At 47.4% G+C, this 66,433-nt stretch overlaps 1 protein-coding gene and 2 long non-coding RNA genes across 3 annotated transcripts; 2 read left to right on the forward strand and 1 right to left on the reverse strand.

Moving 5' to 3' along the window:
- Window positions 1-11,588: 11,588 nt before the first annotated feature.
- Window positions 11,589-15,859, reverse strand: LOC144326984 (uncharacterized). Its single transcript, XR_013391937.1, has 2 exons — window positions 14,993-15,859; window positions 11,589-13,405 (listed from the first exon to the last, which is right to left on the reverse strand). It is a non-coding gene; the product is annotated as an uncharacterized LOC144326984 (long non-coding RNA).
- A 1,956-nt stretch (window positions 15,860-17,815) lies between these two features.
- EGR1 (early growth response 1) lies at window positions 17,816-21,320 on the forward strand. Its single transcript, XM_028718567.2, has 2 exons — window positions 17,816-18,275; window positions 18,674-21,320. The coding sequence occupies exons 1-2, from the start codon at window positions 18,011-18,013 to the stop codon at window positions 20,068-20,070; spliced, it is 1,662 nt and encodes a 553-aa protein (XP_028574400.2). The 5' UTR covers window positions 17,816-18,010; the 3' UTR covers window positions 20,071-21,320.
- A 5,809-nt stretch (window positions 21,321-27,129) lies between these two features.
- Window positions 27,130-55,044, forward strand: LOC144326985 (uncharacterized). The gene is made up of 4 exons (XR_013391938.1): window positions 27,130-27,597; window positions 43,450-43,542; window positions 48,087-49,452; window positions 54,607-55,044. It is a non-coding gene; the product is annotated as an uncharacterized LOC144326985 (long non-coding RNA).
- Window positions 55,045-66,433: the final 11,389 nt, after the last annotated feature.

Raw genomic sequence — 66,433 nt, forward strand, 5'->3', positions numbered from 1 at the left:
ATTGTGCGCGAGGTGATCACACATGTAATTGTCATAAAAGTGTCTTGATTTTTCTATTCGGGGTCCCATCTTTTCGGAGATAACCACTAGAGCCTCTAGATTAATGCTTCAGCAATAAAGATAAACACTGAGTTTATCTTCTTTTGGCTGAAGGGTCAGCATATTTATTCCACCCTCCCTTGTAGGGTAACATGTGTAGGCTGAATCTATAAGGTGGTGGAGAAGTTGATTAATTTCCTCTGCAGTTAGAGACAGATCTTGCCTTTAGCACTGTTCACTCAGTGAATTCATCAGACAATATTGTTCATGCAGAAGTTCCCAACATCTCAAGACTAAGGGAGCAGTGAAAGCTTGAACCACTGTCGTGGTATAAGAAAAAAACTGCTCTTTTTCCCTTATGGGGTACCAAAGAGCCCATATAGAGTCCTTTTGTAGGTTCTCTATTGGTAGGAGAAAATAACAGAGACCAACCGGAGAATATTGAGAAGCAAAGCAGCTAGTAAGCCTGATCTTTATTAACTGTTGCAACAGGGTGCTCCCCCACACGCAGGAGAGAGGAGGAGGACCCAGAACAAAGGTGTGCCCGCCATTATATAGACATTTTAAATTGCCCGCCCTGGAGTCCAAGACCACCCCATACATACATCACAGAAGGGTTGTAGCCCAAGACCACCCCCCAGATACATCATACCTACATCACAGAAAAGGCGGTCTACAACAGAAATCTGAGTGCGTTGTTTATCTCGTGTCTGGCAAGTTACTTGGTTGTTATTATAACTACTTTATTCCTGAATCTAGGTCACAGTTCATAGGCTCACACCCTGTTCATATCTTGAATGTGCCCTTAAGACAGGATTTGTGAGGACAGGATTTGTGAGGAAAGAGACAATGGGGAGGTTTCCCACTTTGACCTTAAAATTCTTATAACAGGTTATTACCTGCATTTTCTTTACATTGTAATAGCCGTGTTTCATGCTTATATTTCTAAGATGTGTTGAATACCACCTTGAAGCTCAGTGTAAATAGATATTTTCCAAAACGGCACTAATCAAAAATTGAGTGCAAAGTCTAATTTAAAACAAACAAAACCAGGAAGTAAAGGTTCCCCTTGCAGTTTCAATTCTGCCAGCTAGATTTGCAGCCATTTCAGATCATCTTGTTGTGTTATTTCTAAGCTTTATAGTCACTGCACAGAGAAAGAGAGGATGTCGAGAACAAGGCAAGGATTGATGCATAGCGATAAGCACAAACCAGCACTCAGGCACAGAGCGATCCTCACAGGGTATAACACATTCCTGTTTTTGTCCTTTCCCCATTTAGCATGCATGAACCTGCAGCCTGCCAGGCCCTTATGGGCAATGGGTGGTCTGGCACCCATCACCCCAACCAGCTTTCTTCATCTGCTCATCCTGGGAACATAAGGCTGGAGTTTGTGTTCTGTAAAGAAGCAGGCTGGGCAGGTGTGTAATTCCTAGTGATGGCCCTAGCCTGCACAGCAATGTGGAAGAGAAAAACTTTGCTATGACTTCTTATTTTTGTTTGTACCTCTTACTTTTATAAATTAAATCAGGCATAGGCAAACTCTGGCCCTCCAGATGTTTGGGACTACAATTCCCATCATCCCTGACCACTGGTCCTGTTAGCTAAGGATGATGGGAATTGTATTCTCAAACATCTGGAGGGCCAGAGTTTGCCTATGCCTGAACTAAATGCTGTCCAGAAATGTCAATACATATCCATTCACACTCTCAAACCATGGAGGAACACCTCAGATGCTGGGGTAGGTGTTGATTGCTTCTCTGGCCTGCTTCAGTTGTATGCACGTGGAAGTTAAAGGAAAAACAGACAGAGGACTTGATCTTTTGACTATTTCCAGGTTTGCTATTTGTAGAGACCGGCCGCTCTTAATTTTCTTGGGATTCTTATCTATTTATTTGATTTAATCAAACCAATCAACCATTAGCTGTGGACTGGGGGCAATGTCCCACTTTAACGGTCTGTGAAACATTGTGTAGTTCATTGTGTTGATGTCACAGATTGTTGAGAAGTTTAGGAATTAGAGGAAATTTCCAAAATTTTGACCTTTTGTTAGATCCCAAGACCCAAGTTTCCTTCTTGCCATCCTTCCTCTTCTTTGGTTCCTGAATAAGCACTCTGCATTGACCTTTGTTTCACACCAGTCTGATGAAGCTTAGGCCACTGTGTCAGTTTCTCAGGCAGTTAAATTGCTTGGTTAAAAATACAACAGTGTCATTTGACCCAAGGGCATTCTGAATCACCTACAGAAAGCACATCCACACCATACACTTAAAGCCTTCTTATACCACTTTAACAGTCATAGCTTCCCCCCAAAGAATTCTGGGAACTGCAGTTTGTTAAGATTTTTCCTAACAACTCACAGCACCTTTAACAAACCTCTGTTCCCAGAATTCTTTGGAGGAAGCTAAGGGACGCGGGTGGCGCTGTGGGTAAAAGCCTCAGCGCCTAGGGCTTGCCGATCGAAAGGTCGGCGGTTCGAATCCCCGCGGCGGGGTGCGCTCCCGTTGCTTGGTCCCAGCGCCTGCCAACCTAGCAGTTCGAAAGCACCCCTGGGTGCAAGTAGATAAATAGGGACCGCTTACTAGCGGGAAGGTAAACGGCGTTTCCGTGTGCGGCTCTGGCTCGCCAGAGCAGCTTCGTCACGCTGGCCACGTGACCCGGAAGTGTCTCCGGACAGCACTGGCCCCCGGCCTCTTGAGTGAGATGGGCACACAACCCTAGAGTCTGTCAAGACTGGCCCGTACGGGCAGGGGTACCTTTACCTTTACCTTTACCTATGACTGTTAAAGTGGTATAAGATGTAAAGAGCATGCTTTGGATGTGACCAGTATCTTACCCCACATCCTTGCCATAGGTCTTTTAGGCTGGCAGCAGTAAAAGTCCTGCTCTTCCATAGGTGGCAACAGCTAACAATCCATTGAGCCATTCTATTGTGGGTTTAACCCCAAGTATCCAAGGTGAAGCATTTATATGCCCAGCAAAATCAGTCTTTCTTGTGACCCTGCTCCTACAGGGGGTGCCAAGGTAAAGGGAGAGCTAAGGGCTCTCTTATATATCACACTTGTGTTAAATCTGTGAAACGCCTTTAATCTTCTCAGAGCAAGACAATTCCTTTAAAAACAAATCTGTGTGGTTGATGGTTTAAATAATGCAAGTCGGATATATTTTTAAAGCCAATATTTTTCAAAAGGTTAGTTTTCAAACCTTAGATGTGCTATTGAACTCGAGGAGATCAAATGCCTTTGACAAGTTGAAAGACATTTGGATGAAAAGAATGCCAAGTAATTAGATTCAGCGGTGCTGACCTACCATGTCAGGGTGTCGTAAGGCTTAATTAATTTGTTTATGCCAAGATCTCAGAGTGCTTGACAGAGGCTCCAAAACGTGGAGGAAATATCTCAATACCCACATTAAGGAGAGGAAGGAAACAGAAAATAAAGTGGCAGCTCGGCTTACCAGGGCATGTCATTAAGAAAAACAAGTGTTCCATTAATGTTTAAAAAGACAATAAAATGGCAGCTCTGAGACTTATTGTAAGTCTGAAGGCACAAAGGACCCAAGTCTTGAACCAAAGCCTGAAGATCAATTCTTGCGAGCTTTCTCTGTTTGCTTATGAGTGTTCGACCTCAGAGCCCTTCAGGCATATAAAGAGCCATGGTCTAGCTCTTTGGTCTGTGCAACTGACAGCACTCAGAAGCTTCTGGGTTGGCCCAGCCTAGTATGGCCAGTAGGAGCCTGGCTTCCTTCCTTCCTTAATCAGCACAGTACTTCCTGTTGTACAAAACCAAACCTTTCTTCCTCCAAATGAACAAACACTGACTAGCACTCCTGAAACCTGTTGCAGGTTTTCCCCGACCTTCCGGGGCAGACTTAGGGGCAAGCGAGGGGAGGAGAGCCCTGTTGCATGTGTGGACTAGGGTTGCCATATTTCAAACAGTGAAAATCTGGATCTGACTGGGAGTTGGGAGTCCAAGAACATCTGGAGGTTCAGGGGGGCTCACCAGCCATTCGCCAGATAGTCCGTGTAGATCCAGAGCAGCTGCTACTCATTGATCTACTTGCCATGCAAACATTGATGGGATGGAGTTACTACAGGTTTTTTGGTGGCAGTTGCTTTTAAGTTGGAAACAAGACACTTTTCATGGCAGAAAAAAATGCCTATTTAATGTTTTCAGTCTTGCTGGTAAAGGGTAAGACAGAGTGTTGGGAGAATTGGCTAACCCTTCTCTGTGGTGTGTGTTAGAGTGTGTCTATTTATAGCTAAGCAAAATGTAATTGCCCTACCCATTAATAGGAACTTATTATCGCATGGTCGGCGGTTCGAATCCCCGCGGCGGGGTGAGCTCCCGTCGTTCGGTCCCAGCTCCTGCCCACCTAGCAGTTCGAAAGCACCCTTAAGTGCAAGTAGATAAATAGGTACCGCTTTATAGCGGGAAGGTAAACGGCGTTTCCGTGTGCTGCGCTGGTGCTGGCTCGCCAGAGCAGCTTCGTCACGCTGGGCACGTGACCCGCAAGTGTCTTCGGACAGCGCTGGCTCCCGGCCTCTTAAGTGAGATGAGCGCACAACCCTAGAGTCTGTCAAGACTGGCCCGTACGGGCAGGGGTACCTTTACCTTATTTATAGCTAAGCAAAATGTAATTGCCCTACCCATTAATAGGAACTTCATCAAAATCAGATCAGCAGGGGTTGGGAACTTCTGGCCCACAGGCCTAATCAGGCCAGCTAGGCCTCATTTGGCCCATGAGGCGACATTGGGCCAAGCCATGCCCACCTGCCCATGTGGACAGGTAAAACCTGGCTCAGCCAAAATGGCGCTTGCAGGCACCGCCAGTCAGCTGATTGTCAGAAGTCCCGTTCAAAGCTCTGCTCAAGTTAGTACTTTGAGAGGGTCTGCCAAAGACCCCTGTAGGCAAAAAAGCTCATGTGATGTCAGGTGAGACTCAGCCTGCATGTCATACTTGGCCTGCGAGAGGTAGGAGAGAAAATGATTTGCCGCCCAGCCAGATCCACTGTCCTACCCCCAAGATAACAGATGCAGTGTAGTTGTTGTTCTTTTTAATGTTGTTTCTGTAGTTTATGAGGTGGTGAGGAGCGCTAGAACACAAAACTGTGGCCTCTTTTTTCAGCATATTGAGCAATTTTGTGTCAAGAGGGAAATCTGGCCAGAGTATGAATGAGAAGAACAGCACTTCAGACCATGAGTTCTGCAGAAATGGTCTTTGTCAAACTATGGCATCAGGCAGCTAGCCAGAGAGCCAGTGTGGTGTAGTGAATGAAGTGATGGAATGGGGAGACCTGAGTTCAAATCCCCATGTGGCCATGAAGCCAATAGGAGGGTTCTGAGTAAGTCACTATCTAACCCAAGGATAGCTAATGTGTTACCTTCCAGATGTTGTTGGACTACAGCATCCATCAGCCCCTGCCAGCATAGCCAATGGTCAGGGCTGATGGGAGTTATAATCCAACATCATCTGGAGGGCACCACACTGCCTATCCCTGATCTAACCTGTATACAGACACACCTTTACATTGTGTAGACAGGAGCTGGCTATCTTTTGGTTGGCTGGTTATGTTGCTTCTCAACCCGAGCTCTTTGAATAGCGTTGGCTACAAATCAGAGGGAACAAATAATAAATAAATCACAGACATCTACCAGCCCAAGGCACAACTGTCAAATGTTGAGTGTCTCCAAGGCCACAGATCAGAGCTGGCAGCACAAATCTTACGTCTTGTCCCAGTTTGATTGCAATTGGCTCGTTACGTAATTTGCAGAAAAGCAGCGGAGATCTTGGCAGCTCAGCCAGTCTGCACTGTAGTGCTTCAGACCATCTGCTCCTGAGTACATCGAAATGTGACTGGCATTCAGGGATGCCACTGAAAAACAACTATTACCACCAGTTCCTGATGACAATAGTGTACGTGCCATGACCCCCCAAGGGTAGAGAGAAGTCTACATGGCCAATGAGAAAATGTGGTCTGATTGAGTAATCAGACCCAAGAAGATACAAAAGGCAGGTCGCTGGCCAGCAGTGATTTAGGGGGCAGGCAATAGAAGGACTCTTCTTTTTTCCTTTCCTTTTGGTATGTCAGTCTGTGTCCTGTGAGTGATGTTTTCCTTTTGTTTTCTTTCTCAAGCTGATCACATTGAATCTTGATTTTTCCCCCCCCCTCAGACTTGTGGAAAATGTGACAGAAGCAGAGAGCAACATTTCCTGTGTCAGGGTGACTGAGATGTAGCAAGAAACCACAATGCTTATTTCTGGTGGTGATGCAGCAGTCTGGAAACAAATGTACTGCAGAAGCATCGCTCTTCCTCTTCTTTTTAAAGACCGAACTATTTACGATAACCTCGAGTGGAAACATTTACAGCCTGGCGGAACAGGGCGTGTTGTCCCTTGTACAGACAAGGCATTCAGCCTCTTTTCTTTCCTTTGCCATATTAATAGTAAGGTCCAATGCCACATTTGAGATAAAGGAACAGGTGCCACAAACGGCCACTTACAAATCTAATTTTGAAAGCGTGGGGAGACATTGGACTGTACCCAGCTCTTTAGAGGCCAATCCTCCAGTGCAGCATCAAGGCTAAGACGACTTACAGGGTCAAACTCCTCCAGACAACTTATTTATTCAGCACTCATCCTGATTTGCTTCCACAAAACTTACGCAATGATCACACTATGTCCGGTCTCTATTGAGCACTCATTCTGACTGGTTTTCGAGGCAGTTTGTTATGTACTGAAGTTCTCACCCTGGGCCAGCAGGGGGATACTGTAGATAGTTATGAAAATGAAGAATCGAAAGTGACGTTCAGTGATTGGATAGTTTTAGAAAGTTGGTACAGTTACGTTGTTCTGGAGCTCTATATAAGCAGGCTGACTGAGCTCCTCAGTTCAGTTCTGTTCCAGCTTACAAATAAAGAGCTGCTTTGGAAGAATCGCTGTGTCGTCTGATATGTTCACCCACAACTTAACACAGTTATATGACAATGAGCATTCATCCTGATTTGCTTACAGGGGTGTTTTTACTCCTTCACATTAATCATTGGTTCATCCCACGCTTTTCACTACATTTCCTTGTCACTTTCCAAATTGCAAACAAAAAACATTAGGGTAGTGGTGGTTGTTTTTAAAGTGGATTTGCTGTGCTAGGGCAACAAAGTGCTTTTATCCACTTTAACTGCACAAACCTAAACTTCCAGCATGCACTTGACTCCCTCCTGCAAAACTCTGGCTGCCTGAAGGCCCCCTATGGTATCAGAGGTCATCTACTTGTCACAGAAGGCGAATGGTCAGTTGCGCAGGCAGCTAACATGTATTCCCTGCCGAGTTAGCATCCACCCAGCCAATGCAGCTTCTTTTCAGGCTAATATCAGCAAGGTGAGAAAGAGCTTTCAAATGATGCTGGATGGATATGTTTACTGGCTGCTAATGGCCTTGCGGTGTTATGCGCCAGTGCTACACAGAAACCAGTTAACAGTCCTTTTGTGTGTCAAAATACATGCCTTAAACATACTGCAAGGAATTCACAATTGACTGCAGCTTCCTGAAATGCAGACTCATAAGGGAAAGGAAATCAACAAAACCACAGTCAGAAACCAGAGACAGAAAGAGAATAGGAGTGGACAGAAAGTAGTGTGTCAAACTGAAGAAGCACAAGGGGAGTGTTTATGTAGTTTATAATACGAGCTTCTCAGTTCTGTGATTCATGTTTTATTGTATACTTGCCAGAAATAAGAATGGTTATGCTGCTTTTATTGTTTTGTATGGTATTTTTCCATATTGTTTTTTATTATTTTAATTTTTGTATGTCACCCGAATTATTTAAGTTTTTGGGCAGCCATACATGTACAGTAGATCGATAAATAATATTTTCAAAAAACAGATTGCTCTCTTAGTGGACTGTGGAAATGCAGCAGACATAATGTTATGACAGGTTTCAGGGCTCCCAGTGTCTGCATTGGGCTTGGTTTCCTTGAAATGAAGATCACTGAAGACTGGTGATGTTTTCTGTGATGTTTTCTGTTTATTTACACAGGTATAGAGGCTGAGAATAAAATGGAAGCGTCCCACCATTATCCCTCCAAGAGAAACTGTTCCCACATTATATATATTTGGGGGGGCGGGACCAGCGGCACCAAAGCCATTGCTTTGGTTTCTCCCAGATAGCAAACCAGGCCTCTCTGTCAAGATTGCTTTACTGTTGCTTTTCTTCAAGCTGCAATACCATCACCTTCAGCCAGGGGAGGGGAGAAAGAGAGAGAGAGAGAGATGCCCCCTTCAGCTTACCTTCCAGAAGCATCTGGAAGAAGTCTGCCTCCCATTATCTCTAGAGACAGATGGATGCCAACTCAACCCCCCCCCCCAAAAAAAAACAACGCGTACTGTAAAGCAACAATAAACCTACGGCAGAAGAACCATTTCTCCTCTAAGGCACAATGAAATAGATCAATACACGATAGAAGCATATATGATTAAATACACACAGTCATTGCACAGTTGCATTTCCTAGCACCGACAGAAACCCCTTTCAGGCAAACTTTTTCCTATTCAGACCTCAAGTTCACAATTCCAAAAAAACAGGGCTAAAGTCAATTAGCATTCATCATCTCTCCTAGTGCTCAAACACAAAGGTTAGATTGCTCATTCTGAAGAGCTCACCCAGTCCCCATCACCACTAGCAAGGGTAATAATAATAAAAACAAACAGTGTTACAGTAGGTGTCAGATGCTGATGGTGGTTGCTCGTGAGTAACCAGGCAGAACTCAGACCTGTCTTTTACAGGTTTTATTGTGCAAACTATTTACAGTGCAGATCTACCAAGTTCATGTCCATCTTAGTCGCTTGCAGAATTCGGGAGTGGCCCTTTCCAGCTTCTCCCCCAACATAAGAACTTCAGCACCCCAAGCCTCCTCCTCCCCTCCTTGCGTTTCACCCCTCTGCACAAGCCCTCTTGGCCAGCCTGGCGAGGTAAGGCGCAGTGCTGGGGCTCTCAGCAGCATCCTCGAGCCGTTTCCTCGCTTGGCTGGCCCCTTCTCTCTCTTCTCCACTGGAGGTGTGGCTTTTCCCACCTCTGGAAGAGGAACTGCCCCTCAGGAGTTTCGGAGGCTCTCTGTATCCCAACGGCCCCCTGCCTCCCTCCCCTGTTCCGATGGCAGTCCCCTGACAGTAGGCAATGGTATGTTCACATTAGGACCTGCTCCGCATCCAGTGTACTCCCACTGCCAGTATTTGAAGCCATATTCACATGTTAGCTACAATTCTGGATAGATACTGCTGTTTGATATTTTTTAAATCAAACCAGTGTCAATCCGGCTAGAAAACTGGATGCAAAGTAAACGGTAATGTGAACATACCCTAACAGCCATCGTGCATGCGCAGATGAGCACACATATGCAGATTAACAGCTTCGTGAATAGGAGTTGGGGGGATGTTGCAGGAACAGGGAAACCAAAAAAGGTCATGTAGGGGGCAGTGAAGATCCCTTTCCCATTCTCTGATGAAGCACAGCAGGGGGAAATGACCTTTCTTCAAGTTGTGGATCAGTAATTTATCATTTTATCATGATCTCAGCAAAGCATTTAACTAAGTGCCCCCATGACATTTAGCTTATGAGCTAGCTGTTTAAAAGGCCTGGGGTGGATGCTAAAAAGACTGTAAGATGGCACCAGACCAGTCTCTCCAGGAAGGCTCTTCCATAACTGGTGTGGCACCAACAAAAAGGCCTCCTCTGCCTTGCTTCATTTGGCAGAAGCACCCTCAGAGCAGGGCCTCTAATGAGGATCTTCAAAGATCAGGTAGAGAAGATTATTCTGGCAAGATTTATTGAGGTCATAGTGTTCAGTGGCCCATTCCCATTAGGATAGCCATTTCCAGAAGGTGGTGCTGGGGAACTATCGCCTTGGCCCATGGCATTTTTGCTGTGGTGTACCAGAATGTCAGGCCTGGACAGGGAATCAAATGTAGCCCTCCAGGCCTCTTTATCTGGCTCTCTGGACTCTCCTCAGGCCATATCCCCTCCCCAGCCACACCCCTTCTCCAACCCCCATGAGTGTTTCTGCCTGCCAATGTTCTCTCTCCAGTGTTGCAGTATGTCTCTGAATACGGTTTGCTTGGAAACACAGGTGGGCAGAGTGTTGATGCTCTCATTACCTGCTTATAGGCCTCCCACAGACATGTGATTGGCCACTGTGACTAGATGGACCTCTGGCCTGATCCAGCACTCTTCTTATCATCTTGTGTGTCCTTTAACTCTTGACAGTACCACTTGCTTCTCTGGTTGGAGAATAGAGAGGGGTGTGCAAGTGGGTGTGTAGAAAGAAGTCTGTGGTATGAAGGTAAAATGAACCTTTGTTGCCTTGCCAGCTTTTCCTTCTGGGCCCACCCACCACTGGCATTGACCCCTAGAAGGCTGCTGCCTGGAAGGAAATGTGTCCCTCAATCTACATGAATCTGTTGAGTGAGGTCATCTGAGGATATGCAGTGCCCTGTTATCAGTATGCTGATAACACCCAACCCGTCTCCCTTTCATCAAATTCAGGTGAAACTCTGTAAGTACTGGACCAGTGCCTGGAATCAGTAATAGATTGGATAAGGGCCAATAAACAGAAGTTCAATCCAGACAAGACAAAACTACTGTCAATGGTAGATCATCTGACCTGGAAGGTGAATGGCGGCATTCAACCTGTTCTGGATGGGATTACGACTCCCTCTGAAGGATCAGGTTCACAGTCTGGGGGTATTATTATTAGATCCAGCCTTGTATTGGGAGGCCCAAGTGGTTCTCAGGCTATGAAGCATCTCTCAACAGTTAGGCTGGTACACCAGCTGTGGCCACTTCTGACTAGATAGAAATAGCTTGGTCACAGTTATCTATGCTCTGGTCTTGCTGGGACCATTGCAATGTTCTGTACACACAGCTGCCTTTGAAGACTGTCTGGAAACCTTAGGTGGTTCAAAACATCGTGGCTGCATTTCTGACTGGGACTGGGAATATGGATCATATATCATCGGTTTTGAAACAACCACTTTGACTCCCAGTCTGGTTTTGAGCACACATCCTTATTGATAGGTTTTAATATTTGATGTCATTTAAAGTCTGCGTCTAGGGTATCTTAAGGGCCAAAGTTTCCCGCTTTAATCTGCCTAGGTATTATGATCACTGCCAGAGGCCCTTCTCTGGCTCCATCCACTACCAGAGATGAGGCGGGTGGTGATCTGAGACAGGGCCTTTTTGGTTGTGGTGTCCCATCTCTAACATTTGCTCCCCTGAGAGGTTTGCCTGGGGCTGAGTCTGCTTCTTTTTCTTTTCTATGTGTGTTAGGTGAAAACTGCTGTTCTCCTGGGAACCCTTGTGAGCTGGAGTCACATGCCTTAAATAAGCAAGATAAAACAAGGTAGTGTTGTTATTCCTATATTAGGAAATGAAGAACAGAAACTGAGAGATGGTAGGCTGCCTAAAACCACCTCATGCTGAAATGCGCTTTGAACTGAGAACTTCATGGTTTGCTCTTAAACTCAACTATGATGCACACAAACATAGGAGTGAGTGCTAATGATTTTTTTCTTTATTCAAAACTGTCAGATAGCCTGGGGAGCAGGCAGTCCTCACAAGACTGGAAATCATCAGAGGCCTACACCTACCCCTTTATTTCAGAGGCAGCATGGTGAGTATGTTACTCCAGAGTAGGAGATCGGGTCACTCTGCTTATCACAGGGTTTCCTCCTGACGATGTAAAGTCCCAGCACCTCACCGCCTGTATAAAATCTCTTCCCGAATGTAACCAAAGCATGCATAACAATGGTCAGATTCCCTTCTCTAGTTCAGCTAGCACAGGGATGTCCAACCGGTCGATCGCGATCTACCGGTCAGTTGTTCCTGGTCAACTTTGGGTTTGACTCCCCAATAAAAGCTAAACAACTTTGGTTAATCCAATGGGGTAGATCACTGCCAGTGTTTTTATAGTGGGAGTAAGTCTCTTGGAAGTTGGACATCCCTGAACTAGCACATCATCTGAATGGGGTTTCTCCCCATCTGAAACTGGGGAGAAACACAGCTGTCACCTGAGTAATGCTGAATCCAGCAGTATTCCCAAGCACCTCTCATACAGTCCCATGCAAGGTAGGTCATGCACTCAGCTCTGAATTAGCTGTTCCGCTGAACAAAAGTATCTCTACGTTGACTTGATTCAGTTTCCATTCAGCAATGTAGAACTTGCTTCTGAGTAGACATGCAGAGGATCAAGCATTAGTCATTATGCAACAGTTCCCAGGAAAGGATTCAATGAGGAAGGGACAATAAATCTGAAACACATAAAAAACTGTACTAGAGAAATGCTATTTGTAGGAAGAGCTCAGTCCTATGCTTGCTAATTAACATTAGCAACAAATTAGATGATTAGCAAATGCGTTAGAAATCAACAGAGGAAATGGATAAAAGGTTCTGGTCTGCTCTTAAACATGGCATTACAAACAGCCTTAATGGGTTTTTTCCCTCCTCATACCTTTGGGATTTATTATGATTATTTATTAAACTTATTAAAATATGACCTGAATTGGGACAAAAAAATACCTGGCCTAGTTTTATCCATTTTGTTTTCAGCACAGGGCAGGAAACAGGGATTTCTTGGAAGGGGAGAGAGGGGAGCCTCCTGAATCTACCTCTGACAGATGTTGCAATGTTGGCAGATGAGGATTTCTTTCAATTCCTCTACAGGGAAATGTAGATGGAAGTGCAACCTACAGCCTTCGTAGACATCTTTACAACCAAAGGCAGAATAACAGCCTACTCCCCTCCCTGCCACACTACAGGAAGCTGCATCCCCAGTCCCTTGCCCAAGAGCTAATGCGTAATCTGCAATTCTCCTGCTTTCCAAGTCTCCTGTCTCAACGACACAAAAGCAGGTTTGGGGCCCTGAGAACCCTTCCCTTCCTTCATTTCCTTTGAGCTACTTCTGGCAAACGGTGTGCATGTTCAAGCCTGTCTTTGCATGTTCTCTGTGTTACACACGTGTGGCAACTTCCACATCTCAGTGATGTCAGCGACAAAATTTCCTGTTGATTTTAGCAGCTTGTGAGCTTATTGATTTATTTCCCTTGTATCCAGCTCCAACTCAGATCAACTTGCATCTGGTTGCCAGGGCACTCTCCCATCCCAGCAGCTTACAAAGCTAGACCTGTTCAGTTTTCAACAGTGGAATCGCAGATGATGCTTTCAGACCGTCGTCTGCGCTGTCTGGTTCCATGGGTCAATTTCATGGGTTGCTCACCTGCTTTAGGTAACAAAATGTAAATCTCAGCCATGTGATTGGCCCAGTGGTTGCAGCAGTATGGTCATTCTTCGCCCCCTTTTGACCTTTGAGTAGGAAGTCTAGAACAAACATAAAATATTAGCTCTGTGTGCGCGCGCTCTAATTTACAGCAAGTGCAATCTGTTTTCACTGTCCTGCTGCACAGCATTTCCCTGTCCCCCAATCACAGAGAAGAGTGCCCTCTTCTGGATGGATGGTATCACAGCATTTGACATCTTTATTTCAACTGCATTTGTTTTTGTGGTTTATGGGCCATTAAATTAATAAAACACTTAAAAATTTAGTAAAAGAATATAGGTTTCCTGTAGTATCAATCAATGGAAAAATGATGAATAAATAATCATACAGAGTGATATGATATAGCTTTTCTAATATAACAGAAAAACAAATTTAAAACACAGTGGGTTGGATTCAGAATTCAGCATGCCTGGTGCAAACTGACTCCCTCCCCCTCTGGTTCCCACAACAGCCTTCCTAGCACCTAGCATTGTTCCACCAAGGGTTGGGGAGCCCCGCTGAATGGGGTTGGCTGTTGTGCAGATAGGAGGGCTGAAAGGACGGGTCACACACACAAAAAAAGCTGAGTGGAAGCTCCTTCTATGAGCAGAGCCCCCATTCACATAAGTTTCCTCTGCCCCATTTGAGAGGAGGCACCCTCCCCCCTCAGCCCCCTCTGCCACATCTCAGCCCACCCAACAAGGATCTTAAGTGGAGCATTATGGAGCACTGGAAGGCTGCCATGGGGGCACTCAGCTTCAACCAGCTCTCTCACACATGGCTTAACTCTGTGTCCAACTCATTGTTTGAACTAAGCTTAAATTTCATGTAAAGACAAATTCCAGCACAGATCACCTTATAGCCTTTCATGCCTATAAAGCCAAACATTTTGCTTAAAATACCAAGTCCGTAAAAGGGACGGGGGGGGGGGGTGATATAATAGCTTTAACCACTTATAAAAGCAGTTTAAAAATATGCCACGATACTTTCTAAAGCCAGAATTCTGTCCTGTTTCTCTCACTGCAGCCTGAGTTTGCAGCCAGCTGTTCTTGAGGAAAGGCCACCTTCCTTGCACCATGTTTAGGGATAAAGTAATGATTGCATGTCATCATATGCAATCCCATCCACATTTTCCAGAATTTCTGATAGTCAACACACTTTCAGTGTCTCCCTATAGCATATTTTATCGGTTTCCTTATTTTTGTTCATGTTTCTTGCTGTACACTGCCCCAAAATCTCATACAATAAAAGATGGTAAATAGGGGGTGTGGGTGTGGGTGTACACACATGGCTCCCTCTAACAGCAATCTCATGCTCTCAGTAACAACGACTATGCGGCCAAAATGGGGCCACTGAGAAAGAAGTGGGAGGTTATGTGGGAAAATCCGGAAGTCGGCAGAAGGACAGCTTTAAAAGCAAACAAACCCATAGGGGCTTATAAACAGCCTCATGAGGACTGAGCATGCTCAATAGCCAAGGTATATGGAGTGTCGTGGGCTGGGGTGGGGAGAAGGAATGAAGCATGCAGAATTAAAGCAGGTTTAATTTTTGCTTAATCTTGACTCTTTTGTTGCAGGTCCCCCCTTTTCTCTCTATATAACCGCGGGGTTATCCGCGGCCTGTTCACACGTGTAGATAATGAGACTTACAAGCGTGGATAGTCTATTCAGGCGGGCTCCTTTCGTAAGCAAGGACTCCCTTGGATCATCCCCGGACCGGGATCTTGCAGCGGTATACGCTGCTCTGCAAAGCGTCGCCCTAACGAAGCCGCGTTCAGACGACGCTGCTGAATGACTAATATAACGGGGGGGGGGGTGCCTGTCTTTCTTTCGCCCTGCCGCGGAGGGAAGGGATCCCGCAGCAGCTGCCAAGCCGGGGAGGGAGCCTCCAGAGCCCGCAGAGTGACGTGGCCAGGATAACACACGACAGGCGACGACACATAGGGGTCTCCTGGGCATGCGCAGTGAGGGAGGAGAAATATTGGGGAAGGGGCGATGCTCGGACGTCTCATGGCAACGAAGCTCGTATGGAGCCATCGTCGCTCAGCTTCTTGCACGCCGGCTGGCTGCTGCCTGGGAATTCAATGGAATCCGTAAAAATGGGTGATCGCCCCCCAAATCACGCGCCCCTTGAGATCAGGAGTTGTGCTGGGGAAGGGGGTGAAATCCAGCCTCACAGAGAGAATAATGAAGAGAAGATGCTTAGAAAAGGGGAGACCACCCTGCTAATGATCCACTTCCCCACCAAGGGGTTGCCCTTGTAGCCGCGTGGGGCGGGGGGAGGTGGGCAAAGGATGCCTCGGCTTGGGCTGCCTCTGCCCGGCTCGCGGCAGCCTCCGCCTCCGCCTCCCGCCCAGGCTGTGAATGCCGAGGATTTCCCTCCCGTGGCAGGGATTCCTCCTCCGCCGCGGCCCCCGCGCGCGGAGGGGGCGGAGGGGGGCTGGGCTGCTGATTCCGCGTCTCTCTGCAGCACTAGCCTAATTCCAGCACAGGAGCCTCTCTCCAGCTCCCAGCTCCGAGCCGAGTCTCCGAGGACTGCGGGGGAAGCACTTGCAGAGGCGGCCGCGCAGGCTCAGTGAGATCTCACTGCGTCTCAGGTTCTCTCGCTGGGCAGATGCCAAGAAAAGGGGGGGAGCGGGGGAGAGAGAGCCAAAAGAAAAAACCCGAAAGCCTGGGAAGCATCAGGGGCTTCTCCTTGGCACCGAGGAATCCCTGGGCCGCCTGCGCTGGGGAGTGGGGCGAATCCCACCTGCTGCTGCCAAGCAGCCTGTTTTACAGGGCCAGCCAGCTGCGAAGGAGACGCTCGGTCGCAGCTGGCCCTGGGCGCCAGGGGGCAGCACTGAGCCGCCTGCTTTGCAACTCCCCGAGATTCCCCTGCATTTCGCATCATCAGGAAATTCCCTTTGACGAGATGCCTCTGCAGCCTTCTGCAGTGTGCGCGCCCGGGGTGCTTGGCGCTGGCACAATCTCTGCTTTCTGTTTCCCTCCAACCTCCCGCCCCCAAACCAGCCAAGCAGATTACAAGGGTAGCCCAGGCTGGACGAAGCGCCCGGCTCGGCCTGGAGGAACAAAGGGCACCCCCAAAACTGGCCCCAGAGGAAACAATTGTTTAGCTCGCTGAATATATATGCAAACATCGCGAAGGCCTTGCAGCTTCAAGTTGGTGAAAACGAATCCTTGCGTTCGCCTTGGAAATGGGGGGGGGGGAGCAAGACCAAAATAAATTGAGGCGGCTCGACCACTTCTCTAAGAGGTCAATTGGGGAAATGAACGCTTGAGGTGAGAATGGGCGCGTGCGAAGTGTCTCTGGCAAGCTGCCATCCCGAGCAAGAAGGTGCAGCAATGCTACGTGGTCTCAGTGGTTGCCTCCGCCATATAGCGCTTATCCGCACAAGGCAGGCTGTCAGCAGCAGCAGCCTCCCCGAAATGTATGGGGAGGAAACACGTGCACGCTACAGCCGTAATGCAATAGGAAAGCATAAAAAGGGAGAAGCCCCAATTCTGGAAATTGGGGCCGATCCACCTAAAATGTATATACAAGATCACATCCGTGTGCATATGCATATCACTAATTTTGGAATCAGAATTATTGCCCGGTTCCGATTGCACCCAGGTCCTAGCAGTGACCTAACTTCGCCCATATGCACGTATTGACAAGAAAGGAGGAAAAATCCATCCTTTCGCCCTCGCCTGCCCTGATTCTCGTTTAAAGCGCGACTAATCCGCTTTAGCGGAGTTCTAGAATGCACGCTTGAAACTTGGGAAGCTATTCCCGCAGGAAGTTCGACGGGCGCCCTCTGGCGGCGGGTGCGCTTCTCGGGCGCCGCTTATTGGCTCTGCCCGCTGCACTTGCCGCCGGCTTTTCAATCTCCCGCGCGCCCCCTGGCGACCAGGGGCTGCTCCTCGACTCGGACCCCGCCGATGCGGAGTTGCCGGGAGCGCCGATCCGGCGGCTCCGCAGCGCCTGGCCCCACAGGGCAGCAGGGAGACCAAGGGCTCCTCCGCGGCTCTCCCAGCTCCTCCTCCCCCTCCCTCCTCGCCGGTCTCTCCTCGCCTCCCGCCCCTGCCGGAATTGCCATATAAGGAACAGGAAGGCTCGTGCCGGAACAGGGCCTTTTAAGGGCATGGCCTTATATGGACTCTGCGTCCGGGGGCTTCCGGGGGCCGCGGCGGAGACTGCAAAGCGGGGGCCCCGCGGGGGGGGCGTCCGAAGGCTCCGGCTCCGAGGCCCGTGCCGTGGGACGGGGTCCCCAGGGGCCCAAGCGCCCCAGGCAGGCCGCGGGACTCCCGCCTCGGGCCCGGCCGCAGCCCCCCTTCTCGGCTTCCCCCAGTGTCAGGCTCTGACGCCAGGCGGGGTCCTCGCGCCCGGGAGCCATATAAGGGCTTCCTGCCTTCCATATTTGGACATGTACGTCAGGAAAGGGGCGGTGCGGGGCCGATGAGACCCGATATATAGAGGCTGCTCTGGGGCGGGCGGGGAGCCGAGAGCTTCTAGCGAATCGAGCCAGGGGGAGCCCCAGGCAGGGCGGGCGGGGGAAGGGAACGCAGCGCCTCCCGCGGGCACAGCCAGGGGGAACCCCAGGCCAGAGCCCACCCCGTCGACCCCCGCTCCTCTCGCCGCCCCACGGGCGCCGTAGCCCCCGGCCCAGCGCCCCCCCTCGCGCCCCCATGGCCGCGGCCAAGGCCGAGATGCAGCTCCTGCCCTCGCTGCAGATGGCCGATCCCTTCGGCTCCTTCCCGCACTCGCCGCCCACCATGGACTCCAACTACCCCAAGCTGGAGGAGATCATGCTGCTGGCCGGAGCCGGCTCGCAGTTCCTCAGCCCCGGCGGCGGCGGCAGCGAGAGCGGCGGCGCCGGAGGAGCAGGAGGCAACGGCAGCTTCAACCCCTCGGGCGAAGGCGGAGAGCAGTCCTACGAGCACCTCGCTGCAGGTAGGCAGAGGCACGTCCCGGGATGGGGGGGGCAGAGGGGCAGCCCTCCACCCCGTCGGGCAGGGGACTCCGCTAGCCTGAGCGCGCGCGGGGAGGGAGGGGGATTCTCCGACGTGCGTCACCCGCCCGGACCAGGTAGCTCCGGCAGCTGGAGCCGCGCCAGGCGCTGCAAGATGTAGCGCTCCATCCTTCCTGAGCCCCGAGGGAAGCGGGGGGGGGGGAGTCCCCGAAGTGGGGCCGGCCAGGCAAGCGCGATGCCCCGAGATGATCAGCTAGCTGGGGGGAGGCAGCTGTGGCTCCGATGCCTGCTTGCTTGCTTGCTTGCCTTTGGGGTGGCGATGGACGGAGGAGGAGGCGGCGCTGTGGGGACTTACCTTGGGCCGCTCTTCTCTCGGCAGACACTTTCCCCGACATCTCCCTGAGCGGCGACAAGCCCTTGGCGGTGGAGACCAGCTACCCGAGCCAGACCACCCGCCTGCCGCCCATCACGTACACGGGTCGCTTCTCCTTGGAGCCGGCGCCTGGCAGCGGGGGCAGCACCCCTCTGTGGCCCGAGCCTCTCTTCAGCCTGGTCAGCGGCCTGGTGGGCATGGCCACCCCGCCCGCCACCTCCGCCGCGGCGCCGCCGGCGTCGTCCGCCTCGCCGTCCATCCCGTCGTCGTCGTCCGCCTCGCCCAGCCCGGCGCTGAGCTGCTCGGTGCAAGGCAGCGACTCGAGCCCCATCTACTCGGCAGCGCCCACCTTCCCCGCCCCTGGCGGGGCCGACCTCTTCCCGGAGCAGCCCTTCGCCAGCCCGTCGGGGGGCTCGCTGTCCTTCCCGCCGCCGGCTTACCCGACGGGCAAGAGCACCTTCCAGCTGCCCATCATCCCGGACTACCTCTTCCCGCCGCAGCAGCAGCCGGGGGGCGACCTGGGCCTGGGCTCGACGGAGCAGAAGCCTTTCCCGAGCCCGCAGCCGTCGCTGACGCCGCTGTCCACCATCAAAGCCTTTGCCACGCAGAGTAACGGGGGCGGCGGCGGCTCGACGGCGGAGCCCAAGAGCCTCCCGGGGTCGTACCAGGCGCAGCTGGTCAAGCCCAGCCGCATGCGCAAGTACCCCAACCGGCCCAGCAAGACCCCTCCCCACGAGCGGCCCTACGCCTGCCCCGTCGAGTCGTGCGACCGCCGCTTCTCGCGCTCCGACGAGCTGACGCGCCACATCCGCATCCACACGGGCCAGAAGCCCTTCCAGTGCCGCATCTGCATGCGCAACTTCAGCCGCAGCGACCACCTCACCACGCACATCCGCACCCACACGGGGGAGAAGCCCTTCGCCTGCGACATCTGCGGGCGCAAGTTCGCGCGCAGCGACGAGCGCAAGCGCCACACCAAGATCCACCTGCGCCAGAAGGACAAGAAGGCCGCCGACAAGGGACACGCCGTGGCGGCCGCCCCGACGGCACCTTCCGTGGCCGCCTCCCCGCTGGCGCCCTACTCCGCCTCGCCGGCCTCCTACCCGTCCCCCGCCTCCTCCTACCCCTCGCCGGGGCCGACCTCCTACTCTCCCCCCGTGACGTCCTATGCCTCTCCCGTGACTTCATACGCCTCCCCCGTGACGTCGCCCTTCCCCTCCTTCCCCTCGCCCTCGGTGGCCACCAGCTACGCTTCCATGGCCTCCTCCACCTTCCAGAGCCAGGCGGCGGCCACCCCCTTCCCATCCCCGGGGGGCCTCGGCAGCCCCTTCGGCTCCCAAGTGACTTCTGCACTTTCTGACATGGCCTCCACTTTCTCGCCCAGGACAATCGAGATCTGCTGAGAGGAGAAAAGGGGGCGAGGGGGGGGGACACACACAACCACCACCAAGACTTTCGTGATGCCCACCCACGCCGTCTAGGTAGGGTGGGATGCTGATAAGGAATCTTCCTCCGGCACTTGGTGGAGGAACAGTGGACTCCCTCGCAAGCCAACCCGACCCCCCAGCTTTCCAGCAGCCGGGGGTGGGCTGGGGTTGGGACTTATCTTTCAACTTCAACTGCCTGAAGACCCAAGCTCCCGGACACCGGAGTTCCTCTCCACTTCTGTTCTGCATGGACGAGAGAGGTCTTTTTTCTTCCGCGATGATTTCCCCCCAGCCCGCAATTCATTCCTTAGGGGGGAGCAATGGGACTTTGGGGAAAAAATCCATGCATAGACAATGTAATATTGTATTATGTGCCATGGCTTTGCTTTCCTTCTGGGTTCTTGACGTGAACAACCTCTTTGCATATTCATATTGCGTTCTTTGGAGTACAGAGGGCCATCTCTCTCGCGCGCACTCTTTCTCTTTTGTATAAATGGTAATTTTTCGCTCTTTTCGTGACGACAAAGCTGTACTGGGTTTTACAACTTGTTTGGGGGGGGTGGGATGGGGGAGGAAACAAACAAACAAAAAAAAGCAGCACTTAACTATGTATTTGAGCATGTCAACAGAGTGTGATGTTCTTTGTAAATATCACCTAGAGGATGAAACACTCTCGCGTGGCGAAAAGTTTTCGTTTGGTTTGATTTGTTGTTTTTCCTTTTGAGAACAAAAATACAAAACATGTCCCAAGTCTTGGTGCCTTGTTGTGAAGCCCTGCTGACGTCATGCAACTCTGCGATTGGATGCTTTGCATCTAGCCTTAAGGTGAAAAAAGGGAAAGGGGGGGGGGACTCTGAGGCTCGAAGACACACAGGAAAAAGGGGAAAGGAGCCGGGAGACAGAATGTAAGCAAAAAAGCAACACAAAGCAAAACAAAACCCCGAACTTCTCAAAAAGTCTATTTTTGTTACAGAAGTGTAAAATTTATAAATATATTCAGCAGTTGGAATGTTGTAGTTACCTACTGAGTAGGCGGCAATTTTTTGTATGTTATGAACATGCGGTTCATTATTTTTGTGGTTTTATTTTTGACTTTGTACTTGTGTTTGTTTAAACAAAGGTGACTGTTTGGCTTATAAACACATTGAATGCGCTTTACTGCCAATGGGATATTTGGTGTACAATACCCTCTGGAAAAGTCAATAAAAAATATCGAGAGACCAGCAGTCCGGCTTGCTCCTTCCTTCCTTCCCTCCCTCCCTATAGGCTTCCAGGGCTCTCGCCCGGCAGCTCTCCTTTCACTCACCCCAGCTCTGCCCCTTTCCTGTACCTGCAGCCCAGCCGTCGGGCTGGGCCTCGTCCCGCACCAGTAGGAATCTCTGCCCTCCTGGTGGGAAGTGACCTCTGCGTTTCTCTCTAGGGGGAGAATAAGATGCCCAGGTTCTCTACGACCCAGTTGGCATGCGCCAACTAGCCCTCCCCTCTTCCCACTGGGCAAGTAGCAGCATGGGGGGGGGCGACCCTTTCGAAGGTTGGAGGGGAGAGGACTCTGCCCCCAGGATCTGCCAGGTCTGTGGCGAGCACCTCGTCGTCGGAAGTGTCTGCACGTCTCTGCGGTGCCTAAGAGCACAGCCGAGTCCACCACCAGCGCCCTCCGTTACCTTAAACCCGACGGCTTTTTATTTCGCTGGTGGAGGCGTGTCTGCTGCAGAGACGGTGGCGAGGGGATCGCATGCCCCCAGGCAGGTGACCCTAGACGGAAAACGCTGGAGGCATCCCGGTGGGAGGGGGAAGCCTGCCAGGCACTTGGCTTAGATGGGGCAGGCGGGATGTGGGGCTCCTAATCCCCATGGTCCGAGGTCCCAGGCAGCTGTGAGTCCCTCAAGCCCCCTAGATAACAGCAAAATAACTGACCTTCTTCCAGCCTCCCCCATTATAAGGGTGTTGGGGATGGATCCTGTTCCCACTCTATAGCAGGGCTGAGCTGCGGGTCCCAAGATCAGGACCAGACTAAGTAAAGCCGAGAGACAGACCCTTTAGGAGGCACCTTGGCCAAACCCCGCTGCCTCCGTTATGCTGCTCACACCACAGCTACTAAGCTCGCTCCAGAGCAGATGCAGTCTCTCTCTCCCGCTTCAAACATTGCCCTAAGGCAGGAGTGGCGGCATGCAGAGAGACCCATCCAGAATCGGGGCTGCGAATTGGTTCTCTCGCTTGGCTCTTGGCTTCTCTAGCCGGGTTCAAACGGCTGAGGAGCTCATTCTAGGATGTTGGACCCTACCTTTACTTTCTGAATTGGTCAATTCCCTTTCAATCTCAAAATACTGCTTATCACCCCGGAGTCTCCCTTCTGCTCCGGTTTATACGCAAGTAAGTACCATCGTGGGATTTATTCCCTGGCAAACGGGTGTAGGGTTGTAGCTCTCGATCGCAATCTTATGCATGTTTACGCAGGAGTAAGTCCTTCAACAGGGGCTCAGTCCTGGCTCAGCGGCCACAGTATTGCAGCCTGCGTCGTCTCCGGCACAGCAGTAGGTCACTATGGTTCCCATTTTACAGATGAAGAACTGAGGCTGGAAGTTATATAATGACGGAAGTGAGCCGTGAAGCTATACTGCAGTGAGGGGAGCTGCTAGAGAGAAGGTCCCCCTGCTTCTTACCTGCGCAGGTTTAATATACTCGGAAGCAGAGGTTTAGCAGAGACTCCCTCTTTCTCCAATCCTGGAATACTTCCGCTCTCTTCAGGGTTGCCAACTTTTTTCTGGATAGGTCCCAGTGCAGGACAGGCAGAAACCTCACAGGTGCTGTATCTCGCAGCGTGATGATAAGAGTGGTAGGAAAGCGCCGCCCGATGCACTTCTGCCTGTTCTGAAGCTGTAAACAGTTCAGGAAGTTGTGACAGAAAACAGCTGGAAATTCTACTATCTCTGGGTGGGCCCTTTCTCACCTCCCCATTCTCAGAGCCTAAGACGAGACATGGCTCAGCCTCAGAACTTGTTCTGAGTGTCTACATCATTCTGAAAACCCTGCGCCAAGCAGGGGCAGCCTGCATGGCTCTGGGGCTTGTGGAATCATGGAAAATAGCCTTCCTCTGCACATGTGCAGAGTGCATTCGCGCCCATCTGGTGTCTGTCTCCAGCCTTTAGGGTATTTCGCTGATGTGAGGGGGAAGACATGGGGGCGGAAGGGACATTACTTCCGGACAGCTTGATCTCCTCCCCCGCCATTCAGAAACCGGGCGCTGCCCCCATAGGCCAGTGGTAGCCAAGGCACTCAGATGATGGACTGCAACTCTTATCATCCCTTGCTGGAGGGGGGGCACTATCGGAGTGGGGAGTCCAGCAAAATCTAGAGAACTCTGAGTTGGCGACCTCTGCCCTAGGCTGCGGGGTAAGTCGAACTGAGTATCTGTATCCTACCCCCTAAACAGTATCTAGAAGTTTGCATTCCGACTTTCATCGCCGGCATTTTTCTACGAAGCAAACGGGATTTATGCATCTGATTTCAAAGAGGATCTTGTTTTTGACTTTGGGTGCTTGCGCTGCGCAGGAAAGATGAGGAAATTCTAATAGGGTGGGCTGTGAGGAGACGCCCAGCTCCTAATAATCTGCAATGCATTGGAAGTAAGGGAAACTCCTTCGTCCAGCATCCCTTTGAAAAAGAAGCCGCGAGGCTGTCCGCGCCGTCGAACAGACGGGACTTTGATTCCACTCCCGCGCCAATATACTGTATTAGTTCCGCACCACCCAGTCTCTTATTTCTGAAATGGCAGCAGCCGGCTGATACTGAGCCCCCCTTGTCCCTCCCCCGCCAGCAAGCTCAACCCACCCAGTTAAGTCTGCTGCCCGACTTGGCATCCCGCTGTCTTTTCTTTCGACGGGGGCAGAAATGATGGCTTTGCTCCAAAGCGGCTCCTCCCGCCGAGGAGGCGCTATTCTGAGGCTACCCAGAGGGCAGGGCTTGGGCTTTTTGGATCTTGCGCGGGGCGGGGAGAGGGGGGAGAGAAAGCTGGTTCTGAAAATCCCACTCTGGCCGCTCACGAACCAGACCCCCGCCCCCTGAGCCCCCTACGCCTCAAATGCAAGGAGAAACGCAATGGGACAAGCGTTTCCTTGCACGGAGATGCAGCGTGGCATCGCTTTGCCATTGCCGCCCCAGAAGGTCGTCACCCCAGTAGCTCTTTGCATTTGCAGCCTTTCAAATGGGAGTTCTCAGCAAACATATTCGGAAGTCGGTCGGGCACACAAGAGCGGGGCTGGCTTTGAAATAGAGCTTAGCGCGGTGGTGTCAGCCTCGGTTCTTGGCCCGAGAACTGCAATATACTAAATCCTCATAATTCCATCGCAAGAGCGTCCTGAGAGCCAATCGACGTTTCCTTTCTGCGCCGTTTCCGAGCTGCGCCACAGGCGCAAGTTCAACCGGTGAAGCTTCCTCCCATCACTTCATCCCAGGGCCAAACAGAGGCTGCAGCTCGGCGGCCACCTTCTGCTTACCGCAGGGCTGTATGGAGATGTGGCAGGGGAGTGAAATGGAGCCACTGACTGACAGCACTTCTCTCTCAACAGGACCACCAAGGCAGGCGGGCAGGCAGGCATCCTGCACCTGCAGAACTCCTCTCCTGCCCGACCTTTCCTTGAAGGGCTGCTTCCACAGCCAGGCAGCTTGTGGATTCGCTCTTCTAGCCTTCTCTCTTAGGAAGAAGGCTTATTTTGATACCCAGCCATCACTCCTTTCCCCTCCGCTTTCTAAGCAGTAAATTATGCTTTCCGTTTCTCATTACAGTACCGGCAATCCTTCCAACAACCCTGTAAGGTTGGCCAGTATCATTATCATCATTATTATTCCCGTGGGACTTGAGTCAGGGAGCTGTTGATTCACTCCCTGATCTGCAGGAGTCTCTCCGTCTGACAGCCTGTAGCCTGCTCTTGTTTGCAATGCTTGAATCTTCTACTTAGCGCCACCAGAGCCTGGTAGCCAATGCCAGTTCCTTCATCAGGGTTCTCATTGGTCAGACTGTTTGGGGGGGCGGGAGAAAGGCATTGATTGACATGTTGGAGTGGGGTGGAGGTGGGGGTTCCTCGCAGCTTCAGGAGGCTGCTTCCGATTTTCCCGGAGCCCACTAGGAAAACTTCAGATAGCTGAACGCATGGGATGGAGCTTTGGGGGACAAAAGGGGTGTTTACATCGTTGGGTCCTATCCATTTCCACTCAGACTGCCGTGAGATTTCTCCTACGGAAGCAGCGCGCAGGATTGCAGCCAAGCGGGAGCTCCAGCTGACACATATTATTGGCTGCTTCAGTCCTTACAAGGGGGGGGGGACATGTCCTCAGGGGAGGGGAAGGGAGTCCATCGATACAGAACCAACCGGCTGGCACTGAACACAGATGTGAGGATGAAGAGACTGAGAAAATCAGAGAGAGAGAGAGAGAGAGAGAGAGAGAGAGAGAGAGAGAGATGAGAAGCAGTCTCCATTTATTCCTTTCCTCGCCCAGCTTTGCGGCTTGTTTTTTTCCCCCATTTGTGTTGCTGGACATATTTCTCTGCAGTATCTCTTTCCCCGGTGCCAGATTTGTAACTAAAGGGACTCCAGTAGAATAAATCTATCAACGGGCTGAGCTTCCGAGTTCTTGGAGCTGCCTCCCCACCCACTCCCGCCTACCTCTGGAAATATCTTTCTCAGGCCCGTAGATCTCTCCTTCCGGGAGTGGGCTTTCATCTGTGACCCTGGTAGGACTCCAACGGTTTGGCTGCAAGTTTGGGTCTTTTATGAGTCTTGTCTTTGGGTTCAACGGGATCATAGAATCACAAAGTTGGAAGGGATCACCAAGGGCCATCTAGTCCAACCCCCTGCAATGCAGGCATCTCAACTAAATGCATATTTCCAGTCTATTATACCTTCCTCCTAGTCTTAATCGGACTCACTCCTTAATAGGACTCACTCCTCAGGCACCTTTAGAAATGAAATCATTTAGCTGCAGTAGTCGCTGAGACCCATTTATATACCATAGAATTGGAAAGTGGGAAGATCCCACCCAATTCCCCTGTGTTTTATCTCGGATACTCTTCTAGGTATGAGCTTTCTGGAGGTCCAAGGCTGCAAAGAGGGGCTGAGAGGAGAGCTGGGCTCTTTATATTGGTTTTGTAATCCAAGTGTGTTTTGAAGGCTGCTATGAGCCTGCAAACCTGCGGCAGAGCTGCAAATAGGGATGTGAAATGACGTATCCAGGAGCTCACCTCCTTTTATGCTGAGCTAACCCATCAGAAATCCCAGCTTTCTGAATGCATCATAACTCACTAGGATTAGACCCACGACTAAAACGCGCGCGGAGAAAAAAAGGGGGAATCCCCCCTCCCCAATACATGATTGTGGGGGAGCGTCTGATCAGCTGGGACCGCACGCTGATGGGCACTTAAGGCATCTGCACTGGGTTATACTCAGCAGTACTTAAAATGCAATCCAGCTGCCCACCGTTTTGGTGGGCGCTGCCCCTCCTGCGCCTCTCTGGGTCCAGGAGCGAGCCTTCCCCGTGCGAGCAGCAGAGCCGGCTGCCCCGCCAACCCACCGTCGAAAGGGTGCTGCGCGCCCTTTAAAACGCGCCCTCCACGTTTCTTCCTAGCCGACTCTGGGAATCCCCGCTTCCTTGGCAAGCGCGGAGCTCCCAGCTGCCAAGCGGAGGATTTTATTAGACGGCCGCAGCGGGAGCGGATGAGGGGGAAGGTGCTGACTCGGTCTGTCTGCAGCGAGGGATGGATGGATCCGGAGACTTTTTCTATTTTTCCCTTTTTTTTAACCCAGGCTCGGTCGGTTCACACGGTTTTCGCCGCGAGGACACCGGATTCCTGCGCGCCCTGGAAGCTGGCGCGCTCTCCCGACGGGGCCAGTCAGCGGGGGAGAATCTGTTTTGGCTCAGTTCGCCAGCAGCTGCTTGTAATTTAAAGCCCTGCTTCGGCGCTGACCATTAAGTGACAGGAAAGGCCTTGCGTCACTCTTGGAGCCGGCCCAGGCGCAGGGAGAGAGGGGGGAGAGAGAAGGAGCACGCTAGTAGGCCATGTTGGTAGTAGTAGCAGCCGCCGCCGGAGGAGCCCCCACTCCCGGGCAGCCTCCCGCGCCTGGGAAGCCAACCCCCCAGCAAGCAAGCAAGCGAGCGCCGCTGCTTGGCGGGAGCTGCCTGGCTCCCTCCGTGGAAGCCAAGCGCAGGAGGGAAGCCGCCTCACTCGGCTTTTGCCAGGCTCCGAGCCGCGAGAGCAGCGAGACGAGCCGTCCCCGTCATCCGATCCCAGCCGCCGAGCCAAAGCTGAGCGGAAGCAGCCCTCGTTTGGTTCCAAGCAGGAACTGCCTTGCCCATACATGGCGCTTCCTGCCCTGCGCGCCATACATGGCCCTTCCTCGCGCGCCATAAAAGGCGCTTCCTTCCCTCGGCGGCTGCTGGCTCGAGGCCTGGCCTGGCCTGGCCCGGCCCAGCCCGGCGGCGGGAGAGCAAAGGCAACAACCCGCCCGCGGGGTGAGGCGGGGAGGGAGGCAGGGAAAGAGAGAGAGAGAGAGAGAAAGGCGAGGTGACTGGGTTTGCCAAGCCCTTTATGGAGCGGCCCCGGAGGCCACGAAAGGAGGAGTGCTGGCGAAAAGAGGAATGGCTGTTTTGTTGCTGCCGCTGCTCAGGCCGTTGCCTGTTAGAATAAAAACAAAATAATGCCCCCCCCCCCCGCCGCCGCCCCGCTCAGCGCCCTGTTTTACCCAGAGGGGGTAATAGCGAGGTGAATAGAGGAGCTGTTCCTTGCATTCTGAGCAGATAGACCTCTCCTCTAGAATACGAATTTTCCAATAAGGCAGCTTTTCACCTCAGAAACCCATTTAAAGCCCCCACCCACAATATCTCAGTACAGTGGTACCTCGGGTTACATACACTTCAGGTTACAGACTCTGCTAACCCAGAAATAGTGCTTCAGGTTAAGAACTTTGCTTCAGGATGAGAACAGAAATCGTGCTCTGGCAGCAGCAGCGGGAGGCCCCATTAGCTAAAGTGGTGCTTCAGGTTAAGAACAGTTTCAGGTTAAGAACGGTCCTCCGGAACGAATTAAGTACTTAACCCGAGGTACCACTGTACATCCAAGCAGTGACTGTACATGTCAACTCCTTTTGCCTCCAGGTGAGCACCACTAAGCTGCTTGTTTTTGTTTTTCTTCAGTCAGGATTCCTCTAAAACTTTGTTTTATGCCACCCCGATCTCTGATCAGTGCACTTTCCCTGGATATCCAGGGTTGGTTTCCTTGGAATGACAGACAGTGGAGACTGTGGTGTCTTTAAGATATATGGTTTATTTACACATGTATACAACTTGAGCCAACCGTGGAGGGTGTCACAGCATTAACACCCCAAAAGGGTATTGTTTCTCCCATTCTCTCAGCTGCCCAGCCTGATTCTTGTTTCTAACTCACACACCTCAGCTCTGGTTTTGTTCTTCTAGCTACCAGACCCGGGGAGGGGAATGGACAGACAGACACCCATTTGTCTTCTTGCACAGAGCCACTTCCTTTGTGGCCCTAAGGACCCATACTTAGGGGTCCATTAACTCACCAAGAAGTTGGCCTGGCTATTCCTACAATTGAATCCTTTGCTAGATTTTAATCCTTGCTGGATCCAGGAATTGGAAGGCACACAGTTTAACCTCCTCTCCAAAAGCCTACAACAATATGCATGATGGGCAGAGTTCAACAGGTTAAACATTTACCCTCTGCAGGGCCCTGATGAGAAAAGATGACGTGAAATTTCTGCCTGTAAAGCAACAACTGAAGGTGTAGGAGCCTAGCCTGGGGGGGGGGGGAGGTAACAAGCAATGCTATTTTATATTAGCACAGTTACTATGTTTACCTGTATTTAGTAAAGAAGATTGGTAAAGCCTCACTGCTTCTCAGCTTTGTCTGCTCAGGTGTTGCAAGCCTTGGTCTAGAGGAGCAGCTCCCCAACATTTTTGTCCTTGGACCACTTGAAAAGTGTTAGCAATGTGTGCAAATTTCAAAGTGTGTTCAGGAGGCAACTGTCTTGTGAAGTACCCATCTTGGGTGCAAATTGCTCTCCTGTTGTATCAAGTGCTTTCCCCTCTTAATTCCCCATTACCAAACTTCCAAGTGTGGGAGAATTTATAATATACTGGTTGTAGTGGGGTTTATATACTGGTGGTTGTAGTGTGCTATCATTGGGTAGTGAGTTAACACCAGCCTTCTCCAACTTGGTGCTCTCCAGATGTTGTTGGACTTCTAACTCCCATCATTCCCAGCCAGCCAGTCAATGAATGCTCAGAGATGATAGAAGCTGTAGTCGAAAACACTGGGAAGCCTGACTTATACCACATTCTATACTCTGTCATACCAGGGCAGCATATATATATATATATATATATATATATATGCTTTCGTAGATTTTCACGGGTACAGGAATGCAGGTTTTGGTGTCCTCGGGTATCTTCCCGTGTAAAAGTTGGGGTGTCTAGGCGACGTTTCGACGAGGTCTCACTCGTCATCTTCAGGCAGGTGCTTTCGGCTTCTTGTTACTGGAACAGAGCTCTGTTCCAGTAACAAGAAGATACCCGAGGACACCAAAACCTGCATATATATATATATATATATATATATATATATCCCCCTCATTGAACTCAATGAGAGGCGTTTCCTTATAGGAGCTCCCCGACTGGAGCCTAGACAGGGGCATTTCTGTGGCCTTGGGTGGGTGCAGAATTTGATACAAGTGTAATTCTTGCCCCATCACCTCTGTCCTGCACATAATTTCACCCTGTTTTCGCCACTCTGGTGGCATATATTTGCAGGTGAAACAGCTCTGCCAGTGGAGTGTTCCATCAGTGTATTTTGAAAGATCCACTAGTATATCTGTCAGACCAGCAGGGTATCTCATATCCTGCCAGTGCAAGGGGCTTCCACAAGATCATAAGCCTCTCAGTCTGCAGAACCTGAGTATAGTGTTACATCCCTAAATATGAGTTTCCAATTGGCTGCTGTAGGATTACTCCAAAGTAATTGGCTTGAGAAACAGTTTAAATTTATTTAGTGGTAAAAAGATGTTTTTATTGTTGCCAGAAATGGCAATTTCCTTTTTTTTCAGATTATTGCTTACAGAGCTCCTAGGAGCAGCTCTTAAAAGATCCCTGCTTTAGGAGGGCCAAGAATAATATTGTGTAAGAGGTAGGGAGGAGGAGCAGATTCCATCTGTGTTTATTTTGGCCAGATTCTGTTAAGGTTCAGTAGTGATTGAAGCTGGCCAAAGTTGAAGGTTCCATCAATGTCCCTCAAGGAGTGTTAATATATTGCACTTATTGGGCCAATATAAGAAGTGCAAAGAAAAACAACAAAACCGAAAACCCAAACCCTTCTGTTAAAACCAAACTGAATACTTGACTTTGCAGGTTTCATGTTAGGTGGTGCCAGGAGGAATGGTAGTTACTCCAAAGGGCTTTGTTGCTAAAATTTGTGTTTGGCACGTAAACCTGAATGACTCGTGACTGTCTTGTTAAAACTTGCTTTTAAATAATGAAGTATAAAAGTGTATGTGCAGATGTTAGAAAGTAAGAACTCTGTGTTGACTTTCTCAGTATTAATCACTGGTAAAATGTTGCGTGTCAAAGCTCAAATGTTGCTTTAAAGGAGGAGGAGAGATACTTCTTTCTCTTTGTGTGTAGTAGATAAATAACACACACACAGAGAGAAAGTGGTAATCTTTGTGAGGTTGAGAGAAAACCCAGCTCCTCCTCCTTATGCAACAGTCATGCAAAGGCAGGTTTATTTTTCTTTTGCCAGCATGCAGGGAGGCAATAAGCTTCTATTCCAAATGGAAAAAATGCCATGCATGCTTACCACTCCCAATTCTTTCTGGATTCTGCAGATGCAGCAGAACAGGGACCTATATAAATCTGGCGTCTTGACTGCAGACTCATAGAAATCTGTAGGGCTCTCCTCTTCTATAACCTAATTTATTAACATTCAAGGTTATGATGGATACTCTGCCATTTCTCTCTTCCCTGCTTTAGCTGCTATATGAACACCTTACTATGTATTCTCACTCAGCATGATTGTCCATCAATGGTTAATGGTGGCTGGATCAAAGGTTTGATACTTTATGGAGCATATGGGGCATTGTGGAGCTATCTTACCCATAGACAGTGGCTTAAACTGTGCTTTGCATGAAATCTATTGGGAATCTGGAAAGGGAGTGCATGAGAACAGTGGGTCCAACAATGAGGCAAACAATTTGATGCATTCTTCAGCATCCCACAGCAGTGGGACTGCCAGATGTGAAGAGAAAGCCAAGTAGCTTAATTATCATCAAAGCTGTGTTTGGTATATATTGTTCCATGCCACCCCAATCTCTGAGTGGTGTGATTCCAGGGGTCTTGGCACTCACACAGGATTTGTATTTCCTTTGGAAATTAGGCACAATGGAGACTGCAGTGTCTTTATGATATATTGTTTATTTTTACATACTGTATATACAACCTGAGTCTACAGCAGAGGGTTTTCCAACATTCACATGAGGGGGGCTTGCTTCCTACAGAAGCATAGTATTGGATTCAAAGGCAGCCAAACAGCCATCTCTGTCTCTTCTCACATCTTGTCCCAGCCTGCTCGCCAAGAGCTCTCGCTCACTTCTCCCCTGCTTTTCAAACCTCTTGCAAAAACAATTTTTCTTCAGCCTCCATCATCCAGGAGGAAACCCTATTTTTTTCTTTCTCTGCCCACTAGCACATACAGTTGGAGGAGGGCCCCCTTCCCTATATCACAGTCTTCTCCCCATTGATAGCTCCCCCCATGGGCTGATGACTGGCTGTCATCAGCCTTCATTCCATTTAATAGCTTCTCTCCCAGGTAATACCTTTTTCTGGGGAAAACAGGGTTAGCCTGCATTTTTACACTTCTAAATGCAGCATTTGTCAACCCATCTTAATTCTCAAAGCACTGATTAAACCCCAGAATCTAGTGGGAGTCAGGGCACCCACAAATCCATAACAATATACATCAAGTGCATTGCATTATCAATTGTAATACAATATTTGATTAGCAGTCTGTTGAGCTCAAGAACGATATTATTTACCTCCTAAGATTTATTTTATTCATCTGGTGAGTCATCAAAGCTAACCACAACTGGCAATGAGATTTTAGTTGTTGACAGAAGCAAAAGTATTGTCAATGAGATTGGAAGTTTTCTTGATCTGAGAAATCAATCCTAAACCTTATACTTATGTGTTTAGCTTTGATACTCAGTAATATTGCTAAGGACTGTGAGACTATTTTTCTGCATGTGTGAAATCTCTCAAGAAATGCATTCCATTGGTGCAATTGAACAAATAACTAATATTAGCTTATATATGAGTACAGAAAACAGAAACTGGAGAGAAAGAGAGAGATATGATGGATATGTTTATTTTTAACTTGGATGTATAGAGATGCCAAGAATATTGAAAGGTAAAATATGAAAGCCTAGGGCAAAGACAAATAGTGCTCTAAGATCCAAGTATTCACCCCAGATTGGAATTCTGCTGAGGGCACTTGAGGCAATAGTGTGAGAGAACTAATTAGACCTCTGACTTTAATTTCAAACAGATATACCCTCCACCTCTCAGTGTAAAAACCAGGCCATCTGACGCTTAAATAAAATGAAACCAGAACAAATATTTTTAGTACAGATGCTGAAATAGCTAGCCATAGCCAAATTTCTCAAGTCTTGCAGGAGATGGACTCCTCTTGGGTTTTATAGGAAATGAATGTAGTCAAGGTCAGTCTTACTTTTAGGCAGAATGAGGTAGCTGCCTCACACAGGAGTTGCTGAGGGGTGCAGAATGGACAGACCTGTGTGTGCTGTATGACAAGACCTCCAGCCCCCAAACTAACCTGTTGCCCCCAGAAGATGCTCACTGTCTCATTGCAATGTTGAAACAAAACTCAATTGCTAGTTTGGTTGGCTTGTGTACATGGCATGGGGATATGTACCATCTTGTCCTTAGGCGGAAAAATATATTGGGCCAGCCCTTTCTGCAGTGTTTATAAAGTCCAAAGGTGAAACCTGATAAGAGCTACAATGAAAGAGATAACTAGACTCCTGGAAGAGCCTGACAATAGAGTAAGGAAACATGGGGAATGGAGATTTTGTAACCAACAAAAATATTTCTAAACCTTGCCAAAGACAATTCACTTGGTAGAAAGTTAGCAGGGTTCCTAGCACTGGTTACCCAGTGTTTGGCGGGAAATGTATGGTGGACTGTTTGCTTAGTGCACTGAGATCCTAGCTATTAGGAAAAGGCTTGTCCCTTTGAGGCAAAAGTAAATAACTTGGATACACTGAGAGAGGTAGTTGGTGAGACTTTCAGGGACTTGATAGAGAAGTCCCGCTATTGCTACTGTAGAGAATAAGCATACAGACATAGTGAGGACAGGGATGGGGTACCTGTGGTCCTCCAGATATTGTTGGACAATAATTTCCATCTTCCACTAGCCAGGGAGCTGATGAAAGAGTTGGAGTCCAACAGCAGGATTCTAGGATGCCCCGGTTTCCACATTCTTGGAAGATGGGAGTGGAGTTGTATTGTGGGGGGTTAATTAGAAGCAAGGAGAGATGGGGCTGTTGTGAATGTTAACACGGCAGACATCACACACTATATTGTTAAAAGCCAATAGCGCAGTTGATGGATGGGGGAGATCAGTGATTCTAGTACATGTTAGTGTCAATTCATTGGGAAATACAGTGGTACCTTGGGTTAAGAACATAATTCATTCTGGAGGTCTGTTCTTAACCTGAAACTGTTCTTAACCTGAGGTACCACTTTAGCTAATGGGGCCTCCCACTGCCACCGTGCCACCGCTGCTCGCTTTCTGTTCTCATCCTGAAGCAAAGTTCTTAACCCGAGGTACTATTTCTGGGTTAGCGGAGTCTGTAACCTGAAGCGTCTGTAACCCGAGGTACCACTGTATAGTTATCTAGTCCTGGAAGTCAAAGGTGTTACTCACATTTAATTTCACAAGTAATATTTTAAAGCGCATTCTTGCTTGAATGAGGCAATATCTATATATTTAGGGCACAAACCTGGCAAACAGAATTGGGAGACCCAAGCTGATTGTGCCTAAGAATATCTCTGAGGAAGGATTTGTATTCAAAATATAGTGGGTTCAGTTAATGGATTTCTGTACAGCTGGAGGCGTATTCCTTTCTTTTTGTGCATTTGGTATATACCTCTTCATTTTTGGGGTAAGTGGGTACCTTGGAAGTAAGCATTACTAAAGGTAGAGTTGTTCAAGACAGAAAAGGCCTTGCTGAGAACAAATCAGTGTGGTTCCTGTAAACTTAGAGAAGTCCTGTCTCACCAACCTTACAGAACTGAAGGTATAAATAATTATATACTTGGATTTCCAAAAAGCTGCTGACAAAGCCTTCTAACAGGCTTGGGAGCCAAATGCACCCCTCCTAGCCTCTCTGTCTGGCCCTAGGAACACTCCCTGGGCTTAGGAACTCTCTGCAGGCAACACCACTGCTTCACACCCCAAGTATTTTTGCATGGTTGGGATGTGTCTGTGAACTTGGATAAGGCCTCTGGCTTATCAGGATGGATAAGCCAGGCTGATTACTATTCCCATTTTTGCTTTCGTCCCCACCCACCACTGGGAAGTGGTCCCCAGAAGCTTGCCAAGAGGCGAATGTGGCCTTGGGCAGAAAAAGGCTCCCCAAACCTGATTTAGAATATTGTGTGTGGTTTACATTAAAGGTAAAGGTAAAGGGACCCCTGACCATTAGGTCCAGTCGCGGCCGACTCTGGGGTTGCGGCACTCATCTCGCTTTATTGGCCGAGGGAGCCGGCGTACAGTTTCCGGGCCATGTGGCCAGCATGACTAAGCCACTTCTGGCGAACCAGAGCAGCGCACGGAAACACTGTTTACCTTCCCGCCTGAGAGGCACCTATTCATCTACTTGCACTTTGACGTGCTTTCGAACTGCTAGGTTGGCAGGAGCAGGGACCGAGCAACGGGAGCTCACTCCGTCACGGGGATTTGAACTGCCAACCTTCTGATCGGCAAGTCCTATGCTCTGTGGCTTAACCCACAGCGCGACCCACGTCCCTTGTGTGGTTTACATTGCCTTGCCTCAAAAAGGAAATTGTAGCTTTAGGAAGGTGCAGAAAGAGGAAAACCAAGAGATTAAGCAATTGACGCAACTCTCATATAAGGAAAGATTATAATATGTGGGTCTGGGTCTCTTTAGTTTAGAAAAGAGGCAAGTGAAGAAGGATATGGCAGAGGCTTATACCATTGCGAGTGTTATTGAAAAAGTGAAGTTAGTTCTCAGGAAAAAATAAAAGGAGTTATCCAGTGATACTGATTGGCAGACAGTTTAGAACAGACAAAAGGTCAGATTCAGCAAAGCTCTTAGAAAACCTTAGGAAAATAGGTTCAAATGGCTTCCCAGGAATGACTTTGTGTTGGTGTATGTGCACTAACCAAATGTAGTCCACCCGGGAATCATACATGAGATAGACATTTGCTGTTGCCCAAAGAGGTATTAATTTATCTGCTCCAGGCATGCCAGGGGAACTTCTCTTCTGAAAGTGCCTACTGCCCATTATATTTGGTGCTTTATAGAAATAATTCTCAAACTTGTGAGATGTCCGCCTTTTGGGGAGGGGCGAGAAGTGGAAGGAGGGTCAGAGTTTCAGAGGGACCCTGGGGTGTGCCATGGATCTTTCCCCACTAACCAAGACCCAGGTAGACTGATCACCTTCTGACAGTGAACATCCTATTGGATTTGTGTGCACGATCCCATCCTTACTTCTCCTTGACACCAAATGTGATTTGGGAAGAAGCAAGTTTAGGACAATCTGCTGTGCTCTTAATGTTTCCTGGAGTGTATCTGTAAAAGAGGTTCAGAGATATTCTGCAGTAATGCATATGTCAGATTACTGTCCTGATTCTCATGTCATTGGATGCAGCTGATGGTTGCATGCATGTAGCTATATACACATAACTACATACAAGGATCTATGGATATTCACCCATGCAACAGATAACTAGTGCTGAGGAACTAGAAAGCAGTGAAAGTGTTGAAGCAAGCAGAGTTAAAAATAATACTTGAGAAACACTGCATAGATTCACCCGACAGGCAGGAATTATTTTGGCAAAGACAGATTTCCAGAGAAACAAGAGGTAGAACAGGCCTGAAATCCTGGCTAAGAATTGCATACTTTTCTTTTAAAAGCCTGCAAACCATAAAATTAACTTAGCTTTTGGGAAAGCCAATCTACCAAGCACTTACACGTCCCTGGAAATTCTTTCTTGTGGCATTTCTTTGTTTACACTGCCCTCTTACGGTTTCTGGTAAAATAGCAGCTGTATCTAAATTTGTAAATATTTTATTGCGGTTCCTTACATTATTATTTTTCTCTCCTTGGTCCTTGTCTTGGAAAACCATGTATCATTATTGTATTGTTCCTTGTGCTGGACAAGGACCTGGGGACCAGGATTCAAATGGCCACTCGGCCATGAAGCTCATTGGGTGATCTTGGGCCAGTCACTCTTTCTCAGACTAACCTACCTCACAGGGTTGTCGTAAGGTTAAAAAGGGAGGTTGGGAGGGGGAAGTGTGCATGCCACCTTGATCTCTTTGGAGAAAAGGTGGAATTATAAATGTAATAATAAATAAATATTTTCGATCAGTCTGGTTTCACCTCAGATCGTATAAATCTTTCGCCTTCTTCCATGAAGTTTTCTGATCATCTTTTAACGCCATCTGATTTGGCTGCTATCACTACATCTTGTGGGACCAAATTCAATGGTTTGGGTATGTGCTGTGTGAAGAAGTGCTTTCTTTTGTCTGTCCGGAATCTTCCAACATTCAACTTCAGTGGATGGTCCAGAGTTTCTAGTATTGTAAGAGAGGGCGAAAAAGTCCCTGTCCACTTTCTCACACCATCTTATCCCCCTTTACTCAACTTTTCCCCCCCAAAACTAAAAAGCCCCTTCAGCTTTGTTTGTGCAATGGGGCTTCTCCCCCTCTTCCCTCCGCACGTGTCATGTGCAATCCCCAAAGCTGGCTCTTAGGGGGTTGGGAGAACCTCCACAACGGTGCATGCAGGGAGGAGAGGGGAGATCACTCCTTTGGAACAATCCCCTTGGTGTGATGTTGAATTCCTCCTCCTATTATTATTGTGCAAATATTATGCACATGTGTGGCATGGGTTTGTGCCCCCAAATACCCCTGCTCCCAGTTTGTTGTATGGATAAAATGGTGCATGTACATCACTTCTAGCTACTTGGAGGAAAGGCAAGATACTGTATAGACATATTCAATGTGGTTTTGCTTTTTGGCTGTAGTCTAATAAAATCATACTTCTTGTGAATCCATGATGCATCTCGTGATTAAGTCCTGAGAGGTGCTGCATAGGGTCTACAAACAAGAGTGGTAGATGAGGAGTAGAGATCTTTTGCTGTTAAGCACTCAGCATCAGAGGCATAGCTGGGGAGGGGCTGGGGGGCAGGGCACACTGGGTGCCACACTGCGGGGGGCGGTACTTAACGCTTGGGAGTGACACAGTGGCTCTGCGCTGCCCAAAATGCCAGTGTGGGGTTTGCATCCACCTGCTGCCTCCCCCTCAGCCGCCCTACAGCTGAGGGGGAGGCGGCAGGCAGACTCTTTGGAGGCTCCTCACAGCATGCCCTGCCCCAGCTCACCCCACCCCCATGGGCGACTCGCCTTGCCCCCGGGCACAGGGCGTGCGCACTGCCCTGGGTGCCCGAGCGGCTAGGTACGCTGCTGCACAGCATCATCGAAGAGCAATGGGATATTCTTAGGGAACTTCCAGGGGACAGATGGAAAAGAGTTTCTGAAGTAATGTATAGCTGATTTTATGGCAGGGGGAGAGGAAAGGATAGATAGATAGGTGCTAGCACTCAGAATTTGTTCTCTTGAAGACAGATATTAGTAGAAACAAAATATGATGCCTTTTCTTTTCATTCTGATGGATGTACATGTAAAGCTGTGGTCCCTACAGTAGGTGTCTAATGGAGCAGCTAGCAGTGTGGCTTGTACAATCTGGACTTTGTAGAACACATCATGTGTATCCATTTGACACTGCAGCTTAGATTGCCTGGGAATTATGCTGGAGAGTTCAGCATATCCAGGAGGAGAAACAGAAACTCTCACAGAACTGGTAAATTTGGTGATTACTTTCCATATGTACTCTGCCAAAGACAAAATGGTAGAGAAGCTAATTGAACAAAACAAACTAATCGTTTGGCAATCTATGTGATAATTGACAAGGTTCTTATGGACACGATGCTTGCTAGGGGATGGCAAGTAGAAAGAAATGTTGAGTGTATTAGGAACTGTCTGGGAAGACTAACTTCTAAACAGTGACGGCAGTATTCTTCATCTGAGGAACGTGGTTTCTTTTTTCGCTCCATCTGTTTTCTGCTTCCTAATGTGCTGCTGGCATGACAACTTTTCCACTGTCTATTCACTGTTTCTTTCCCATGACAAGCCATGGGAATCTCTCCTGAGTGCAGGAGTCAGTGTGGGATTGTATCTCGGTTTGATTCATCCCTTCTGGATGCCGTATATGTTGTCAGCTCTTTGGCAGTAGTCTTTCTGTGTTGAGAGAATAAGAACAAAGCAACTCTCTTCAAGGCTTCAGCAGTTACTTAATTTTGAGAGGCATGACCGCACACACGTAGCTTTTAAACTGCAGAAGCTACGGACTCTTACCATCGGGTCCTTGGGGGTGCAATGCACAGGGCTTTGTCCAGTGTACCTGGCTTCACAAATTCCACAAATCAGCTGACTGGCAGAGTTTGTGAAGTTGCGTACATAAGGCCCCCATAACAGTTCAAGCTTCTGCGCCATCAAAATGTAGGTCTGCCACCAGCTGCAGCCCAGCCCAGTTTCAGCTATCAGACCAATCCTCTCCTGCCCCTTTCACCTTGCCTAGCCTTGCCAAAGCCCAGCAGTCCTTGTTCTAAGGTGCAGCGGGCCCCACAGCTAGGCAGGCGGGCAAGCAAGCAGTCCCACCTCTCTTTCTTCCTCTTTTCTCCATCCTATCCTCCTTTCTTGTCACTTATACAGCCACTGCTGCCCCCTTCCTCTTACCCCTCCACCTCTGCTTGCCAAAATGCCCAGGGAGCAGCTGCAGCGAGATCAGGCACTCCCTTTCTACAAATACCATTGGGGTGCCCAGCATGCCATGGGTGAAGGGCCCAGATAAGCCACTCCACCTTTTAACTTGCTGGCTACCACTGTCTCCTACCTAGGACACACTGCACTAGGCAGGGCCGGCAGGTGGGCATTGGGCAGAGCAAACCAAGAGGGTGGCCTGCTTACAGAGACTTCCCCACACCCTGGTCTCCCACTTTGCTTTGCAGTTCGTAGCCTATGTGGGTGGAAGTGCTTGGGCAGATTAGGGGTGTCGTCAGCTGTATATATCCAAGAAGCTAGAAGTGTGTTAGTGTGTTGGATATCTTTAATCTGCCTTGATTTCCTGCTTTTCATGGTCTTGTGTTATCATTAGTATCATCTTACAATACAATATCCTGACTACTAAAGTGATTTTTTAAATGCCTGTACTTGAATTTTAAACTAACGACAGTATAAAGAAAAAGGACAGCTCCTTAATTATTTTCAAAGTACAATATTGTATTCACCCAAACGCCAACCTATTTGAAGCCTTTTAAAAATTGCCTTTAGGGTGAGGGGGCAACACTGCTAACTTTTGCTCCCTGCGGCAAAATTTGTAGATCAGGCACTGCCCCCCCCCCCAAATCTGATAGCACCACCATTAGAAGTATGTGTAACATGGCTCTGCAGCCTTAGTAACCTTCTCCCTCACAGTATCTGAGAAACTTTTTAAAATCCTTAACTTGCTTATAAATTCCCTTTAGTACTTTCCAGAATAGTACCACAAAGTTTGGGAGGGGAAATGTACCTACACCATTTCCTGCAGCAATGCTTTGCCATTTTAGAAGAGTTTCTACTTTAACATATGTAACTTAGCATATAGGCATCTGGCTGGCCACTGTGTTTACAGGTTGCTGGATTAGACCTGATCCAGGAGGCCCATCGTATGTTCTTAGCCATAAGATGTGGTGATAGGCAGCGGCTTAGATGGCTTTAAAAGAGAACAGGTAAATTCAAGAAGGATAAGGCTATCAATGGCTATTGGCCATAACTGCTAAACAGTACCTCCATGTTCAGGGTACCAGATACTGAGGACAAATGGAGTATGGTTATCCACCACTTACCCTATCACGGATGGAAGCAAAGTACTAAGCTACAGTGACCTTTGGCCCAATCCTGCCAGGAAGACAGTACTATGATCAGAGAAGGAAGGGAGAAGGGAGTCTGAAAGGAATGGCTAGACAACAGTTTGTGCATTACCACAAGTGACCACATGATGTCGCCAGGTGCCAAGGTACTCCTGATGTTTGCAAGGAGCACATCAATTCAAGTCTGAATAATTCTTAAGCAGCTGGCCCTCCAAAAAATTCCTACCGAAAATCAGAACAATTTTGTTTGGCAGGAAATGAACCTTGCTAGTTAGCAACAATAGATTTCTCTTTAAAGACAGTGTTTTTCATCAGATTAATTTTGAACACTTCATTTTGTTTGTAATCTTTTTCTCCCTTTGTCATTTGAGGGGTCTGGTGTGTTGTTGTTTCACAGTGAGTAGGAGGCCATGCTCAGCATTCCTCCTTTCTTATAAACCTTAATACAAGATCTCAATGGGGGCTGCTGAGATGTGTTTGTAGAGTTTTCTGACTTGGGTGCCAAATTAAATTGGCTTGCCCTAGCTAGTGTATGGTGTTGGTGTATTGGGCCTGCCTTGCCACCACTGCCAGATACACACACACACACACACACACACACACACACACACACGCCTATTGCAGATTAAACTTTGCCCCGTTCACTCATTGCTGCTTTATGCCCACCAGCTCAATGTATGCTTTGCTGCCAAGCCACCTGTTGCAATGTTATGGTGTATCGCAGTACTCGGCTTATGCTTGTTAGGTTGATGACTTATGCATCACTAAAGAAGAGGAACTACATAACCAAAAGAAAACAAGGACACAGATCTCAATAAAGTTTTAATGATCTTACAGTAATTTAAATAGAAATACATCTCATTCACCATAGTGGGTAAGACAGTATTCAGTTGACCTGTGTGCCTGCTCAGTCTGCTGCCAGCTGTTGCCTGTTGAGAAACAGCTTGAAGGTTCCACCTGCTTTCGCTTTTTTGGGTTCTCTGTATCTTTAAACTGGACTTGGATTGTGGATTGGTAGTGCTTCACACAGAGGAATCTTTCAGTGAGAAGACTGCCCTCTGACAGCCCTTCAGATAGAGATTTGTCCTTTATAAAGGAGGGCACATGGGAACCCAAATTGGGGGGGGGGCATAAGTGGAGATGCTTGGGCACTTTTGATTTACAATTAAGGCCAGAAGGTAAAATATATATTTTAAATAAGAGCAAAATCTCTTAAAATATACAGAAGAAAACAATTGTCCAAAAATGTATGTAGATACACCCAAGTTCTTAAAAAAAAAATTAAAAATTGTCACAGCAGTTTTCTGAAGGCCTAAATGTAGGAAGAACTGCATGGCCTCTTATGAATCTGAGACTTTTGTTGAAGCAAGTTGCCTTGACCAATATAGTCCACAGAATAGACACTCTACCTGTAAAGGCTTTGGTTTGTCCCACCACAGATTTTACCACTGCTTTGGACTTTTTGCAGTTCATCACTGAAGGACGTGAAGGCTCATATGTATTCCCCCCCCCAATAATTTTTTTTAAATTAGATTTTCACATTTTTATACACCTTAACCAATTCAAACATTAAATTACAGAGTTTTCTTTGGACTCCCCTCCCCTCCCTCCCATGGGTTCTTATATTAAACGTTTAAGTTTACTGCATCTTTTGCTTTATCCAGCTATTGTATACCCCTAATTATCATAATTTCACATTACAAATGTCATTATTGCTTTATCCAACTATTGTATATCCCTAATTATCATAATTTCACATTACAAATGTCATTATAACGCTACCAATGATATTAACCGTTTACAGTGGTTTTTAAAGTAAACTACAAATTTACTCCAGTCTCTAACAAATACTTGATCTTCTTGGTTTCTGATCTTGCCCGTCAGTTTTGCCATTTCCGCATATTCCTTCAATTTCATCTGCCAATCTTCCTTTGTTTGTAGTAGTTCTTCTTGAAGGCTCATATGTAAGCCAGGTGTAATGCATTTAGGCCTGGTGATGACTTATTAGCTGATTCTGAAAATGCTTTGGCTATTTTTATTTTTACTATGGAGACTCACTTACGAAATTTTGCCTGTTTTTGAGACTTAACCATCACTTCCACATTTCCATTTGCTTTCCCCTGGGAAAAACCACTCTTTGCTGCTGAATTGGAACTCTGAGAATCACAGAGACCCAGAATGTGGCTCAGCATAAGCCCTTTTCCGCTTCTACCTCTATTGCTAGCAGCAGTAATTCTTCCAAATACCCGTTGCTGGAAACCACAGAAGAGGAGAGCGCTGTTGCACTCTGGTTCTGATTGCAGGCTTCCCACAGGCACCTGGTTGGCCACTGTGAGAACAGGATGCTGGACTAGATGGGCCACTGGCCTGCTCCAGCAGGCTATTATGTTCAGGCATTCATCTGAACATGTGAGGTTTACAACAGGAACAGGGGGATGTATGCAAGCCCTGCCCCCAAGGTCCTATGTTTAGGACATCCTTTCATACTTGTGCTCTTTGAACACAACGGTCTCGAGGGGGCTTTTGCATTTGTTGTACAAAATGTTCTTAGAACTGCAGTAGAGAGCAGGTCAGATCCAATAGTGATGCAGACAGAGCGACAGTAGTGTTGGTGAAGCTACAAGATCATAATAATTTTGGCTGTGAGTCCTGGAAGACCTGCTCCTTCTGCCCTGCAGGCCTTTTTTCCACTTGGCCGGAAAGGGCGGGGTCCTGACTGATGCAAGCTACAAAATTGAGGCTGCTGAACAGACTATTATAGGCTAGGGCGGCTGTTACGTGGGACGGGGGGGGGGGGAGAGGTATCTTTTTGTATCTTTATTTTAGATCTTGTGATTTATGTGGACATTATTCAATTTATTTTTTATGTTTAATTATTATGACTACATTTATTATGTTGCTATTGTGTATATTTCATGTTGCAACCTGCCTTGAGCATGGTTTGAACTGTGGAAAGGCAGCATACAAATAAAATTATGTATGTATGTATAATTTTGCTGGCTGTTTTGCTGTATTGTAGGAAATGCATTCAAGCCAGTTCTGTTTATACTTTACAGGGACTTCTGGCAGTGTTTTGGATCAGGGATGTGGAACATTTTTCCACCCTAAAGGCTCACATTTCCTTGGGAGTAATCTTCCAGGGCTTACAGGTTAGTGATGGGCAAGGCCAGAGGCAAAAGTGGGGACGCAATAGATGTGACTCTTACCTTTCTATAGTAAGCTGCATTCCAGTCATGCAAAGAGGTTTCTTTGCAGCCACTCACATGCCTACATATCTCCAGCCTCCATCCAGGCAAGGAAGACACATTAATACAGTTCAAGAATACATTGAACTGTATTCTGGCAAAAGCAGCAAGTAGGACGTGGAACAGGGCAAGTGGGTGATACAGCCTGGGCAGAGTCCTGGGTGTCAAATAGAAAGGCTTAGGGGCACATTTTGCTCCCTGTTCTCGGGTTCTCCATTCCTGTTTTAAACAGACTTCAGGAAAGAAACTGAAATGGAGGAGAAGGGGAATGGTGGCATGGGTAAAATGGAAGTACAAAGAATGGATGCCAAACGTGACATGAGGACAGTGGATAAGCAGACACAAGGGAGGGAAGGAGGGAGATTGTGCTGTCAAGGCCAGAAGCAATCTGAAATACTCACTGCTCATTTTGCATTAGTTGACCTCCACCTCTCCACATCACACTGATGCCCTTTGCCTTGTTGTTGTTTAGTCGTTTAGTCGTGTCCAACTCTTCGTGACCCTGTGGACCAGAGCACACCAGACACTCCTGTCTTCCACTGCCTCCCACAGTTTGGTCAAACGCATGCTGGTAGCTTTGAGAACACTACCCAACCATCTCGTCCTCTGTAGTCCCCTTCTCCATGTGCCCTCCATCTTTCCCAGCATCAGGGTCTTTTCCAGGGAGTCTTCTCTTCTCATGAGGTGGCCAAAGTACTGGAGCCTCAGCTTCAGGATCTGTCCTTCCAGTGAGCACTCAGGGCTGATTTCCTTAAGAATGGATAGGTTTGATCTTCTTGCAGTCCATGGGACTCTCAAGAGTCTCTTCCAGCACCATAATTGGCCATTTCAAATCCCTGTTTTAAGCCATGGAGGTATTACTACAAACAACTGCATGTAAAATCCAGCTGCCCTAATAACATAGTAAAGAGTAGCATGTGAGGTTCCAGGGGAATTGTTTTCACATAAACTTTATTTGGGGGGTTGGTTGGTATCATTTGTTCACTTGTCAATATTTGTCCCCAGTCTTTGAGACAAATTACATATTTTTGTTAAAAGACCAGCAATTTCAAAACTGAGTTATTTACCAACCCGCAGACAGATACCACCTCGATTCTGTGATCTGCTCATTTTCAATTTGTCAAATTGACAAATTCGTGACAGGCGTGTACTAGTTATGATAGCCATTTGATGCTTCCAGAATAAGAGGCAGCCCATCTTGGAGTACCATAGAGTTAATGTGCTCGTGTCTTGCTTGTGGGTTTCCCATAGGCATCCTGTTGGCCACTGTGGGTAGTAAGATGCTGGACTGGCTGGGCCTATTGTTTTTATCCAGCAAGGCTCCTCCTCAACTTCTTATGAACAAGCTGCCTGATTCAGTGGAAAGCCGTTTCATATGGGTTGCGTTTCTGAAAAACTTGGTGATGTGGACTGTGACCCACAAAAGTTTATTGCATAATGGATTTGTTGGTTTTTAAGACCCTTTGCTTGTATTTAAGTACAAAAATTACATTTCCGAATAACATCACTTCACTCATGGCATAATTGGACTTGTGGGGAAATAGATTTCTAATTACTGTTGCATTTTGAGTCATAGAAAACTTCTAGTGCTCTACAGTATTCTAATGTAGTCTGGTACAGCCATCATGATATTCCATTCCCACCTAATGGATGGCCTTGTGGCAATCTCGTTGCAAGGGAATTAGCTCTTCAGCGCTTTTTGTTTACAGTGAAATCAGGGCAGTAATGCGCTGCAGTATCAGAAAGATACATTTTTGGCATCCAAAGAACTAAATGCAATGGGGAGTATCCAGCCAAACAGTTTCACTAGTGCAAGCACAGCAGAAATCCCCCCCCACACACCTTTAGATCTGTTGTGGAGTTTTCCCCAACCCTCTGCAGCAGATTTAGAGGGCACAGGGTTGAGAGGGGAGGGAGGGGAAGTTCGGTTGCGTAGCCAAAAGTGCTTGCACCAGTGGAATGGCTGAGTTGGCTACCTCCCAAAATATTTAAAAAACAAAAACTGAAATAGCAGGGCCTTGCCCCAGGGAGTGGCAGTCACCACTTCTCTAAAAGGGTGAGATGAGCACATTAGAATGCTATAGTAAGAGAACACAGCACTCAAAGATCACAAAACGATGCAAGCATGAGGGGGAATTTGTATCACTTATCATTAGGCACTGTCCAGGGGCCTGAACCCTGGGTTTTTTGCACCAGGTCCTGGATCTGTTGCCCCTCCCCCTCTAAAACAAACAAATAAATAAATAAATAAGCAAGCGGACTTCGCTTACAGGGCAACTGAGCATGCCACAAAGTGCAGTGTTGGTAAGATGCCAACCATCTGTTTCCTTTATTTGTTTGAAGGCAGTGCAGCAACTGGGGAGGGGCTTGTGATAGAGAAGCTTGTTGAGTGACCATGAAGCTTACTGTGTGATGGTGGGCTAGTCACTCCCTTGTAGCCTAACCTACCTCTAAGGGTTGTTGTGAGGGGAGAGACTCCATCAGGCAAGGCCTCCTTCCACCTGCCTTGACCCACCCTCCAGTCTCTGCTTCTCATTTTGCATTGTATTATGTTGTGCACTGTGGTTTGCTGTTGTTTTATTGATTGGAGTTTAGAAATTATTGTAACTGTTGAGTGGATTTCTGTTTAATTTTGAAATGCTGATATTTAATATTATTCTATATTATTTTAATGAATGTTGAATGTTATTTTATTTGCATGTTGTATATTGTATTATGCATATTGTCTTATTTATATGATGTTAGCCGCTCTGAGCTCGGTGTTGGCTGGGGAGGGCGGGATACAAATAACATTTATTATTATTATTATTATTATTATTATTATTGATAAAATATGTACAGTGGGAAGCCACAACCACTGCCCAGAACTCATTGAGGAATAGAGTCCAATATGCAGGCAAAGTACTGGGCCTAGAAAATCCTGTTGGCACCCTATAGCTCAAAACCTTGACAGCAAGAGCTAATGTTTGTTTGTTTTCCTTCTGAAAGTGAACCTAAACTTGCATATATACAAATGTATACATATAAATCATACATATAAATCAGCATATTTTATGCAACCGTGTCCCAAATCCTTTTCAGTAGTTAGCAACAGGCCTGCCTGTGACACTTACACAATCATATTCTGCACAGTATTAGCAGTAAAATAACAATGGGCGTGCTACTTGGAGAAGAACCACAATTTTCCTGTGAATGAATAACTGTGGTTTGATGCTAAGAAAACGTCTCTTCGATGGAAACACTTCCTTAGGAATCTTGCTTGCAAAACAAATGAGTAAAAACTGCACAGTTACTGTGGAAAAGAAAAAGAGAATGTCTTGAAATATCTTTACAAGAAGCAGCACAAAACGACATTGGTCTGATGGGGCAAACTGAGGCTGAGTAACAGCTTGAAGAGATAGTGGAGATCATCAAATGCCACAGGACCACTATATCTTTAAAACCTCACACTGCAGACATATCCCAGTCTCATCCTGATCACCAGGAATAGGAGAGTAGATAAGAAAACAGCAGAGGCCTCCTTAAAGAATTGGGGGGTGGGGGTGCATTTGAAAGAGCCTCTCAAAACCTTTAGGGGAGTGAGACATGTTTTAAGATTGTGAAATCCTGCCTTCGGCTATAGTTCCAGTTTAAGCAGGTAAGTGGTAGGGAGCCTGGGTTACCAGCAGCCAACAGATCGTTGACTGGAGCCAGCATTTCCACTATCTCTTTTGCCCAAGGCAAGAAAGATAGTGATAGTGGAGAGGGGATGCAGGATTTTGTTCTAAATGTATTCGGTTTCCTTTTTCTAACCCAAGAGCAGTGTTGGAACATTTGAAAAATGCGAATGCCGGTGGATATCAAGTTCTGATTGGCACATTAGTCCAGGAGGTGCAGATCAACTTGGTTCATACTGGAATTCACAAACTGAATTCCTCAAGCAACCGCTCCCATAGCTAGACTACTGCAATGTACTGTGTGTGGGGATGACTTTGGAGACTGTTTGGGAACTACAGCTATGGCAAAACACTAGATTGCTAGCTGGCGCCAGATTAATAAAGAAGGCCTTCCCCGTGGCAGAGGCAAAAATCTTGGGGTCTCAAATTTCAGTGGTGTTCTGTGTGATGCCAAAATTCGGTGCCCCTCCACCTATCTCACTTCATTGTAAACCATAGCTGCAGCACCCGCAAGGTTCCGCACCCAGTGCAGCTGAACTGATCACACTCTCCTAAATCTGCCTCTGAATATGATGCCCCCCTGGTCTACGGAACTCTCTTCCCAATAAGCCTTGAGTGATACCCAAGTTATTGCCTGTTTGGCACCAGCGGAAGATCTTTTTATTTCCCCATACTTTTAACATCTGATGAGATTTTAATACCCATTCTAGTATTTCATTTTCACGCTGACTTTCCCCTGCTGTTTGTATTATGGAAGGAGTTCTATGTCTTCATGTTCTCTTAATTTTGCAGGTATACTTGAAACTACTGGAGACAAGACTGGAAACATGAAGCCATGTCTGGAGCCTGCAAGTCTGCAAGATACAGTTCAATCTAGTTCAAGCATTTAAATGTGTATGAAAGGTCTGGTGCTTATTATGAATCTTTAGTGAGTGCATTCTGTCTCTCTGTCTCTTCCAGCCTCTAACATCACTTTTGTTTTCTCCATGAATTGATTTAAGTGACATAGCAAGTTTAAATTCAGTTGGACTGGTTAATGAGAGGAATATATTATTTTGCACTTACCTGTATGAATGCCTGCAAATTAAACAATTTCACGTTCCTGCAAGCAGATCATCCCCATTTGACTCACAGCCAGGCTCAGTATCTTTCCAGCTGCCTGGTATGGGAGGACCATATGCAAAGCCAGGTGGACTACTTCCCAATTCAGAAGGGCTTCAGGTAGCACCTGTGTGGTCAGGACTGAGCTAACCATTGTACGAAGTGAGGGATATCTCTATTGTCTAACAGATGATGATGCTCCTGAGTATGAATAGCAATCTTTGCTCTGTTCTATCAGCTAAGCTATTCTATAAGTCCGTACAGTGTAGTAGTAACCATTTCATGACCATGCGGCAGGAGAACCAGGGCCCTCCGCTATACATTGGGCGAAGTGAAAACCTTTTCTGCTACAGAATAGTGCTTGTGTAGCCTTTAGTACAGCAGTACAGATGCCTCACTTTCCAAAGGAGGCGTGGTAGGGTTGAGAGCACTCTTTGTCGGCATTGCACACATCCATTTAATTGGCCATTATCTAATGGTGGTGCTGAGCTAGATATAAAAGTGGATGATGGTGGCAGAAAAAAATGGTCAGCTAGCAATTTTGTACCGGACATTTCAGAAAGAGAGGAGGACAAGGCAGCAGCAATCTATGTTGTGTGCATGTTTGGCTTACTATGAAAGTAAAAGATCTAGGGCAAGTTACAGGTCATCAGAACCGTATGCAGAACATAGAATATTGTTATGTTCACCCCTCTTCTCCACATGGTGAGAAGTTCCAGGAGTGTGGTACTTGCCCAGGTTCAGTTTGCTTTGGAAGGAAATTACTGGAGACTTATTGATGTTTTGTAATATTTGCATTTACTTACTGATATCTAGTCTGGGCATAGGTGGAGGCACAGTGTAAACCAAAGCTGGCTCCAGGTTTCATATACTCTTGGGCAAAACTCTTTTTGTGGGCCCTTCTCCCTCTGAAACTACTTTCTCGCTGCTGTTGTCTCCTCTTCCTCCTCACCACTACTGTTGTCTGCTTTATTGCCAGGCAGAGAGAGGATCAGCAAGCAGGCTGTGGTATCTACAGCTCTTGAGTTTTTCCTACAAAGCACATTTGGAGATTCAGGTGATTTTATATTCCCATGTCCACCTTGTGGGGCCAAAAGCAGCTGGGATAAAATTTTGATGAAGAAAACGTAGGGCATGGGGAGTTAAACACCCATTCTACCAATGTGGGGCTTCAATTAAATTAGCAGCACCTCACAGCCACAATTCAAAAAGCAACAGGGGGCAGTATCCAGTGCACTCATTCCTTTAGCAGGAAGATTTGTACTTGTGCAACATAATTACCTACCCACCCACTGCCCTGTGCACCCCACCCCAAATTTGCTCAGGAGGGCTGGAGGGGGGGGGGAATACAGAATATATTAATAAATCTTTGTGCTTGCAGAAGGAGGTACCTAGTGCTACAATGGCTACAAGACAGGAGCTCCAGTCACAGCATTGGAGTAGCCAAGAGGGGGCAGGGAGGGGCTGCTGCCCCCAATCAATAAAAAGGTAAAGGTACCCCTGCCCGTACGGGCCAGTCGTGTCCGACTCTGGGGTTGCGCGCCCATCTCGCTTAAGAGGCCGGGGGCCAGCGCTGTCCGAAGACACTTCCGGGTCACGTGGCCAGCGTGACAAGCTGCATCTGGCGAGCCAGCGCAGCACACCAATCAATAAAAATCTGGCGAGCCAGTGCAGCACCCCAATCAATAAAAAGCAATAAAAAATACATAGCAAACTGAGGCTCTGCCCCCCTAACAAAAGACCTGCTCCCCCTAACAAAAATCCTTGCTACACCCATGAGTCACAGGTCATTTTAACATGTAACTTTGTTCTCACAACCCTTTGAGGTTGCCTAGGCTGAGGGAGAGCCACTTGCCCAAAGTCTCCAAGTTTGGTATAAAGCTTGAGCAGGGATTCAAAGCACATCCAAACCACAGTGCTCTAGCCACTACATCACATTATATAATTTGTAAAGTATTCCTGGAATAAATTAAGCTGAAGTCACATTGCATTTTGAAGTGTTTTTATCATTTGACAATCTTCCCCTGCTTCAATTAATGTACATTACAACCACTCACAAGTTATTCCCCCCCGCAATTTTAAATGCCTCTCTCCCACTCTAGCTATTGCAGGAGTTGACACTCCCCGACTTGCCTGCTTTGGATAGTGGCCCACATTGCCCTGTGACTAGACACAGACACAATAACAGCACAGTGTGGCTGGTGATAATGTGAAATTTCCCTCCTCCTCTTTCTGCACTCTTCCCATCTCAGTAGGATTTTGTTTGCCACCACCCTCTTCCCTCTAGTCTAGAGAAACTGACAAAGTTAGAGAAAAGGTCTTCTCATTTGGACCATCTGTGACTCTCCCTTTGCCAATGTTGTACCATCCAGGACTATGTCTCCCATCAGCCCCAGCCAGCATTGCCAATGGTTAGGGATTCTGAAAGTTCACAGCACCAGGTTGGCAAAGGCTAATGTAACTTATCAGTGGAACTGGCAAGTTCAAGGGGAAACCTTGTCAATTTAGAGTGCAGTCCTATAGATGCAGAACCAAGTTCCCTTGTTTTCCATGGGTATAGGACTGAAGCCATAATATGCCTGTGTCTTTCCTTGAAAAAAGACGGATATGTGAACAACAGTGCTGGTGCACATCAACAACCACTAAGTAGACCTTGCCAATTTCACTGGAGTCCAGCAATGGTCAATGATGCCACTGATGCTCGCAGTCGTGCAAAAGGAGGGGGAAGTAGGAAAGAGAGCCATGCCACACACCTATCCTGTCTAGTCATGTTATATGGGATCAATTTCAATCTGTTACCTCCAAGGATGTGGACAGGCTGCTTGGATGAGTGAAACCAGCCACCTGTCTTCTTGATCCTTGTCTATCCTGGCTGATAAAAGCAAGCTGGGAAGGGCTGGGTGATGGGCTCCGTGGGGTGGTGAATGCTTCCCTCTGTGAGGGAGCCTTCCCAGACCCACTGAAAGAGGCGGTCATTAAACCGCTTCTTAAAAAAACATCTTTAGACCTGGTCATAATGGCCAACTATCGCCCAGTCTCAAATCTTCCATTCTTGGGCAAGGTGATTGAGCGGGTGGTTGCTGAACAGCTCCAAGCACGCCTGGAGGATTCGGACCACTTGGATACCTTCCAGTCGGGATTCAGGCCTCACCATGGGACTGAAACTGCCTTGGTCGCACTGGTTGATGATCTCCGGCGGGCTAGGGACAAAGGTGAAAGCTGTTTCCTAGTTCTGCTGGATCTCTCAGCGGCCTTTGACACCATCGACCATAATATCCTTCTGGACCGTCTAGAGGGGCTGGGAGCTGGGGGCACTGTTATACAGTGGTTCCGCTCCTTTCTCCTGGGCCATGTCCAGAAAGTGGTGTTGGGGGATGAGTGTTCAGATCCCTGGGCTCTCACTTGTGGGGTGCCTCAGGGTTCTGTCCTCTCCCCCATGCTTTTTAATATCTATATGAACGCGCTGGGAGAGATTATCAGGGGGTTTGGCTGGGTGTTCATCAGTATGCAGATGACACCCAGTTCTACCTCTCTTTTAAATCAGAACCAGTGAAAGCAGTGAAGGTCCTGTGTGAGTGCCTGGAGGCGGTTGCAGGATGGATGGCGGCTAACAGATTGAGGTTGAATCCTGACAAGACAGAAGTACAAGATGGGGACAGGCGGGTGTGGGGGACTCCCTGGTCCTGAATGGGGTAACTGTGCCCCTGAAGGACCAGGTGCGCAGCCTGGGAGTCATTTTGGACTCACAGCTGTCCATGGAGGCGCAGGTTAATTCTGTGTCCAGGGCAGCTGTCTACCAGCTCCACCTGGTACGCAGGCTGAGACCCTACCTGCCTGCGGACTGTCTTGCCAGAGTGGGGCATGCTCTAGTTATCTCCCACTTGGACTACTGCAACGCACTCTACGTGGGGCTACCTTTGAAGGTGACCTGGAAACTGCAATTAATCTAGAATGCGGCAGCTAGACTGGTGACTGGGAGTGGCCGCCGGGACCACATAACACCGATCCTGAGAGATCTGCATTGGCTCCCAGTACTTTTCTGAGCACAATTTAAAGTGTTGGTCCTGACCTTTAAAGCCCTAAACAGCCTCAGTCCTGTATACCTGAGTCCTCCACCCCCATCATTCAGCCCGGGCACTGAGATCCAGCGCCGAGGGCCTTCTGGCGGTTCCCTCATTGCGAGAAGTGAGGTTACAGGGAACCAGACAGAGGGCCTTCTCGTTAGTGGCGCCTGCCCTGTGGAACGTCCTGTGAAGGAAATAAACAGCTATCTTCTCTTTAAAAGACATCTGAAGGCAGCCCTGTTTAGGGAAGTTTTTAATACATGATGCTGTATTGTTTTTAACACTTGATTGGGAGCCACCCAGAGTGGCTGGGGAAACTCAGCCAGATGGGCGGGATATAAATAATGAATTATTATTATTATTATTATTATTATTATTATTATTATTATTATTATTATTATTATCAATCTCTTTGGAAAGATGCAGGAAGTTTGAACCTTCCTGTATGGCTGTAAATTGATTAAAAAACCTGATACCGGCACATTTAAAAATGTATTTTTGACTTTCATACAGTGCGAGCAAGATTCAAAAGTGCTTTAAGCAGCATTTGTGAAATTGCTTTTCGTATTATGGACTTCACTAGGTCTTTGTCCTAAACAAGGGAGCTGTTGCCTGACACATTGTGAGGAAAATGAGCCTTTGTGTGTAGCTTGTGGTGTCGCTTGGGTTCTCTACTCTGTGGAGTGCAAATGCAAGATTCTTACACCAGGGACAAAGGTGTGATGGAATAAATGCATTCTTTCATTGCTCAAACTAAAAGGCTGCTGTATTTGAACTGGAAACATTACTGAGTTGCTGGCAGGTGAGAGAGGATTTGGCCACTAGTTCTCAGCAGGTCTGGGCAAGGTTGGAGAATGCAGTTGCTTATCTCCCCTCACCCATAAACATTCCTTCCTAGTCATTCATCTGTTTGCCAGATAAAGCCCAGCCATTTGAATCACACAGAGAGCAGGAATGGACAAGAATGACAGATGCAGATGATCAGCCCCCCAATTCCATCCTAGATGTCCCACCTGCTGACAAAGCACTGGGAGGTGGGGAAGGTGTTTGGCCTGTTGCTGGGCTGACCCCAGGGAAGAAGAGGCTGATCATTTGCAAGAAATGCAGATAGTATTACTGGGGAATGTGCAAGCCTTTGGGTTTATAAAATCCTTCACTTAAGGTAGCCCAGTAAAAGACAGAAGGCTTCCTATTTTGCCTTCCCCACAATCTCCTTCCCCCTTCCTCTCTGAGGGCTGCTTTGCTTATTGTGATTTTAATTGGTACATGTTTTAGACCTTTGTTGTGTACCTGCTAAAACTGTAGCAATTAAGAGCATACAAAACCCTTGGCAGACTGCCCTGGTATATTTCCTTGGAGTTTAAAAAACTGCATATGGACATCAGGTATTACAGCTTTAGATGTAGGTAGCCGTGTTGATCAATGGGTGGGAGGAATACCAAAATCACCGTAGAGGAATAAATTTATGAGGGCTAACTAAAATGTCACAAAATTGTGAGCAAGCTGGAGATGGTGTATAAGTGTACATCTTAAAGCTGCAACATGTGAAGTACCCTTCCCAGACATTCTTCAGTTGTCTTCAACACAATCCTCTGTCCAGCACCGTGTTAAGGTTGCAAAATTATAACTGTTCTATGCAACACATTAATTTAATGTGTATGAAAATGTCATACTTTGCACGCTGAAATGGACAAATTAACAGGGAGAATTCGGAACCAACGCAATCAGAGATTCACCGAGGACTGGAATAAATTTACAGAGTATATCAAAAACATATGTGAGGAACAATTAATGCTTGTTGGCTTTCAAGAAGCTCTGTGAAAATGACTGGTAGAAATATTGCTTAAAAGATATGATAAGATTAAGATTGTTAAAGTGCAATATAAATTTAAGAAATGTGAGTAATTGTGATAATATGGAAAATTGTCAGACAGGCTGAGGGAAGTCTAAAATATGTATATGTTAGAGATGGATGTTAAATTTTGGTGGAATGTATATTGGAAACTTAATAAAAATTAATTATATATATATAAAAAAGAAAATGTCATACTTTGCATGGAATTTCAAGCTATGTAAGATGGAATTCCTGGTTTAGGAACACTTAACCAATCCAAGTCTCTGTTGTTTTTGTTTGATCCAACAACCAGCTCATCATTTCAGGAGGTCTCCGCTACACCTAATTCCCGTGGACTTAATTCCCAGCCTTTATTCAAGGATTCTAATGACACAGGAAAATACTGAGAAGGGCCAGTCTGTAGATTGTGCAACTCCAAAAAGCTGCAGACACAGTTTGATACCCAGAAAGTTGTCACTCTTTCCGTAAGGTGAGACCTGTTTTACTATTATAATCTTTTAGGTACAAGAAGTATGACACTGAGCACAAAGTCACAAGAGCCCAACTAACAACTTGAAGTGGCTAAAATATTTGGTGTAGTGTTGGGTAACCTAAGAAAGGTCCCAATATATTATAGGGAGCCATTGCAAAGGACCAAGCCATGTGTGTGCATATTTGTTAATCCATGCTCTAACCAGCAGAGGTGAATTTAGCGGAGTGCAACTGGTTTGCCCTCACTGGGCACTGAGCCGAGAGGGTTTGCTGCAGCAATGATGAGCAACAGAAGGCAAGAGGTGGGGTGGTGGTGGCAAATTTTGGCCTCACATAGGGCACTGCTTAAATTTTAAAGCCCAAAGTCTGCCACTGTAGCCAGTTAGACTACAGTGGTACCTCGGGTTATAGACGCTTCAGGTTACAGACTCCACTAACCCAGAAATAGTACCTCAGGTTAAAAACTTTGCTTCAGGATGAGAACAGAAATCACGTGGTGGTAGCGCGGCGGCAGCAGCGGGAGGCCCCATTAGCTAAGGTGGTACTTCAGGTTAAGAACAGTTTCAGGTTAAAAAGGGGCCTCCAGAACGAATTAAGTCCTTAACCCGAGGTACCACTGTAGGGTGGAGGGTGTCTATTTTTATTATCGCTAAATGGACTGAGTTGGGATAGTTCTAACTTTCTTGTTCCATTAGGTTTAATTGGATAGGCTATGACTACTTTTAGATAGATCAGGGCCCTTTGATTTCATCAAGTTTTTGCATCAGTGAAAACTATTTTGGGGTAGCTCAGCAGACTAAAACCAAAGTGGCAATAAAGATTACACAATGCTACGGATACCTTTGCCCTTAGACTCCAGTCTGCTGTGCACACAAGTTGTTTCGTTGTAAATCCTGAGACTCAGCTTAGTGGCCTGGGGTTCTTTGAATCACTTCTGAAATGTTCCTGGTTAGAAAGACTCGGGTTGCAGAGGTCACAGAGTTAGATCTGCTCTGCTTTTGTCCTAATCTTAATTTTATATGTCCAATGCCTTGCTTTCAAGAATGGGCAGGAGAAGGTGATGATATAAATGAGGTCAGTTTTTAAGTGCAGGGTGAAAAGAAGTTTCTCAGGTAGACATTTCAGGGGGATTCTCTGCTAATGGTTGTTGTTGTTGTTTAGTCGTTTAGTCGTGTCCCACTCTTTGTGACCCCATGGACCAGAGCACGCCAGGCATTCCTGTCTTCCACTGCCTTCCGCAGTTTGGTCAGACTCATGTTTGTAGCTTCGAGAACACTATCCAACCATCTCGTCCTCTGTCGTCCCCTTCTCCTTGTGCCCTCCATCTTTCCCAATATCAGGGTCTTTTCCAGGGAGTCTTCTCTTCTCATGAGGTGGCCAAAGTACTGGAGCCTCAGCTTCACGATCTGTCCTTCCAGTGAGCACTCAGGGCTGATTTCCTTAAGAATGGATGCATTTGATCTTCTTGCAGTCCATTGGACTCTCAAGAGTCTCCTCCAGCACCATAATTCAAAAGCATCAATTCAAATTCAATGGTAATGCTAATGGTAACATGTTGTAAGTAACCGAAAGAAGACAGAGGAGCCCACTTTATCCCCTCCTCTTCCATGTGGAGGGACCATGGCACAGTGGTACAACATATATAGTATTTTGCTCAGTTTCCCAGTTTCAGTCTGTGACATCTTCCATTTAGAGGATCCCAGATCTGTAGCTGGTACAGATATCTGCAGGAAGACTTTGGAGAACTGCTGCCTTTCAGAAGAGGCAATACTGGTCTAGATGGGCTGGTGGTTGGATTCAGTATGATTCCCCTTCATACGTTCATACCTGCCTCCTCCGATAAGCCCATGAAGGGCGGAGGACGGCACAGACAATAGGATTCTGCATGAACAGAATTGATAATGGAATGAGATGTGAGTTTGTTTCCCCATCCTTTCAAGTTTGCCTGGTCAGTCATTTCTCTGCTAGAGGTGGGGTTGTATAGCAGAGGCTGTCAGCAACACTCTGCATGCGCAGAAATTGCATAGCCGATTTCCGATACCCCAGCTCAGCTCTGCTCCAGATACTGGAAGCTGAACTCATCCTATAAATATGCACCTATTGCAAAAGCTGAATGTGGCCAGACGCTGTGTTTCACCTCTGTGACCGAAGGCAGCAGGTACTGTGTTTGAAACATTTGGCTCTTTAATGTCACACAGTTGTTCCATTAAGAGGGTGCCTTTGTTTATGCTCTGCCCTCTTTTGTATGGCAGGATGTGGGTGGGTAGTGAGCCAGGCCCGGAGATATCTCTTAATGACTCAGAACAATGACCCTCTGAGTATAAACTGGTCGGGCCAGTCCATGGCTGGGCTGTTGTGTGAGAGTTCAAAGGCCCAATTACATGTTAAAAGGAAATACAACCTGGCTACAAAACTTGTCTCCCTGCCTTCCAGGGATAACGGCCAGGGATTCCAACAGTTTTAAAACACAGCATGGCAGTTTAATTCCTGGCTCCTCTGGAGTTCAGGCTGGTTAGTTGGGCTTGGAGAGAAGAATAATGTTCTCAAATAACTCCAGCAAAAGGAACGAGTTGTTCTTATAAGCTGAGAAATCACAGACTTGGGGATCTACAATAGGATATTACTCAGAGGGACAGTTGCACACAGTGGCAAGGTTATGTCTACAACGCCGAGATAGGGGTGGGGAATGAAGTGCAGTGGTGTGGTGGTTAAAGTGATGGACTAGAAACTGGGAGAGCAGGGTTCAAATCCCTACCCAGCCATGAAGCTCACCTGGTGCTGCTTCTCAGCTTAAGCTACCTTACAGGTTGTTGTAGGGATTAAATGAAGCATAGAAGAACAGTGTACACCACCTTGAGCTTCTTAGAGAAAAAGGTGGGATATAAATGCAATAAATAAATAAATAAATAAATAAATAAATAAATAAATAAGTGACACGCAGCCTAGACTTTGGGTACAGAAGTCTGTAAATGCAGATAAGACAACTCTCTACTTCTGCATCTCTACAGTGCAAACCCACATGCCAGCCATTGACAGGTAAGAATGGCACATGCCACAATTTGGATTTGATAGTGAAAATGCCAAAGAGGACTGCATTGTCACTGTGGCCTTCTGATAACAGCATCCTGCCCACAGCAACGAAGTTCCAGAGTGGCTGAACAAAAACTTCTAAGACAGCAAGTAATAGCCTTCCTTAGGTGTTAAATGTTTGCTCACTGAAATCCAGACACCTGAAGATTTGAGTTCCACAATCAGAAATGTGGCAGAATTTCAAATATAGTTGATGGAGGCAGCTTGAGGTAATATGGGACACAGGTAAACAAGATGGAATGTATCCCACATAGACTTCTTTACAATGAAGATTTCTTCAAACGATCAGATTTCACTGTCAGTCCTATCATTGCATCAATTACATACTCAATAAACAGAGGAGCAAGAATCGCTGCTCTTACTAAAATTTGCCTGGCAACAGGAGAGACCGAATCCTCCCTATCCCTCCATTGGCTGAGAAGGTTATAATGTGCCTCCAGCTGCTGCGCTCCAGGTGACAGCAGTGGCATCCCAGAGGCTGCATGCTGAGTGAACCTTGCCCCCCACCCCAAGCAAGGTGGAGAGCTTAAAAGCTCTTTCCATACCGGAAAAAGCTTGCTTGCATTGAACTTGCATGATTTAAACAAGCAAGCCTTCAACCTTGTAGTTGTATGGTTGAAATTGTGCAAGTTAAAAGTGTGTAAGATGCAATCCTCCTGTACTACGTAGCATTCATGTAGTGCTATCTCTATAGTTCTTACAACAACCTTCTGAGGAGCCCTAGTATCATTTTATAAGGAGCTGCAGATGAGTGGCTGAGGTTGGGAGACTGGTGTTTTGCACAACACTTTTAAAAGTGTTTGTGGAGGGATTTGACGAGAAGACTTTCCATGTATATGTTTTGATCAGATGCTCCAGTGATAGCAATTGTGTAAGACTAAGCTAAACTTTTGGTTTATAGAGCATAGCATCGTGACAGCACAGGAAATCCTGTGATGCGACAGTGGTTCAACTAGCAATGGCATCAAGTGGAAAATAAAATGATAATTGCCTTGATATATGATTATGAGACCATAGTGTGTATTGGCTGACCAGTAAAGTCACACATTCCAGAGATAATGGACACTATCCTACATGAACAAAGTAGAAAAAGAGATAAGCTGACCACAGGATATCTTGCTAGGAGTATGCCACCAGTGCCAGCACCTGCTGTTCTGATGCATGCTTGTAAAAATTCCCTTTGCTTGTAGTTGCTTTGGGTTTTGAGTAAATGAAATGGGTTCATGCATTTTCAATGGCATTGTGCATGAAAAATTTATATGTATTTGCTTAATACACACAGATGAGTTGGACCTATGTTTTTGTCATTGATAACTTCATGTATTGTTCAAAACATGGGGGTGTGGTTTATAACTTAACATGTGAATGATATGTGATTCAGAACATGCAGTTGAATATGTATTATTACGGTGTGTGCTTATGGAAGCTTCCATATGTGAAGGTATGTTCTTTGCAAGGGTGTGCATTTGTCGCCTGGTGCATCACTGTAAGCCTTGCTATCTGTGTGGTGTGTCAGTAGCCCTGGGGGCCTAACTGATGAGCAGTGTCCTCAATTTCATGGTAGGTTACTGCCAGGAAAGCTAGGAGAAGTCAGATAGTGGAGAAGGAGAACTTTCCTTCAGTATGAGCTCTTCCTTTGCTGTCGCCTTTCAGAAATGCTGAGAAGCAGTTGGGATGCTTCATAAAACAGGAAGGGGCACTCTGTTCTGAGGTTTCCACAGTGATTGGTCATCATTAGGTGGTGGACTCTCCACTGGAGGTTTTTAAGCAAAGGTCTGCCATGGATGCTTTAGTTGACATTCCTGCTTTGCAGGGGTTGGACTAGATGGCCCTCAGGGTCCCTTCCAACTCTACAAGCTAATGATTCTAGAGTGTTCCCATCTGCCCACCAGCTGTTCTGAATGGCAGCAGAGGAGAAGAAACCTCTGCTCTTCAGATCAGCTAAAGGTAGAGGGTGCAGAATTTGTTGACAACCTAGAAAGAGATCAACAGGAAGAGAAAGTCAGAGTTGTGATTAAGGAGGCATGATCACCTGACAAAGTGAAAAGGCCCCACTGATGTTGTGGCTTTGCTTTTGTAATTATTTTCACTGCCACGGTTGCACCACAGACAAATGTGGAATGGGTCAGGGTGTGTGTGTGTGTGTGTGTGTGTGTGTGTGTGTGAGAGAGAGAGAGAGAGAGAGAGAGAGAGAGAGAAGGCCTGGGAATTCTAATAGCAATTTTGAAAACTGGTATGTGTTCCTATGACCATTTCAAAGCAACCTATGCATTCAAATGGCCATTATCAGTCGTTCAAAGGTATGCTTTTTTAAAAAAAAAAACACATTTTCAATGTAGGCAAATGAGAAAGTGGAGGTTCTTTGTTCTGTTTCTATATATCTTTTCTGAATATAGCAACTCTGGCTTATGCTGCCTGCTCGCTGCCCACACACTACTCTCCATGACCGCATGACAGAGGAGTCCAACGGTCAAGGCTGATTTTAACCATTTACAGCCAAATGTCACTGGCTGCATCAGTACACAGCTCCTGGGTGAAAACCACCTTTAATTGGTAAAGAGCATTTGGGCTATAAGAGGCCTCTCTCCCTCAGCTTCTCAACCATACTGTCATTGACAGCTACTTGTGCTGTGTGAGGGGTTTCATGGAGTTTTCCTGGGACAAGGATTTACGGTAATTGGTGCTTGTAACAGAAAATCATGGCAGTTGAGGAGAAGCTGTGGCAACTGCATGTTAAATGTATTTCCTTGTGATTTTCACACCTTTAACTTCAGCTGTGTGATATAATATTCACTGTCAGCAGAGTAGGAGGCTACCAGCAGTACATGAAAGACTTCCTGAAAGAGCCTTCATATATCACTTTCCCAACAATTTGTGTTAACGTCTAGGACTTGCCAATCAGAAGGTCAGCGGTTCAAATCCCCACAATGGGGTGGGGGTGAGCTCCTGTTGCTCGGTCCCTGCTCCTGCCAACCTAGCAGTTCGAAAGCACATCAAAGTGCAAGTAGATAAATAGGTACCGCTCTGGCGGGAAGGTAAACGGCGTTTCCGTGCGCTGCTCTGGTTCGCCAGAAGCGGCTTAGTCATGCTGGCCACATGACCCGGAAGCTGCCCGCCGGCTCCCTCGGCCAATAAAGCTAGATGAGCGCCACAACCCCAGAGTCGGCCACGACTGGACCTAATGGTCAGGGGTCCCTTTACCTTTTACACTTTAAATTCACATTTCCAACCAGATTCCTACTTTACTTTAATTAAAAACTACACAAGGTACAGCAGCAGTTATAGATTATAGATACTAACAAAGTAAACAGCACAACTATGGAACTACAAGTAAAATTGGAAAGACAGAAAAATTCTTGCTATCTAGAGAACACACTAATTAAATCTTTTCCTCCACTCAGAAGTAGTGACTTGGGAGAGAATGGGTTGGTTGGAGTTAGAGAGCAAACCTTAATTTATGGACAGGTCAGCTCTAGTAGGCTGAGCCTTGGAATTTGTGCAGAATAAGCATGCACAGAGTGCACTTCCTCCACCAAACAACTGCAGCCTGTCACAGTTAGGATTAAAGAGCAAGGATTTCAGGGCAGATGGCACCTCATTTTTTTAGAGGACTGGGAATAAATTATATATGTTAATTGGCTTGTTAATACCAGTATATATTTACTATCTATGTTTCTTGTGAATGATTCCCTGCCCCACTAAAGGTGTTTGTTCAGTCAGTATTGCTGAGATGATTGGCAATAACTTAATCTGCTACTGTAAAACGTGTGCCTATGTAAGCATATGTTTAAATTCTAATTATCTCTGACTGTAATTTTTGCATCCCATTGCCATTCAACTCTCACCTTGCAATTTTCTCCTTCCTTACATGCCAAATAAGATTTCGCTTCAGGCATCTGATGAAGTAGGCTTGAATCCACAAAGGTTTATGCCGTAATATACTTGTTAATCTTTAAAGTGCCAAAATACTTTTTCTTTCTTTCTTAAAATTGCCTGATGCCTCTTTTTGGGCTGTAACTAATATGACCTAAAAGAAGTGAAAGGAACCTCAACCCACCCCCCATTCCTCACACTTCACAGGCAAGGCAAACCTTCTATTGATCCCATCTCTGGCCTCCCTCCCCCAGCAACCAGGGGGAATTCCCTCAGCAACAGACAACACTTTCCGGCCTCTCCTTTCCTCAGATCTAACACTCCCTCCTGCTGAATGCTGTTCCCGCCTTGAGTTCTCCACCCACCCACCCACTTTCTGTGCATTCCATCAGTCTCTTGAGATGCGGGTGTAGAACAGTCCTTAGTGGCCCCCAATCTCCCACACATAATAAGGGCTGCGATCTCCACATCCACACTAGGTCTGCTGTGCTAAGACAGGATTTTGGTGTCCTCCAGAGTGACCGCAGATTGCGTGGCGAGTTCCCGCCCCCCACCAGGATAAATAAAGACAAGAGACACCATAATTTAAGGTTAATTGGGCGAATTAGGCCACAACTTTATTGAATTCAGGAATGAGAGGCATTGGCTTAGGCATTGGTCCTAACGACTATCCGGCTCCAGCCCATTTGCTGGAGACACGGGGAAGGATTAACACTATATCGGGGGAGTCTCCCGCCGAGGCACGTCGACTAGGAGCTCCCCCGGGTCACCGCTCTGGGGCGTGCCTTTGGCCCTCACCTCCATAGGCTTCGGACAGGGCCACGCCCCCCGGAGTCCTTTAACGGACCACCCTTCGGTCGCTGGGGGGAGGTGATGGCGTTCCTCCCCCCCCACATCCTCTTAACCCCTTCTTACCAATGCCTACCGCCAATGCCGAGAAGTTGTGACGAGTTGCTACGAGGTAGGCGAAAAACCAAAAGGCCAGAAATCGCCAATTGGGAAAAATTCCTACCATGCCCCTTGCGGCGACAGACTGAAGTCCATAGCAAAGTCAATGACCTACCTAAGCCTAGCTAAAGGGAGGGAGGGTGGGAAAACGTGGGGACGAGCCGGCGAAAAGAGGGCGAGCCCCCTCTGTGCCGGCCCTAAATAGGGCAGGCCACGCCCCCCAGCCAGCCAGCTGATTGGCTGGCTGGGGGGGGCAGACCCGACCGGGATTCCCCTGCTCTCGCGGGGGCTGGGACCAGCCCCCGCTCACGTGGGGTGGGCGTGAAGCCCGCAACCCCACCTCCTGGGCAGGCCGGAAGTGGCTTTGCTCAAGAAAGGAAGGAGAGAGGCAACGAGTTGAGCTCAGCCACAGCCTCCATCTTTCACAAAAACTTGAACTTTAACACTTTGTGATAAAACTTTAGGGCCTGCCCAGTAAGGAAGTTTCTAGCATGGGAGAGGGTGAAAACTGAACTCTATAGCTATAGTCCAGGGGTTACTAATCTTTTTGGTCAGCAGGTGCATTTGGAATTTTAAGGAAGTGCCACTGATGCCAAACAAGAAATGGCTTCTGTTGGGATATGGCACAGGCTGAACCAATGCAAACAGGAACTGGGCAGAAAGAATACAGCCCCTTACAGTAGATTTTTGAGGGGCGGCATAGGAGCTACTGGAAAATACACTGGAACTCACAGGTGCTGCATTAGTGATCCATCACCAGTGTAGACTGATAAGCAATAGTTGGAGGAACAGACCAGTGGTGTCATAATCATTTTGGCTAAATCAGAGGGTATTTTCATTCTTTCTCTGGGATTACAGTTGTAAAGTACTTTGATTGAAACTATTGCGGATAGCATCTCCACCCCCCATCCCCGCAATGGTATTGACTGAATAATTTTTGAAACTCTGAAATTTAGAGAGGGGGAAATTCTCATTCCTGTTACTACATAATTCTGATTCTGATTTTCAGTGGGAAATTCAGTTTTCCAGAATTCATATCTCTGGGTAGTTACATGTGTAATTGTTTAGTCCAACCATAAGACTGGGTTGAAAGGGGAATTCAGTTAAAAAAATGAATATTTTTGTTTTCCAGGTTTCCTTTGCCAAGTGTAAAAAATACGTAAACAGACATATGATCAAAGTGAAATTAAGATTCTTGACTGCTTTGCCTCCAGGGTTGAGTAAACCTGCAAAGTTGCGTGACAGTTTTTCACCTTCTGGGCCCATTAGAAGTCTGATTTTCCCAACTTCTTTAGTGTGAGGATAAGAGTGAGACTGCAAGTCAAGCTGAGGAGGCCTTTTAAGCAAGTATGTGGAGCCTTGACTCTCCATGCTTCCATGGGCAGTTAAATAACCCCTCCCTTAGTGACTCAGGGCAAAAGCACCCAAGCCCTTTCCCTTCAAAGTGCAGCTGCAATGGCCAGAGCATAGTTGGAGCTTAGCACTGAGGGTGCAGCCCTCTCATTCATAATGCCCATCCCCCCTGCTCACAGCATAGTTCCTTCTCATCCACCCCTGCTGGCAGTCCTGTATGCTGCTGCCCTAAAGTTTGGCACGTCTCACACACAAGGAAACAGAGCTGTAAGATGAGCTAAGTCCAATTCCAGGGACTGGGATTTTGGTGCCACTGAGTCAGTCGAGAGGCGTGCAGTAGACCTGTAGAGAGAAGAGAGCAGCTAAAAATACCCTAGAGCCAACAACACACAAGGAGACGTGCAGAAAACACAGCAAGACAAGGGCAGGGAAAGACGCTGCCATTCGGTCAGCTCAACTTCAGCTGTTTCCACCAGAAACCAATCCTGGTTTGCTGCTCCAATACAGCGGCCTACTATTTTGCCCCTTTGCCAAAGCCAAATGCATATAATCCCCTGCCTCACAACCACAATTACAGGCTGGCTTTCTGACTATGGCGTGGCCATTCTGCCCAGCGCATGTACCTAGGTGGAAAGCCAGGGCTAGCTCTAACATTAGGGGGGGAGAGGAATCTGCCTTAGGCAGCTCATTTTGGGGTGTTGGGAAAAGGCAGAAAGTAGTTATTTATTTAATTTTAATATTTAGTGATTACTTACTACTAAGTAGACAAGAGGATTTTGTCAGATTTTCTGTCTCAGCTTCAAAATATCTTGACTAGCCCTGGGTACTGTATGCACCTTGTTGGTGTTGCTATGTGCTGCTAAACTTCAAGAAGCAAAACGTCCTGGGTCTGCCCTGCCAGCATTACCAGACACAGACATATGCCTTATAGATTACACTTTGCCCTTTTCAGTCATTGCTGCCTGATACCCACCAGCTCAATGTATGCTTTGCTGCCAAGCCACCTGTTACAATGTTGTGGTATCTCAAAATACTAAGCTTTTCTTTGTTTTAAAAAGGTTTTAAAAAGAAGAGGATAATATGCAAAATCTAATTTATAGATTTAGGGCACATTTAGAAGTACCGGTAATTGCTGTGTCTAAATAGAAATACATCTCATTCACCATTGTGAGGAACACTGACTGACCAAGTGACCTGTTTGCCTGTTCAGTTTGCCATCCAGGTGCTAAGTGTTGCTGGGTAACTTCAAGCCCCCTCCTGCTCATTTTGCCTGCTTAGGGTTCTGTATACCTTTAAACTGGATATGGACTGGTAGCACTTCAATTAGAAGACTCTTTCAAATAGAAGTCTATTTTCTATGAAGCAAGACATGTGACTACCCTAATGTTTGTTTGAGAACCATCTTATGGAGCTCTGAGACATAGGCCATCTTTTAAAGGAAGAAAAATTTGGTGGCGGTGGAGGAAATCAATGATTGCCTATTCCAGCCAGATGTAGATAGTCAGGCATCATGACCCTCAAGGAAATTGGGGACCAGATCACTGTATCACCACCCTGATAACTGCAGAGCCTTTAACCAAAACTTACTGACTGTTCCGCTGTGTCAGGAAAAACCAAGCAGCCTATAAACTTCAATAGCACTTTGTACAGCTTAAACTTTTCAGTCTGAGCACTTTGGTGTGAGACCTTGATCTGGGACATTATACCAAGTATACCAGACTTCTCTGACCAACCTCCCTTGATGCCTCAGTGTCTGTTCCACAGCCCCTTGCTCTCCCTCTGTATTGCAAACCTGGCTTGGACCACTTCTTTGACTCCTGTTCTGAATTCCCAGTCCCAGACTTTGGATCATCCAATACTCTAGTGTAGAACCTATGTTCACATAGATATGCTCCCAGTCAATATGGAAGGTTCTAGGCCAACGCCTGACCCTGAAGAAATCAAGGCTGCTTCAGCTCTTGAGTACTTGTGGTTCCTGACAAACTTGCTGCTCCCACCCCCCACCCCTTTTCCGTTCTACTCAGCTGGGTGCAGCCTGGGAAAGCAGGGAGTGTTTGCTCAGCTGCTGGCTGAGGAGGAGCGATGGTCTCTGTGGGGAAATAATACAGCACTGTAGAAACAGGTGGCTGCGAGACACTGTCCCTACTCCATGTGCGACAGCACTGAAGGTCTTAACCCATTGTGAGGGATGCCGACTTTTTTCCTGGGAGCACTTTGCTATTTACACCAGCATGACTGGAAGTATCTGGGACCACTGCAGGTGAAGGCAGCTTTGTTCATCGCTGCTTATCTACTTTGGGAAAATGTACATTTCTGTGGGTTGTATCCAAATTTTACTCAGAGAAGACCCATGGAAATTAATGGATGTGACTAACTTAGGTCCA

Source organism: Podarcis muralis, chromosome 2 (assembly GCF_964188315.1).
Source record: "Podarcis muralis chromosome 2, rPodMur119.hap1.1, whole genome shotgun sequence".
Lineage (NCBI taxonomy): Eukaryota > Metazoa > Chordata > Lepidosauria > Squamata > Lacertidae > Podarcis > Podarcis muralis.

Excerpts from the sequence above, each read along its gene's own strand:
- EGR1 (XM_028718567.2), top strand. The coding sequence starts at position 18,011 with ATGGCCGCGGCCAAGGCCGAGATGCAGCTCCTGCCCTCGCTGCAGATG. Across the intron at positions 18,276-18,673 it reads CTACGAGCACCTCGCTGCAG|ACACTTTCCCCGACATCTCC; the intron begins GTAGGCAGAGGC and ends TTCTCTCGGCAG.